Source organism: Carassius auratus, unplaced genomic scaffold (genome assembly GCF_003368295.1).
Source record: "Carassius auratus strain Wakin unplaced genomic scaffold, ASM336829v1 scaf_tig00214259, whole genome shotgun sequence".
NCBI classification, from domain to species: domain Eukaryota; kingdom Metazoa; phylum Chordata; class Actinopteri; order Cypriniformes; family Cyprinidae; genus Carassius; species Carassius auratus.
In genome coordinates, this window is record NW_020527582.1 from 1,402,372 (window position 1) to 1,474,460 (window position 72,089).

The 72,089-nt window shown below is 38.0% G+C and overlaps 1 long non-coding RNA gene across 1 annotated transcript; it reads left to right on the forward strand.

Moving 5' to 3' along the window:
- The first annotated feature begins 32,743 nt into the window (after positions 1 to 32,743).
- Positions 32,744 to 57,468, forward strand: LOC113091661 (uncharacterized). The gene is made up of 3 exons (XR_003287420.1): positions 32,744 to 33,279; positions 57,106 to 57,212; positions 57,408 to 57,468. It is a non-coding gene; the product is annotated as an uncharacterized LOC113091661 (long non-coding RNA).
- Positions 57,469 to 72,089: the final 14,621 nt, after the last annotated feature.

Here is a 72,089-nt window from a genome sequence, read left to right on the forward strand (position 1 = left end):
TAAAAATGAAAATCCTGTCACCCTCATGTACGTCCAAACCTGTTTGACTATGTTCCTTCTGTGGAACACAAAATAAGATATTTTGATAAGTGTCTATGTGTTTTCTCTCTCTCTTTTATGCATGGTTTAATTTGCACTCCACAGAAAAAGAAAAAAAAGTCGCACAGGTTTGGACATCAGAGTGAGGAAAAGATAACTGGTGAACTGTCCTTTTAATAAATAGTATTGCTTTACCTTGACGAAGGTCTTGATAAAAATACAGTAATGCAAAGGTTATAATGAACAATAAACAAAAGACAAAAGCTCTGATTTGATCAGCAGAGGTACATGCTCTCTTTATAAAAAAAAGAAAAAAAATCCTAAATTTAGAAAGCTCTAAGCATGTTTCATGGGCTGTGCATCTGTGTGTGGGATAAAGAGAGTGCATCTGTGGGCTGCCGAGGCCCGGATGTGTAGACAGGGGGAGACCCAGGTGCTGCACTCTTTTTATGGCCTCTGTGGAGAGAAAGGGTGGGGGGAAGAGGGATAGAGGAAAAAAGAAAGAGAGAGAGAGAGAACGAGAGACAGAGAGGAAGGGAGAGCAGGGATAGATGACCCGGGGCCTGGCAATATAGACCTTCACTTCTGCCACTAGGGGACCCAGTATCTACTTATCTCTTCCTCCACTTTCACTGTTCTGCCATCGACAATCCTCTCTCCCCTCTCTTTCTCTCTCCAGCCCCACACCACCACAACACACAATTCAGAAATAATCTCAAATCACAGTTGCAGATGCTGTATACACATAGGAAAGAATGAATAAAAATAGCAAACCTAAAATAGTCTATGGGTAGTTCAAACTGTTTTTAAACTGAACAGGACTTTTCTTAAACTGGACTTTAAATGTCGACCCAAGTAACAAGGAAAGAAAGAATATATAAAGGCTGAAGGCTGAGCTGTTAGCTGTTTTATATATTTATTTTATTTTATTATTGCATTGTTTTATTGTATTTTATTTTGTTGTATTATTGAACTTTTTTTTTTTTTTTTTTGCATGATAAATGGTTTTAGAAATGAATTATATAGTATGAATCAAAAATTGAAATATATGAAATAGATTTAATCATGCACATGCATGAACACATCATGTTCTTAATTTTCGGTTTCTAATTTTTTATTATTATTTTTTTTTTTATGATGTTTTCTCATCAACATATTTATCTTTATACATTCAGCATATTTTCACTAAACACACTGTGGTCAATTGTTTTCTCTTTTCATGAAAGTTAGTGTGTCTGCTTCTTCTCCAAATGATCTAAGTTTAATTGCATTTTATTACTTGCCTTTAGTTTTCTTTTCCCTTCTTTTATCTATGACTACAACAAACCTGTAACTCATTTTGGGGTTATAGCCCACCAGTTGAGACCCCTGCTTTAGTTTATAATCCCAAGTGCACAATGTAGCAATCCATGGAGTCGAGTGTTTTAAAGTGAGTTTCACTCCGAAGCGATTCTCTCCATCCTTCTCTCTCTTCTCTTCAGTAAAAGGAACATTGTTAGATTTATGCTAAATCAGTGTAAGGCAGCGGCTAGGTTTAATCCCCTTCTTACAGTATATGACAGGGCTGCCCTCACCTTGCCAAGCACTTAAAGAGGCAATCTCTCAAAAACTCGCCTTTCAATTAAAGCCCTGCGAGTGTGCGTAGGAGCTGTACAGGAGTTGGGGGTTGTGGCGAAGGGGCAACAAGCCCATTCCTGATGTAAATGAAGAGATGCATATCAGCGTTAATCCATTGCTTTGTAGTCACAGCCATACCTAAAGTCTGTCTAATTTCCCTTGCACTCCCCTTTCCAGCCAGAAGTGTATCGATCGGCTGTAATTGAAGTGTACTTGATAATCCGCAAGGAAACAGGGGAGAGGGAGACCCTCAACTCTAACTCTGATGCACAGAGAATGGAGATGGGTGTGTGTGCGCGTGTGTGTGTGTGCTGGCGCTGTGAGGGCTCTTAGGTATGGGCGGGTTGGGCAACACCCCTTTCACAATTTTTTCTCAGCTGATTAAACTCATTGAGAGGCAGGCAAGTGGAACAAATGGATACAAAGGTCTGCCAGGCAGCCAACAGCAGCACAGATTTCTTCATTGAAACTGCCAGCTCCAAATCTCTAAGGTTGTCTCTACACTATTACCCGGCAGGAGAGCCTTGCCCCGAGCTCCCTTAACTGTATGAATAACCACAGCGAGACCGTTCAGACCCGCAATGTAGATTTGGAATCTGTAAATCCAATTTCGTACAATTTGATAACACAGCCACTGTTAGAATTAAATTATGTTTTATTCATCCCGGTAAAGGGAAACTCAATGTATTCTGTAATGAGTTCAGTGCTGGATAAATACGTCGGCTCACTTCGGTAACTGGGTATGTAATTGAAGGAGCATTGTTAAAATACCACCTTGCAAAAAAAGTCAATTGCATAATACGTGGAATGCAGGAAGAAGTTGTTTCAACAAAGCTTCAACATAGACGTTACATAAATAGAGGATCAAAGCCATTTTTCTTGAGTAGCACGTCATCTGCCCATTGTTTGTTTGTAAGCAGGGAAGTGGTGGTCTGTTTCCTAGCAGACTCTCTGAGAGGTTGCCCAGGATAGCTGTCTGTCTATTTGGTCGGGCTTCAGTTCTGCCATTTTAATGCTATGTATGTTGACCAGGTATCTGTGCTTGTGTAAAAATAGAAAGGGAGGGGACAGAAGATCGGCCGTGATTTGGAATTTAAAAATGTTTGTTTCTTGAATGTTCAAAAGACTTGTATACACATGCTCTCTGTGTGCTGTTCTTTTTGGCATAATGCAAAGTGCAAAATCTTTTAAAATGAAATAAACAAAAATTTTACATTCTGCATTGTGCTTTAAATTCAGATATCGAAATCAATGCATATGCGAGTGTGTATGTGTATATGAATATAGGCCTATACATATATCCTTCTTCTACATTATTAGGATAACAAGTATGTATATGGACCTAAATATAGACCACTGGTCTCGATAATAGACTTCTCCCTGTGAACGTGCGCTAACTAAAGAGAAAGCTGTCCTGTTGCCAACAAAGTGAATTAGACAACCTAAACTGTAGCCTTGCCAGACAGTGTTGTCAGTGTCCTTGATCATCATGCACTGACATTTGGCCATGAGGACAACAGGAAATGGCCAGGCCTGAATGGGAGCCACTGTGCGTCATGAAAGTGATAACACAGGCTTTGTGCAGGAGGGGTTGCTTACACCATATGACTGATTTAAATTAGCAGAATGAGAAGGGTAGAGGTGAAAGAGAAACTTGTTAATATAAAAGAATTCAAGTTCTCTCTCTCTCTCTCTCTCTCTCTCTCTCTCTCTCTCTCTCTCTATATATATATATATATATGTATGTATATATAGAGAAAGAGATTTTAGATTTTAGAGAATTTGTTTAGATTTATAAAATAATAGATGTGTTTTTCAAAAGGTATTTGGAAAATTTGTGGGTTGTCAAATATTAGCAGCTAATGTTATTTTCAGATAATGTAAAGTACACCTGTGGATCTTTCCTTCACCAAAAAATAAATACAATTCTCAAAGTTGGTTAAAATGAATGACAAAGGTGGGTGAGAATGCAGTCAAATGCCGGGACATTCATACATTTCGTAGTGTTGCTTAAAGGGTTAGTTCACCCAATAAACAAAATTATGTAATTAGAGACGCGCACCGTTTCAAACGAATCTGTTCAATTTGGTGAAATGGTTCAAAAAGATCCGGTTAAATAGAATGATTCGTTCGCGAACCGGATATCACAAATTGCTTTGTTTTGAACTCTCTCTCGCAACAGACACGGAAGAGAAGACAATGCTGAATAAAAGTCGTAGATTTTTGCTATTTTTGGATCAAAATGTATTTTCGATGCTTCAAAAAATTCTAACTGACCCTCTGATGTCACATGGACTACTTTGATGATTTTTTTCTTACCTTTCTGGAAATGGACAGTATACCGTACACACAGCTTCAATGGAGGGACTGAGAGCTCTCGGACTTAATCTAAAATATCTTAAACTGTGTTCTGAAGATAAATGGAGGTCTTACATGTTTGGAACGACATGAGGGTGAGTTATTAATGACATCATTTTGATTATTGGTTGAACTAACCCTTCAAGTGTCTTTTATGGTCACTGTGTGTAGGCAATATTTTTGCATGTATATATATATATATATATATATATATATATATATATATATATATATAATGTGTGTGTGTGTGTGTGTGTATTTATTTATGCACATATAAATACATAAATACTAGAAGGATTTACACTTTTAGTATGAACAAATGTATAATAAATAAATAAATAAATAAATGTCTAATTCTCGCTGTTAACAAACCATTATTTATGACTTTTGTCTCAACCAAAAAACAATTTGTTACTTATTAATAGTTAGTAAGATAGATGTTATTGGGTAGGATTGGGGATATAGAATATGTTCATGCAGAATATGACCTTTATAAATACTAATAAACTAAACAAACAGTGAATATGTTTTTTACAAAACCATTTACACTTTTTTATATCCCAAAGAAAAGAAAAGAAAAGAAAAGAAAAGAAGAGAAAATATATAGAGAAATACACATTTGACCATGAATACATTTTGTTCTGTAAACACACTCATAGCGCTCTTCTAGAAGCCTGCGCCCTCCAGGTATCACAGTGCCCTCTCCTTATTAACAACATTACCAGCACCAGAGACCTTAGACTTATGAGGCCTCATGCTTCCTCACAGCATGTTTTTTGTCCACTCATACACACATATACAGCTAAACAGACACGTCCACGCAGAAATGTTCACATAAAAACAAACAGCAGGTATCCAGACGCCCTTGCTCCTTGGGAGGGGCCAAGAAATAACCATAACTCCCTTCTCTCCTCCCTCTGCCCGGCTGACCTCTGTTTTAAGTGGGCAGTAGGTAATTGGTGAGGCGGTTGCCCATCAGCCAGCACCTCTGTGTGTGCCGTCTGTGTCATCTCTATTTATTATATTCTGCACGCACCCTAGGCTCAAGTAATCAATTTCACAAGGATACAGGCCTGATACCCGCCAACGTGCGTATCATGAGGCCAGCCCTCCTCTTATCAAGTGCAGAATTGCTGGCTAGAGGTCAGGAACAGATAAACAGGGGTGTAAAGCCACTCCCCCTCCTTATTCTAACCCTACCTCCTCACAAACAGAAAGGTTGGGGAGGCGATGTTGGCCGCTGCTGCTAGGGTGGGTGGGTGCATCGAGAACAAAACACACAGCTAGCGAGAGGCCATGACCCCTGTAAGGTACCTCTTGTTACGGCCGACCTTCAGAATTTCATCATCAGTGTTCCTGACCGCTTCATAATGTGGAGGTAGCGGCAGACTCATCTTTGCCGAGGAGTTTATATGTGTGTGTTAGCCTACAAACATGCACTAGACCAATAGACCAAGCATGACTCTATTGATCAAAGCTATCTTTCTCGAGCTCCTCTTTTGACCCATGTCCCACATTCCCCAAAACAGTCCAACCATTTATGTTTATTTAAATTCATTATTATGAAATGCATATATTTATTCATTTATTTATTTACTCTACAAGTAATCTACAAGTATAGACGGATGGATGGATGGATGGATGGATGGATGGATGGATGGATAGATAGATAGATATGTTGATTAGGACACTGTTGCCATTGAAATGTACACCATTTCTTGAGTACTTTGCCAATTAATAAAAAAAAGATATAAATAATCAGATAAATAAATAAACAAACAAACACATTTGGGTTGTGGGTTCAAATGAGACTCTTACAATGGAAATGAATGGGGCCACCATTAAACTAACCACTGTTTCAATTGTGTAGCCACTAGACCTAAACAATATGCTTGTTAACATGATGTTAGAGTGTCAAAATCACTTACTAATCTTGTCTGTGTAAAGTTATATCCAATTTTCAACCTCATTGCCATGGCAACATACTGTAACACCTTCAAAAAGTGGCCCCATTTACTTCCATTGTAAGTCTCTCAGTGTAACCTTGAAATAAATGGGGTCAACTTTTTTGAAAGATTTAAAAGCAGAAATCTGAACCTGATCGTTTTATAAAAACATGTACATCGATTCGTCTGTTGCAACTTTGGTATTTTTTTAACCGTTCTCCTCAGTTGTATGGCCTTTTTAGTTTACTTCAACAATGTTGAAAAGTGCATGTAACTACACAGAAAATAATAGTATGTGATTTCGGTCGCACTTTATTTTACAGTCCTGTTCCTCATGTACATACTATGTACTTATTATAGTAATTACAATAACTATGTAATAACTAGGTACTAACCCTGAACCTACCCCTAAACCTAATCTTACCCCTTGTAGTTACAGTACCTTTTATTACCAGAACTTTCTTAGATAAATACACTGTAAGTACACTATAAGTACATGTTAGTACACGTACTGTAAAATAAAGTGCAACCGTGATTTCTTTAACACTAAAATCATATTTACAGTCATTATGTACATTTAAATATGAATATACTATTGAAACAGTGTGTATTCTTAACAGTTAGATGTTGGCCCTGTTCACTTTCATTGGAAGTACCTCACTGCAACCTGTTTGTCCATCAAGCTGTAGATACTTATGGCCAGTCCGCATATTTCACATCAGACACCATTAGCAAGACATTTTTAACAGATCGCTGGGTTCTCAACCGCCCCAACACTGCTAAACTCCGGTTAAACATCACAATGATGCCATGTTTGAGAATTAAATGTTAGTGTAGTGCCATTGTTACTTCATTTGCCGCAACCGTTATTGGTATAATCCCTAATATCCGCATATGATTCCTGTAATCAAATAAAGTTCTTGTAAGATGGAAAGGTCATTGTGCCATAAGTGGTCATTAGCCATAGACATAGCAATGTTTACGGATCAGTGGGTGAGTCCAAATCATGAAAATGTCATGCAGTTTGAATCAGCTTGAGTAAACATTCATTAGGTTGTGAGGCTAGTTGTGTAGACACATCCCAGGATTCCTTGCAAGCAGCTGTGTGTATTTGCAGAGGGAAATGAGGCCTGGACGAATATGTTTTGGAGGCTTTACATCACTATTTGATGCTTTGTTCAAACACTGACCGACCTGCATGAAAATTGTCATGTATTTTCGCGAAATAAAATAAATTGTAATTAAAAATATATGGTAAAGCACTGAATTTCATTTAAATTCTGCACTGTTTTACTGAGCCAAAAACAACTCCTCCATACCAGCATTTCATCCCTTTTTATGCTGACCCCATGATGTCTTTTCAGGTTAAAGAGTTGATGAGAGTTATGCGCTCTCTCTCTCTCTCTCTCTCTCTCTCTCTATATATATATATATATATATATATATCTCATCTATCTCTCTCTGTCCCACAGCATTACCCTCCGCCCACTATCCCTCGTTCTGCCTTGACCATCCTCTCTGTCATTAAGCCGTACATGCACAGGCTTTAAGACACAACCATATGGTGTAGTTTCATTGTGGATAGGAAGGCTCAGGATAACCATGATCTGATAAATCTTTCTTGGAAAAAGAGGTGTTTGCTCGGCTGATAAACCAGGGCAAGCTGTTTGTGCATATGTGTTGTGGTACTGTAAGGTTGAGGAGAGAGATTCACTGATGTGGCACCACCTAGGAGACCTAATAAAACACAAAATGTGTGATTTATTTTTCACTTAGACTTTTACATACTGGTACAAATAAATACTGTATGTACAAATCAATATATAATAGTTTAGTATTCTGTTAAATTTGATTTGCAGATTTTCTCAATTTGGGATTAAAAATCTTGGTGTGACAGTTTGCAGCAAACAAATCAAAGTGATCTGTCTGTTGGTCACTTAGGGCCGTGCAGCTCACAGGTCTCCATAGCGGTAAAGAGCTTAGCCACATGTATGGAGGGAAGGCTGTTTTTTAAGCTGTTAGGTTCCCCCCAGAATCTTGACGAGCGTGTAGAATGGTGGGGCAAACAATGCTGGCCAGCTCTGCTGTTAAGACGTTTGGTCTGTCTGGAGGCATGTTTAGTATTCAGCTAGCAGAGCGTGGAAAGATAAAAGAGGAAATGTCTATCTCTGAGACCAAGGAAGCCCAAAAGAAGCCATCAAGCCCCGAACATACAAGTATGAATAGACTCCTCTGGCAGTGAGGAGATGGTATCGGCATCCACAAGCAAATTCCCCAAACAGATAAGGAAGCACAGGGCAACCAGTGAAGAATTTATACGCCACAGGCACGGTACATGTGATCTTAACACATATAGTCCTCAAGTGTAAGCATGTGCGTTGGCACATGTCCATGTGTACTTTTTGTGCATCTGTGTGTGTGTTTGTGTGTGTGTTTTGAGCATGATTTTTTACAAACATAAAATTGTATAGGATGTTTTTTTTTTTTTTGTATTCTGTCTGTGATATATTTTTTAATTGTTGGTTTAATGCATATGTTAATATACTGACTCTTTTGTCTCTGCGTCGTTTTATCTCATCTTGCGTTTTTTTTAAGCACCTTGCGCTATGAGTGCTGCATTTTTGAAACACAAAAAATCAGAAAGTTTATATTGTGTATTTATTTAACAAAGACATACTTATTTTAATTAATCTGACACCCTTAATAAGAAAATCCACATCGTTACAATTTTTCTAAATTGAAGTTTTGTCAAGTAACAATAGTTTAATTTGAAACATTTTCTTTTGAAAGTTTCCATTGTGTTGCTACCACAGAAGAATGCCTAATTGCACATTCTTTGTATCAATTTATTTTAAGAAATGTATATTTGCTACAAAATTATTTATTATTTTTATATTATTTGTGCAAAAATGTATTCATTTGTGTGTGTGTGTGTGTGTGTGTGTAGTATAGTATATAATGTATATATGTATGCATGCATGACTGACTGAATGAATGAATGATGAATCTATGCTCCAAAAGGATAAACATCAGTATGACCACAGACTTTTATTGTCAGGGTCAGAGAAGAGACACTGTGGTTAGTGACAGTTACAATGTCTACATTTCTGTTCAGCCTGACACAGAGCAGAAAAAAAAGGCTTGAAGTGGTTGAATTTGACACAAGTCCTTTCTGATAATACATTGCTCTCACAGAATATTTCATTTGATTTGACTAGTCCTTTTTTCTGAATATTAATCTATTTGAAGTGACCTAGTGACCTATAAAACAGCAAAGCCAACTCATTTACCATAAGCTCATTTACTGTTGAGAGATATGAAAAACCAGATTAGTCCTGTAATTACATTTAATGGGCAAAAAAAAAAAAAAATAAAAAAAAAAAAAAAAAAAAAAAAAAGATCAAATGTTCAAATAGATGTAAATATGAAATATTAATTAATTTTCTGCTGGATTTTTTTTTCTGTCTCTGCACTGATAATATGTGTGTGTTTTTTTGTGAGGGTGACAGAAGGATCCACAGTTTTGGATCAAACATTTGTTGGCACACTTTTCTCTTTAATGGGCCTCACTGAGCTAACATGTAATCACTATAAATGCCAACTTTATGTACTGATCATATTATCGCCACAGGCAGCTAAAGCCTAATCAGATGAGTGCTGTAGATCACACAAGCCTTGTGCTTTCACTCATCTGAACACGAAAAACATTTAACACCTCTTTCTATATAGACAAAAATCAAGGAATAAACATCTCTTAATAATTAAGACAACAAATGTCAGTACATTTATATTAAAAAAAAAAGAGAGAAAAGAAAGAAAGAAAATAATCTCCTTTCAGATGTTGAGATTAAGCATTCTCTTTCTCCTGGTTCACTGAAGCAATCCAAACTCCCACCCACTCGTCCACACCTCCAGCTATTACACTTTCATATGTTTTAATAGGCCTCCAGGCCTCTTGACTTCTTCTCTTCGCTCTTTTGTGTGTGCAAGCGCTTCATAAGGAGAGCTATTTAGCCCAACTGAACTATTACAGATGGGAATTATTAATTTGTATCTGCTTAGCTTCATTGGGACTACTTAGCGAATGACTAGGGAGGAAGGGAGAGAGAGAGAGAGAGAGAGAGAGAGAAAGAAAATCATTCTTTTCACTTGACTGTGGGGCTTGAAGTCCCCGGGCTTTGGACAGATCCTAGTCGAGGGTCCTGAGTGTTAAATGTCAAGCCTTGTAGTGAGCTGTCAAAGAACAGAATAGGCCCGGAATGATTGATGACTGGAGGGCCCAAAACCCAAACCCCCGATTGCAAATGCTACCTTGCGTCAGCCTTCCAACACAACCCCTTCCCCCACTACGATAGATTCTTGCCTATTCAAGGTCAGCTTGCATACCCTGACACCCCAGCATTCTGGCATCGCTTTAGGCCTCTTGACGGAGAGAGCCGGCCTCTATTTACACATGGAATTGCAGGGCTCTCTTGCCAGATCTTGCACCACCATTTAATCCCAATAAGAGGCGAAAAAAATAACATGGAGAGCAGGCCCTCTGTTTTTCCAACCCGGCTGCTTTTTTCCTCATTTCAGGCAGTTGTGCTCTATACTGTGGCCTCTTGCAGAAAACCTCAGCTTTCTGACCCTGACAAATACGGTGCGGCTGATATCGGTCAGATGTGTGTGTGTGTGTTTTGGGGAAGAGGGAGGGGAAAGCTAAAAGCCCTCCAATCAGATGACAAGATTATTAATGGGGCAGGCTGCATCGTATCTCCCTGCATGCATATTCATAAAGAAGCTGTACAGATGGCACAGTGCTGGCCGATATGGAGTTAAAGCCTTTCCAGAACAATCACATACACATTGAAGTAATAGGTGTGCATAATTTAACTATAGTCTGTGGGGTCTGACTGTATGTTCTTATTCCCAGAATCCTGCACTGCAGGCTACTATGATGCAATGCATGATACTTTCATGGCATCTTCATTACCTGGATGCATGTATTAATATTTACACTGTACATGACACAAGCAGATGAAGTGTGTTAGTTCTGTTGCAAGTTGACCCATTATCTGTATACATCTGTGATCCTATTTTGAGCACATTACCAATTTAAAGTAGACTTTTTTTTTCTCCTGTCTACTTCTAGAGAGATCAGTCACATGACATTTGTGGCTCATGTGATTGGCTTAAACAACGGTTTAAAGATGGCAACATCCAGGTCAAGAATGTACCAAATGAGCAACTGGCATTGAGATCAATAATAACGCTAACAAGATAATTACAAAGAGTTACTTTTTCCATATTTAACAATTCACAATAATGGTTTAGAATAATATGCCTAATAGAAAAAAAAAGAAACATTTCACATGTATACATTTTATTGCAATAAAAAAATTAAAATAAATCTGTCTTCTGTAATGAAAATGGGTGATTCGTTAAACTTGGTAAATCTTTGAGGGAAAAATTTTACTTGGTCATTTTGGCCAAAAATACTTATGTGAACTTACTATCAGTCAGGTTCATTTTAGTACAAGAAGTTTAGCAACAGGATAACCTAAATCCATAACAAATTACCCGTTAAAGGTTTAACATGCCTTAAGTTACCATTCTTGTTGATAATGGCCTGTGTGTTTGTCATTCTGTTGTGTATCTTATCTGATATGATCCTTTAACATATTAGTTAATAAGCATTGGTTCTCAAAGTGCGTATAAAAATCTACAAAAGAACAGATGTACCTAGGAGATCTAACTTCTCATTCCTTTTGTAGATAATCTTAATGACCACTAGAAATACATACAACTGAAAAACGTCATTATCCGTGAGGCTTTCCACTAACAATGGCAACATTTGTCTGCACATACTTGTCTGCAGGTTAACCACATGGCTTGAGTGTCACTCAGGGCAGATCCTTGTGAGGTATGAAGAGGCTTCAAAAGGAGAGTCTGCTCACATTACTTTATCTGTCCTTCACTCCAAGCTCACTGATACTATCAGGGCCTTGAAAGCCATGCTCTGTGTTACAGATCAAAGACCCTCTTTTCAAAACCCACCATGCTGATTACTGTTAATTTGCTGCAATAAATGGTATTTAGACTTCATTATCTTCACCCAAAGAAAAACTTGTGTACAAAATTAGGCATTGGGAGAAAGTAAGGCTGCAAGAATGCGAAACACACAAGCTTTTTCTTAAGAATATCAGCATCCATAGTGTGTTTCTCTCTATGGATTTTGAAGCGGACAGGGCATTGAAAACCGAAATTTGAGACTGTGCTGCACCTGCCTATCTGACCTGCTGCAGCAAGTCAAGAACTCTTCACTGCCATTAATATTAACACAGATAAACATAAAACTAAATACCAGGCCATGCTCTGTTAACTTTATGTGATTAAGAATGATTGGGTTCTTGCTTCACCACACAGCAAGGATCAAAGAGCATGAAAAGCCTATGAGAGCGCCAGTCTCCCAGTGGAACCCCTTTTCTATTTCCCTCTACATTTAATCCATGTATCTAATGCATGTAAGCATCAGCGTTTACTCCCTGGGCTATCAGAGAATATGGAGCGCTGTTACATAGAATGCATGTGCTTGCAAGACGTGTATTTAAACATAGGCTGCAGTTTATAGCTCTGGATGAATGGGCCTGCACAGGAAACTTGTAAAATTGCTTTCTGCACCTGAAAGGTGAAGAGTTTGACCTTATAAATAGGATGAAAACATCTGATCTGTGATGTGCATGTGTATGTGCATGTGGTGTAGCGCTAAAAAATAATGAAGGAACATCCATTTTATGTTAAGACTGACTTGTGAGTCCTTGTCAGATTTTGTAATGTTATTTATTTGCATTTATATTTTGCAGATCTATATTCTGTCAAAGACCATACACAGACTTTTATTTTCTGTCTATTAATATTACCGTAAGTGCTTGGTCGTGTTTTCCTTTCTAGATATTTATAATTTCCTCTTATTGGTGTGTATCTTTTATTATTATTCATATTGTTTTGATGGTATTCCATGCAAAAAGTTCCTGCACTGTATTACTAATCATTATACTGATAATCTTGTCAATATCTTTAGTAAATATTGGTTTTAGTTGGTTGGCACTACCATTCAGTTTTTGTTTTGTTTGTTTTGTTGTTTTTTTGGATGGATATACTTTTATTCAGTAAGGATAGTCTAAAATTACCAAAATTGATAGTTATAAACATTATAAACATAAATATTTCTATTTTAAATAATGCATCTAATAATCAAAGAAAAATTGCATCATAGTTTCCACAAAAATATTAAGCAGCACAACTGTTTTCAACATTGGTATTAATAAGAAGGAGTGCTTGGTCAGCGTATCAGCATATTAGAATGATTTCTGAAGGATCGTGTGACACTGAAGACTAGATTAATGGCTGCTAAAAATTCAGCTTTGTCATCACTAAAATAAATTACATTGTAAAATATATTACAATTAACTGTATATCACATTACTTTTTGATTAAGTAAATGCAGTCTTGGTGAGCATACGAAACCTTAAAAATAAGCACAATTATAAACAAATAACTACAAATATTACCAAACCCTATTTGGGGATAGTAGTTTATAGTGCATGAGTCATATGGTATGGTTCTTTTACCTCATTTTTACAGCTTGATAGTGTCAGTCACCATTCTATGGTGCAAGAAAACAGAATTGTGAGGTATAAACTCTGAGAAGAAAAGTCAGAAGAAAAAGTTGTAATTTAGTATTTTTTTTTTCACAATTCTGAAATATCAGAATTAATTTAATAATAATTTAATGCATTTCTTTTTTTTTTTTTTTTTTTTTTTGAAAAAGTGCATTTGACAGTCACTAAAGAAGACAGGAAAGGTCCATTAACACGGCAATGGTATAAAGAGAATCGGCTATAGATCTTGCTGGAACCAGGTCCAGCTGGCTAGAACACTGGCCAAAGAGTTGTCAATGGTACTTTAACCTGCATGTGTGCCCGGTGAAGAAAACATGACCCTGAGAATGGAGGCAGTGCTGTAGAGGCCACTTTTGACAAACGCTGGGCTATTCCTTCAAATATGACCTTAACATCTTCTAACTCGAAATGCTAAGGCCTGCTTTACACTGAAAGCAAAACATATATCTATTTATTGCAATATATTGTAGGCTTTTATAAAGCAACATGTGGAGTACTCTACTGAGTCTGACTATATAAAAAAAGGTGCAAATTCCCCATGCAGTGACAGGTACACAAATAACACTTTATATTCAGTAAACCTGACAGGTGATTGAAGTGGTGTATATCTGCACTTTCAAGTGTGGATTCCTGCAAGTTAACTGATATGTGTTATAATGTATAGCCGTTATTAATGGAAATACTCAAAGTGCCAATCGAGAAACCACTACATTTTCTATATAGACCTGACAGTTTGATAGCACAAAGCGAACCTGACATCAGTTTTGATGTTACACTGCTTATAGTGTGAAATAGGCCTAATAATGGTTCTTGAGATGGTGAAAGATGACTTCTTTAGCAGAATTTCACCATGGATTTTGCATAATCTTTGATTCCTTGGAAAAAAAAAATATATATCATCCTTCTTGTATGTAAAGATGAAATATACGAATGCACATAATAAAAGCATAATGAAGAAATAAGTTTATGTAATTGGAAACGATCACCTTTTGCTATTTATCAACTTCTCGTTTATTGAAAAAGTCAAGTAAATGCAAATGCTGTGTGAAGGTTGTAGCAAGAACAGTTTCAAAAGATTCATTTGATCTAAAGAGACAAATCCAAAGTATTTAACTGCTGATCTGCTTCATTCATTATTAAATAACTAACAGAATAAATTAATGTTTGTGCAATTAAACTCACTTTTCTGTCCACATACCATGTACCATGTTGATTTAATGTCAGATTATATTGATAACCAACAATGTCAACACAGACTAAACCAGTCTTTGTGCCTGAAGGCTGATTACTCATGGATTTTTGATGAAGTCCATCAGGCAGGCTGATGTATTGCTCCTCCTTCCCTGACTACCTGCTCCAGTCTCAACATGTTGCAATCTGACAGTAGTTGGTTTCGAGACTCTTGGCTCATCTCCACAGGGCTATCAGATGAGAAACAAATGAACTGAGCCAAGACACAGGAGACAACACCAGAGTCTTGGACTCCGATACACTTCCTCCTCATGTTAACCAGCCAGCAACAGTATCCTTTCCACATTCAGTGAGTGTAATTGTGTGGTTTACGTCTGTGCTTTTGAGAAGAAGGGACAAAGAACACAGAGGAAAGCTTGAAAGGGTTTATTTTTAATTTTTAATTTCATTTGCAGTGTATAACTTGGTGAGTCCCCCTACACAAACCAGGCTTTAATTGCAAACCATCATAGCGGTTATAGTTCCATGTGTAGAGGATGGGAAACCAAATCAGACACCATTAATAATGATGGCCAACTTAGCATCAAATCGTCAGAGGTTAGTGGTCAAATAGTTAACAGTTCATTGCTGACCTGGAATGTAAGTGTTTCAGACAGCTTGGAGGACATTCTACTTATTCCAGTCGAGTGAGCTTTAGCTTTGTTGAGGTGATTGAGGCTGTACTCTTTGGTTGTTTCTTCCACTACTCTTCCCAAAACACACACACACACACACACACATAAATAGCAGAACACGGAAAGTGAGGAAAGTAATTGTCTATAATCACATAAGCCACCTGCTAAGAGCAACAATTGTTGTTTGTTTGTTTGTCTTTGGTTGCTGTAAGTACTCTGGTTTGAATCTAAGTAAATCAAGTTACCAGCACTAAAGTTTGGTAGCAGATTACCTCAAATTGCTCACGCAGAGCAGAAATGACCTCTGCTACTAGGATTGTTCTATCACTTTTAAATCCATGATAAACTGCACAAATGCTCAGCCCAACTTAACATACACGATCTCCATGCAAAGCCTTTTGTTGTAATGAAATTGGACATTTCTATTATTGCCCGCTCGGATGCAGAGAACAAAATTGGGCTCCATTCTTGTTTCAGATTATACAATTTATATACAGAAATAATAATAAAAATATTATTATTTTATTTATTTATTTGATTAAATACAGTAAAATTGTCTAATATCATTGCAATAAAATGCAATTTATTCCTGTATTGGCAAACAACATTTATTAAATCTTTTCTGTATCAATACATTTTTTAATGTAAATATTGATTAATTAAATGCATCCTTTTATTAAATAAAAAAGTGTTTTAAATGTTATTTAAAATACTTATTTAGCATGCATTTACATATCATGAATTTTATTTTTATTTTTTTAGCTGCTTACATTTTCAAAATTTTGCTTCTTTAAAAAAAAAAAAAAAACTTAACACAAATCCAAGAATTGCACACACAAAATGCAAAATGCCTCACATCTCTTGCAAAATGAAGCACTGAATTCAAAATATCGCAAACACATCCCAAAAAACAAACTTTTGCAAACAACTTTACCTAATATTAATTCCTGTTAGATTTTTCTGTGTTACATAGAGAATTGTGTGTTGTGTTTTATGAAATTGAAAAATATTCAAAGGCTGAGAATAAGCGTATGGTTTTGCAGATTTGGTGTGTGGTTCTGGTGTTTGAATGTCAGGTTTCAGAAACTGGGTGAAAAGTAGGGATTTTGTGTGTAAGCAGTTGAAAAAAAAAATGTATGGAGTTGTTTTCTTAAATTTTATGCAAAAATGCTATTTATATATCATAGCGTGACCATATAACAGTCAGTTGTTGAAATTCAGAAGTTCCTTGCATTGGTACGTCCCCATTTTGCTTTAATCCCAGCATGTACATATATTTGAAGTCATCCTGACATGTCTCCAACTGAGCTCATGTAGCTGAGGTCCTGAATCAATCAGAGTCAGACGCTGAAGCGCTGGCCTGCAAGTTGTAATCGCGCCACCTCTAAACCAGCCCCCTTAGTACGAGCACGATCTGGCCCTTAGCCTGCTCTTGGTTATAATTTTTTTCCCTTTCTCTTCTCTTGCCCCCTGGAGCCATTACTGTATTTAAATTTAGACCAAAGGGCACATGTGAACCAGCTGACTGGGGTGCTAATCTCTGGACCTTGAAGTGCTTCTTTTTACTTTATACTTTGTGTGAACATACAGTATATACGAGAGATCGATTACACATGGCTGAGTGGTTGTCTGACAAAAGCCCTGCGGTGAACTTCACCTATGGATCGACAGGGCAGCTGCAAAGTTATGGTGACTGAGCTGTATTGCGCTGCCTTATGGCTAAGATTTGAATCAATCTGGCCTCAAAGGGAGGGTCATCTTATCTGCAACGGGGTCCTGTGACATGGGCGACAGGTGGAGAATTGTGCTGGGGGGTGGAAAAGAGACAGAAGAAAGTCTTAATTTCCAAATCTAACAGGTGGTCTAAGTTTTATTTGAAGAAGGAGAGTGATGGAAGTTCAGCGGCTATTATTTTTCAGTTTATTTTACTTTGACAACGGGATCTCTTCCTGATGACAGACTCTGGCCTTCGTTCTTGTCCGAACCTGTCCAAGTACTCCCTAGCTCGACTTTGTCCAGAGGTTAGTGATGTGAAGCAGCTGTTTCCCTCCTCTCAAAGGTTGGACTGCAGGGCTTTTCCGAATGTCATATTTGACCCAATATCGCAAGAATGGAGAACAACAGAGATGTGTTTTGACAAAACATGTTTCAAAACACTAAAAAAAACATACATAACTGTTATCGTTGAAGGACAACCTTTCATTGATTGATGTAGCTTATGAAACTTTTTGTTTTGTGAGGAATATTAGGGGTTCAATACAAGTTAGGACCAATAAACAGCAATTGTGGAATAAGGTTGATTACATAAGTAAATAATTCAGACTCTTCTCTCTCTGAAGAAAAATGTTATAGTGCAGTATTTGGAATGAGGCCTATTTTTGTGGGATTTAAAAATAGAAAAGTAAAAATTCTAATTTTAAAGGGATCATTTACCCAAAAATGGAAAATGTGTTTTTTTTTTTTTTTTTTTTTTTTTTTTGAGAATGTTTGTAACTAAGCAGTTGACGGTAGCCATTAACTTCCATTGTTCTTTTTTTTATGGCTATCAGAAACTATTTGGTTACCAACATTTCTCAACAGGGAAAAAAACAACAATGTGAGTAACTGAAGTGAACTATACCTTTAATAAAAGTGTCTAATGTTAATGTTTCTACAATATTTTACACCTTCTTTGCCAAAATCATATTAATGTGAGTATTTTTGCATTTACAGTTTGGCCTCACTGTACCCAAATTTCCATTTTTTTAATTTTTTTTTTAATCATCATTATGCCACTGTTGATTGAAAGTTGTATTGAACCTGGGATATTTAATTTAGACATTAAATTTCATTATCTCTATCACTCCCATGAGAATGTATTGTCTAATTGAAGTCATCCCTTTCTGCTTAAAAGATAAATAGTTTAGCAGTGGACGGGACCCTTCCACTGACACAGAAATCCCAGAATAAACGTGTACAATATTACTCCATCCATCAGCAGTCCCTGTCTGTGAAGCGCTTTGGCACTCAGAGTTTAATCCATTAAAGTGCACCCTTTCTCTCACCGGCCTGACATTGAGAGGCTGAATCCAACTTTGTGCTGACATCTCACACAGAGATCACCCTTTTATTCAACCGGTGCTGCCATCTCTGCCTCTTTCAATAATATCCTGACTCTCGGGTCACAGAATCAGGGCTTCTAGCCCCATTGCAGAGATTTGCTTGGTGAAAAGAGACGATGAGGGCAGCTCTACCTGTTGACAGGAGAGCGGAGAGCTGTCTAAACAACCATTCCAGGTAATGACAGTTAATGAAGGACCTCCCGTGACTGCACAGGTTAAAGCAGGAGTGGTATTCATAACAAACATGTCGACAGGAGTTCAGTGGGCAGGTGACGGTTTCTGAGCAGTTTGATTTGGATGCTAGCTTGCTTGAGGCTGTAATAGGAAATTGTTGGGTGTGCTGACATTAAGAATGTGCTGAAGAAGAATTAAGCGTAACGTATGCACATACGTACATTTGGCCACATTTCAGCAGTGTTGTCTCCAAATCTCTGTCCGTCTGTCTATCCATCCATTCAACCATCTATCTTTACACCATTCTTGACATTGTCCTCCTTAAAGTTATTTGATTCTATCTCATGATGTAAAAATAACTTTGACATATGTTCTGTCTTCCATCAGAAAGATGGGAAAGTTAATGGCGGGGGGGGGGGGGGGTGCTGGGGGCTGGAGAGGTGGAACGGGGAACATTATGGAGATGGAAAATGGTCAGCGTAACTTGCGTCTCTAATGGACTAAACCCTATGAGGAAATGTTATCTTAGGAATTGAGAAAAACAGAATCCAAGAGGGTATTCTTGTTGACATTATTTAACATATAACCCTTTGTCTTAATGTCCTCTAAGAAGAAAAAAGAAGAAGAAGAAAAACAACAACTACGACTTTGTGATTGGAGCAGCAGAAACACTGCACTGGAGAGAGAAAGGAAAGGGGCAGTAGCTGGTGCTTTAAAGTGTCAAAGCCTTTGTAGCTGTGACTAGTTTATGATGCTGATGTCAAGCATCCCACTCAATGAGGTCTTTGTCCCGCACTGAGACCAGGGCAGTGGGAAAACTGCCCACATTTAGTCGGCAGGCCCATCTATCTTTCTGCTAGGCCTTGCTGTCCCCTTTGTACCAAAACTCCTGTGTATTAAAGATCTCCCGGGTTAATGTGCTGGAAAATTGGCTTGCATTTTTATAGGAGGAGGCCAGCTAAATGAAAGAAAAACAACTTAGGGAGGGCAGAAAAGGACGAGAAAAAATATCTGAAGGAGTGATCTGAGAGGGCAGGCCCTCAAGACTTGTATCCTGTGACCTCGATAAAAGAGAAGCCTCTATGTCACACTGGAGACAGTCCCGTAGTCTGCCAGAGTGTGTTTCCATCCATTCATCATCAGAGTCATAAGCAGAGGTTGTTACTGTAGATGTGTTGACCCGGTCACAATGCACATAGAGATACATTGCACATAAATCTAAAGGGAACACCAACGAAGGTTGAAAAAAAGCAGGAGGGGGAAAAAAATAGAAGTAGTATTATGTTATACAGTCAGCTAGAAAGGAGAAACAATCATCACCGCAGATACTTCATTCACCAGGTCACTTCATCTTTGTCCAACTCATTTTGGCTGAAGCTTCCCACAGACATCGGAGCCAGAGAGAGCCTGTCACCTGCTCGCAGTGAAGTTGCACATACACAATTGGACCCATCAGTTCAATCAATAAGCTCTGGGTGTCCAGCTCATTGGACCCGTTTATGGGTGTGGGAGGCTAATTAGGAGAGTCTTCCCAGGCTTAGACAGAAGAGCTCACTCAACAGCTGGTCAATACTGGACTCCTGTCCTTAGGTCAATTTTTTAGTAACCCCAGAGAACCACCGGGACAGATACAGGTCCACAGAGGCCAATTGGGTTAATAGTTGGCCTGAAGTCCTGAGATTTCCAAGAATGTCTCGGCTTGAGGCTCTGAAATTTCCCATGATAGCAAGATACATACTTGTGAAAATAACAATGCTAAAATTAGTAATAATAATAATAAAATGAATACTTAATTGAATAATAACAGTTGTAAAATGAATATAAAAAAATATAAAAATAAATAATAATATTAATAGCAATCATTTTATTTAATTATTTTTTATTTTTGTTATTATATTAATTATATTCATACTACTACTACTACTACTAATGCTGAAAAAATTACAACAATAATAATAATAGATGCATTATTCATGCTAATACTGTAAATAGTTTATAATCGTGTTGGATAAGAATAATAATAATAACAATAATAATAATTATTTTTATTTATATTAAAAAAATATTATTATTATTATTATTATCATCCAGAAGACATGTACATTCCACGAACATTATTTACTAAATGTGGTGTTTGTATCTTCGTTTAGCTTTTTTTCTTTACTGTGAGAGATTGCTGTCGTATTTTTCCCCTCCTCTGTTTTTGTTGTCAGTGGGTGCGCTTTAACATCAAGAGGGATCAGGATCTAAATATCTTTTTTTTGTAAGTAAGGGGACAAGCTCAAAGTACACAGCCCTCGAGGACTACATGTCAAACATTGGCCATTGACATCCAACAATCTAACCACTTGCTTTTTCCCATTCTGTGACCCAGAGGGGTCAAAAAGTTTTGGTCCCAGAAGTCTCTTAACACGCAGATGTTACAGTAACATTGCCAGGAAATAAGGCCCAAACAGCACCTCTGACCCGTCTGTCAGCTGATCCAGCATGGCCTCTTTTGAAATGGACTCCCCACTTCTATAAATTACCACATTTTCCCACCGTCTTTCCTCCATTCATCGTCCTCATCTGCAGTCATTCGTTTGCAAGAGCCCTGCGGTCAACGAATAGTGATGGCCCAGTGGCTTGTGAATCTGACCTCTTGGCTCCAGAGAGGTCAAAGGGCTCACACCAGGGTCAGGGCCTTTCTTTATGTCTCCTCTCACCAAAGGCTCTGTAATGAATGGGAAGCCTGGGGGAAACAAAAGCTTTCAGGAGAAACAAGCGACAGTGATCAGCGCCTCTGCTCACAGTGACGTTCCCCTTACCAACTGAAGCGACAGAAACAAACAAACAAAACCCAAAAAAGGTAGGAACTAGGAACTGGAGGGAAAATTAGATCTGTAAAAAAAAAGTTCCATAGAAATCAGTGGAAAATGGAAGACAGCATGTAGAAACTATCTAATGACGTAACAGTAGTGTTGTTTTTGGCAGCCTGTCTTCATTTTAGTTTTAGTCTAGTCTTTGTGTGAAGCTGTCACTTTAGTTTTTATTAGTTTTAGTCACGTTCATACTCTTTTTAGTCTAGTCAAGTTTCAGTCAACCAAAATCTGATCATTTTAGTCTTATTTCAGTCAGAATTATCCATGACTATTTTTGTCTGGTTTTAGTCTGGTTCGACATTTAGTCTAGTTTTAGTCAATGAAAATGGTATTTTAGTCTCTTTTTAGTAATGCAATTCTATTTAACCCAGTCAATATAGTATACTGTAAGTACCAAGTAGTATAGACAAAACCAAAATATTCTTTTAGCCAATACAATTTCAAGCAAGGTTATCTTATTATTTTATTGTTACCTTATAAGACTCAAGAATATACCCATTCCAGACACGGACGACGCTCTGATTTGAATTTACAGCATTTATTTTGCCAACCAAAAATGTTAGAAGTACACACATCAGTCCCTTTCTCTGTGTTAGACTTAACATTGTTTGTTGTCGTCTTCTAAATAGTGCTGCGTGTGGGGCTTGAGGAAGTGACATCGTCTGCGTATGCGCAGTGCGACCTGATGAAGCCCCTGAAGTGAGTCACAGGAAACAGAAATACTGCAAAATAATAATAATAACATGACCAAACAAGACAAAATAATGTTATAACATTTCATTTCATCTAATTTTGGTCATCGAAAATGAAGAGAAATTTTAGCATTGTTTTTATTTTGTAATCCACATATAGTCTCATTTTTATTCGCCAACAATACTGCAATACTATAATATTTATTTATAGTTATCATCACATGACCAGCATTTACTTTGCATCTCGTCTCGTTTTCTTCATGTGATAAAGGTTAATTTATGGCGATATTTAGTTAGAATTTTTGTTGACGAAACCAACACTTCGTAACAGGCTGCCTGATCATACTCATCATTGGATTCATCTTACAGGACACATAGTAAACATGGCATGACATTCCTGCTCTTTAGTGTGACTGATCAGCCTGCATAGAGAAACCATTTTTACGATGGATTGTTGTATCTACAAAATGTGTTTTGTACCTGAAGGAAATTCAGTGGTGTTGAGGACTTCTCCAAATAAGGTCTATACACTATAAAAGAAAATAAAGAAAGAAAGAAATTGCTTAAATTTCACCAATATTTACAAATAATCTGTAACACACTGAATTAAACATGATGCAGTATATTGAAATTGAATTGAAATTTAAATAATTACTCACTGAAGGTCCTATATGATGACAAAATGATTTGTTCTCGAGCACTGAATCACTGAATCTTTACACACATTTCCATTGGCTGTAACTGTTTATTTCAGTCACTATTGTTATTTTTAACTAAATCTAAAACTATTACAAAGAATTTATTTTGGCTTTATTTGCTATAAAAATATAAATAAATATAACTATTAGATAAAAAAAACCTAACATTTAAAATGTTTTATATTTTATATATATATATATATATATATATATATATATATATATATATATATATATATATATATATATATATATATATATATTATTATTATTATTATTATTATTATTATTATTATTATCATTATTATTTTCAGCTAAAATCTAACCAGTATGATATTGTATAAAGTCAGAAAAATAGACAATGCAAATGGACAACTGATAATGCAATAATAGCTTGGTTTTGTCCAGCATGTTCATATGCGAATAGGCTTCAGAATTTGCTAATTATTCTGTAGTCATATCCCTACAACAAAGAAAAAAAACTGGCAATTCTAAAATAAGAAAACATATTTATCACATAATCAAACATCCGGAAGAGTTTCTTAACGCAGTCTGTTTCCCCCCCACCACAACCTGTTTTCTCAGCCATTGCATTTGACCCCAGTAAAACTATATCAGCAAACTAATAACCGGGCAAACCACCAATCTGCTGTGTCCTTATCCTTGGTCTTTGCTGTAATATGTTGCAGATTCCAGAGGTCATTGGCGGCAGAGTAGTTTTTAAGCAAATGGCATGTGGTGAGAGCTCAGAGTCAGGGGGCCCAGTGGGTGAAAGGTTGAATAACTCGAAGGAAAGTTGTAACTGTTTGAGAGGGGAGATGTTTAACAGGTTAAGACTTTTACAGCTATTATTGTTTTTTTTCTTCCAAAGGAAGAAAAAAAAAGGGCCTCCCATCCTCTTTCTAGAATTATTCAGGACTTTTGCATATAAATTTTAATTATATTAATGTTATAAAAAAATATTATTATTATTATTATTATTATTATTATTATTATTATTATTTGCTCTCTTTTCTATAGTTGCCTTTTAAAGCAATAGTTTTTATATTATCGATTCGCATGGCACATAGACAAATCCTATAATATATAATGTCTAATTAATTTATATATATATACACACACACACACACACACACACAGATTTTTGCACACATAATTGTGGAAATACATGCATAATTGCGTATATAATTATCTAATAATTTAGATAATCTCAAAAGATTGCAGTGATCCTGCAGTCATTAGAAGACATTATTGCATGCATTATATAGTGGGTTTAAATCTTCTTTAAAAAAAGAAAAGAACAGACGTCTGATTGCAGACAAGAACAGATCACGGTTTCTGTAGAGTTCAAAATGCAGGTGTTTAGAACAGAACATATACTTTTCCTCTAAATTAGGCGTTGAGGGCTGAGAGAGGGGTTGGGAAAATTTGTGGAATTACTGCTTGATTTTAACCAGATGATTGCTGGAGTTGGACACCAGAGAGTTTTGATTAGGGGCCCTAATTTACAGGCCAACCTCTGCATTCCAGCAGATGGTCAAACTCCCCCAGGTCTTAAAGTTCACCCCGAGCACACACGTCTGTGACCGAAGGACTGTAACTTTTGAGAGAAAGGAGACGGGGAGGGAAATCACAGACGCAGCAATAAAACACAAGACACAAACAAATAAAAGATTTGTTTGTGCACCAGAAACCAGAAAGTGCTCTAAACTGTATTATTATGGCTCATTAAAAACTGGAACACTGGCCAATATGATTATATCTAAATAATGATAGCATAAATATAGAAATACCTGCTGTTTGTGCTCGAAGATTGATTTATCTAATTTATAATAGTAATAAAATACTGTTATATATACTGTAACAAAGACATTTGTATTGTTTTCTTCTTCAGACTTAAGTGCTTTACACTGTAGTTCTTGACTTCACTTATTTATCAGGATGTAGAGAATACAAGCAAATGAATGAATCAAAAGGAAGATTAAATATGTATAAGCATAGCAAAAGACAGCAAAGCACAACCATGTTCCTCGCAGAAGGTGCACTCAAGTTAAAAGGCCAGAACTGATTTTGTGACAAGGTGTGCATGGCATATTTTGGATTGTTGCAAGATTATGAAAGGCATCTCATAAATGATCTGAAGAATTGCTGTGTGAAATGTTTGATGCATTTATATAAAATATAAATGAAGGATTGGGAGGGGGGAGGGGGTCCAGTCTAGTCCAGTCCATCAATTAATGTCTTGTAAATTGAAAAGCTGTTTGAAAGAAACAAATATATTGTATTATTAAGACATTTTAACTTCAAACTGTTGTTTCCGGTTATAATATATGTCCATGATCCAAACACTGTTGTCCTCTCACATCAAAGTCCATGTTTGTTTAGGACTGTTGTTTGGAAATGGTGCCTGGTTTCCCTAGTTGAAAAAAAACCCCGTATATATTAAAACATATTTACAATACATTTATTTTGTGCTAAGTATACTACAAAAACATTCACATATGTATGTGCTTAATACAAATACCCTGCATATGTGCTTTATACTTGAAGTCTGCTAAATTAATACAACAAATTTTATCCACTTACACTGTGTGGAAGTACAGTGAAGTCCACCTAAAGATATACTGAAGTATATTTGATTGCACTAAAGTATATCTCACATTTAAAAAAAAAAAACTATATTATACAGAGATCATACAATCCTTATTAATAGTGATATTAAAACACATTTTAGACATAATATTAAATTAAATGTGCATTATGCAATAAATTCTAAAGTGATGTCAATAAAAATATGGTGAGCCAGTGATATAATGCTATATTTCTCAAAATCTGTGAAAAAAAACAACCTCACTTCCTGAGGGTGAGTAAATGTTTTGCAAATTTAATATTTTTGGGTGCACTATTCCTTTAAGTATGTCATATGAGTAATTCGGTAAATAAAGAAAGAAAGAAACGCATCCATACTACCCAAATTCAGTAGAACATGAACACTAGCAACTATTTGTGTCAACACAGGCTGTCATCCTGTCTTCACATGTGATATCTGATCAAATGCACTGCAAATGCACGGGATTCCCTATAATAATATCACGTTATTTTCTGGCAGTAGAGTGCTGCCTCTTACAGACTGCGTGTAACACGTATGCATAGCTCTGAAGGGTCAGGTAACGACCTCCCCTTGGTGATGTTTTTGCAAACAATACAAAACCCAGGTGCAGTCATTTTCATAATTATTTTCCTGTGCTGTCACTAAGACCACAATATCTAATAAAATAATACCAGTGCTTAAGGTATATTGAGTGAAGCTGGCTTTAAAAGATTCGTTTATACACGTTTGAGGAAGAACTCGCAGTGCACGCAGATTTACTTCTGCACACACACACAAAACAGATCGCAGGTTCTGTGACATCCATTAGTCTTCCTCTTTAGCCTCTGTGTCAGATCAAGAGACTCATTGGTCAAAATTGCAACCAGCAGTCCAAACAAGAGTCTGCTTCAAGACAGTTCAGAGTCTGGTAAACTTTGAAATCCCCCCCATTACTTTTCCAGCACAATAAATCAAATCTCAGGCAGTGTTGTCTTGTCAGTGACCTTTGATCTCGCACAAAAAAAGGTCAACACGGCCGACGTGAATTGTAAAAAAACGGGCTGCTATGTAAACACCATTAATTTCTCCACTGTAAGGGTTAGGGAGCTGTATGTTGAATAAAAGAATGCCTCAGATGTCTGGAAATCTGAAGTTCTAATGGTATTTCATTCATCAAATTGTCTAGCTCGGCTAATAGCTGCTGGCATTTAAGTTTTAACTCCAAACGACTAGTTGATGACATGCTTCCCCCACACATGTGTTCTGATAATGCCGGATGAAAAATGATGTGGTGTTCGATGTCTCAGCTTCCTACTCTCCTGTGTTTGCTGAGGGAAATGTCTTATTTATTTATTTTTTGCATTTAGAAATTTGAGCATTACAATTTAATTAAAAGTCACAAATCTTTTAAGTCACACTTATCATGTTGTCCCCGACCACCCTAATAACTACACACACACACACACACAAACAAACAAGAAATGAGATTCCTCCTTCAGCTACAACTATACAAACCCAATTTAATGACACCAATAACTAGCAGGGGGGTATTACATCTAAATGAGCTTGTTATTGTTTCCAGCCCATTACTTGCTAATGCTAGGGTAAACAAATCTGCAGGTTGCAAATAAGTTCACCTATCAAGTACTTGTGAATGTGTGTGTAAACAGCAGAGAGGGAGTGGGCCGGACAGAGGGTAAGTATGGGGAGGAGCGGGCTGTGATACAGCCCTGTCTAAATATAGTCTCATGCTGCTAAACAGACGTCTTGCCACCTTCTCATGTGTAATTAAGAGTCACTCTCACCTGGAGATCTACTAGACCACTTTTGCCCAGTGCAGGTTGTGCTCATTCACATCCCATGTCGCTGCTTGGTGATTTGTGGAGATTTATTATTTTTATTACATTTTTTAGTTTATACCCAAGTGTGTCTAAATTTAACTGTGATGCAAATGTTTAATTTAATTTAATTTAATTTAATTTAATTTAATTTAATTTAATTTAATTTAATTTAATTAACTGCTTTGTAACTTAATGTAAAATATTGCTTTTAAAAATAATTCATAAAGTTTATATGCTACTCAGAATTTTAGTGTCTTTAAAAAATAACTATTATTATTATTATTATTATTATTATTATTATTATTATTATTATTATTATTATTATTATTATTATGTACCTTATATACCTTAAACTGATGAAACATGACAGGCTGATATTATAGTTCTTACTGTATTTCTTATCATTTTAATGCAGCCTTATAGTGAGCATAAGAGACATTCAAAAACATTATGGTTGTGTACATTTGGTCATTTTGAAATTTGATTTCATCTCACTATTGCATTGTCATTTTCAGTAATAAGTTGCTTTATCCTTGAGCGCTTTGGATAGTCGCGCTAACAAATATTTGTTATCCATAGACCTTTTCATCCACTGTAGTGGTTGCAATGAGTTGCAATGCCCATTTCCCAAAGGATGAAACTGAAAAGGTAACTGTAACACTCACCTAATTGTCTGAAATACCATGTCAGCCCCAGCAATCTGTGCTACTAACCATTTATTCATATATATATATATATATATATATATATAGTGCTTTTTTCTCCACTGAGAATACAAGTCCAAATAATTTTGTTTCTACTTCAAAAGAAAATCCCTCTGACAAAACCAAAACAAACGAGAAACTAAGTAGTGAGTCTCTCGTACTGTAAACCAATTGGGAAGCATTTAAAGCTCTATCCATTAGGTTTCAAATGAACATCCAGAGAGTCAGTCTATCCGTGCTCTTATTGACTGAAGATAATAAATAGTCTTTAAATTGTCCCTGAAATTGTGTCCAACGGTGATTACAACCGGAGCCATGCTGTGCCTGTGTACAATAAAGAGAGAGAGAGAGTGAGAGAGAGAGAGGGAAGGAGTAAGAGATGTGGAGTAAGGAGGGATAAAAGTGAAAGGATACAGAGAGAGGAAGAAGGAGGAGGTAGAGGGATGTGTGTGTGTGTGTGTGTGTGTGCCTTTCCTTTAATCATTGGGCTGCATGTTAAGAGCGGGCTGTGGGGGGGTGACTGTGTATCTCAGTGTCTGTGGAAGCCCATGCGTATGGAGTGGTCTTTCACACATCTCAGTCAGGATTTCACGAGCTGTCACTCCTCTTTTGAAATCCAGTGGGGTCTCTCCCTTTGACTCCTCTCTGTCCAATAGAGCTGGAGACAAGCCTCCTTTCACAATGTCTCTATTTTGTTCTTGCGGGATTCTTCACAGAAATATTTTGCAAGGTACAAGGAAAGCGGTCTATAACTGATGATTTCAATGAGTGGTTATCACTCAATTAAAGTACATATTTGGGAGATTGTTTGAAGCTGAATTAAAATCCTATACTATAGTATAGTATAATGTATAAAATATATTATATAATGAAGTATTTGCGTTTTCAATAGATTTTCAATAAATTTCACACGTTTGCTCTCTAGAGTACAAATATCCCACAAATAAAGGGATATCAATGAGAAAGTCCCAGCAAACTCGAGTGGGTAGGCAAGGCACATGCTGTTTTAGTAAGAGAAACTGCAAAGGGCCTCTATGGGGGTGAGACTTGGCTCCTCACTATAAGAGCTTTCTATGCATTGTTAATCTTTGTGTAATGAGGAATTTAAGAGCAGGAGTGCAAACACACGTAGCATCCAGGCAGTGGCGTGTTAGCTGGGGAATAAAGCCGAGGGTAAGCCAAGGTGAAACCAAAACTACATTGCAGTATTATTCTATGTGGCTTGGTAAGGGTTTTACAAGTAAGAGTGGTGACATCCGGACTAATTCAAGTAAAGACCCATCCGTCAATGAATGGCAGTTTGCTTTGTTGCGAAAGAAACACTACTGAACCTAAATAATACCATAATTGTGGCTCACTCTCTGAAGTTTTAACATAGCCTATATTAATGGATTTCTTGCAGGCATTCTTTTTTTTTTTTTTTTTGAGAAGCCTCTAGTTGCAGGCCTGACTTGCTTAGTGCCAAATGAGTTTTTGTTGTAAATAAAGCAAGTAGATTGTAACTGATTTTATTAGAATTTTTTTTTTTCTCGATTTAGTCTCCAATTTAATATTTAATGTCTCACAAAGTGCCATTTCTGCACAAGTTAAAATAATTTTTGACTTTGTTGTTTTAAGTTGTTGTTGTTGATTATGATGATAATGTTAAAAAGAACATTTACAATTATTATTTTAATTATAATTATTATTTATATTAAAATATTCACTGTTTATAATAATGTATTATTATCAGTATTATTATTTTTATTTATTTATTTTTAAGGATATTTTATTATTATTATTATTATTATTATTATTATTATTATTATTATTATTATTATTATTATTGTTTATTGTTTTTTTAGGATATTTATTATTATTATTATTATTATTATTATTATTATTATTATTATTATTATTATTATTATTATGTATTATCATTCTTTGATTGGGATCATTTATTATCATTATTATTTATCCTAAACAATTAAAAATTGAATAATTTAGAATATATGCTATAATTAAAAATTATTGTTTAATCATTTAGATAATTTATTTCTACTTATAATATTTTTTTTAAATCTCTAATTTAACAGTTTAGCTCATAAAGAGCTTTTTTATTTTTATTAATCAATTATTATTATTATTATTATTATTATTATTATTATTATTATTATTATTATTATTTGCTTTCAAATTAATATATATGTATGTAAATATAAAAGTTGCAGTGAGAATAAGGTCATGATCCAGTTCAGGCCTTAACCTGTGAGCCAGCAGCTCTTGTATTTATCCTGAGCATGTGTACAGTTCACTGCAATTGTATATATTTTTTTTTACAGTATTATTATACAAGTCAGAATATATATATATATATATATATATATATATATATATATATATATATATATATATATATATATATATATATATATATATATATTAATGTTGTCATCATCTCAGTTCAAAAATAAATAGCATAGTTAATGCAGTTAATTAAAAGGCTACATGATGCCACTTGTAATAATACAAGATGGATATCCCAAAAATCTGGAGTGAGTTTAACAAAAGTGGCATTCTCCTGAGCTCAGTGTGGGCAGTCTTATTGTGTCTGGGTGTGAAGCTCTACTTTCATCTTTGTACTCACCCTCTTGGCCCGCGTTGCTTTTGGCAGTGCCAAAGAGGATACCCATCCACTTCTGCACTCACTCTGCAGAGCTGAAAAGGCAGCTGATATTGACAGTCTTCTCGGACTGGGATAGGCTGTGCTAGAGAGAGAAAAACAGAGGGAGAGGGAGTCGGGCCAGGACAGCGCCTTGAGTCTCACCAGCTGCACCCTGTCTTTAAGGAGGGGATGGAGAGGCAGCTCATTGAGGCCCTGGCAAACGCTAGATCGTAAACTTTCCCCTGCCTCTCCCTTTGATTGTCCTTGGACATCTGCCTGGCCCTCCCATCAGGAATGTGTGGCAGCTGTTTGCTGCAAGTGCCTTCACCGTGTGAACTCGGGCCTGTGCACGGGCCCTGGCTTAATGAATTGAGCCAACTCTAACCAGGTCGCCTGGGACACCCGTCTGCAGTGCATAACTCTGCTGTGGGGATGACAGGCAAGTGCAGGGGGCTGGAGGCTGGGAAATGTATATTATGGAGGTTAACCATTTGCCCCTGCACTGTAATTGGCTTAAATTGTCTCGGAACTGGATTTACTTGGGTGTGTGTTTGTGTGCACAGAGGTGTGTGTATTTATGTTGGAGGAGGGGCTTTCCAGACTCTGAAGAGCAGTGCAAAAGTTCAGTCATGGATAAGAACGTGTGTGTGTGCGCTCACATTTGGACGGCCCTCCTTAAAGGAAAATTCCGGGTTCAATACAAGTTAGGCTCTTTTGACAGCATTTGTACAAAAGAGTGGATTCCCACAAAAATAACTTCTACTTGTCCCTCTTTTTTTTTTCGTAAAAAGTGGACAAATATTTGAAGGATTTAAAAGCAGAAATGTGGAGATCATTATTCTGTTCAAACTAATTTAATTAGTTTCATATTATTATTAATTATGTTATTGTTAATTGCACTGTTTGTAAAAGTTTTATAAAATCTTGCAGTAATTAATTATTATTATGATGATTCTTATAAAAATAATATCAATAATAATAACAATTATCGTTATTATTGTTGTTTTGTTTGGTCTGTAAAGCTGTTTGTTAAAATTATAATTCAATAAGTTTGTGCAGTAATTCTTCTGTTCAAACTATTTATTGTAATAATTAATACCATTTTCATATTATTATTAGTTATTTAGCATTTATTTTATACAAATTGTCGTTTGATCTGTAACACTGTGAGAAGTTAATAAAATGTTGCACAGAATTTCATGTTGAAATAAATTATTTGTAATAATAATAACAACAACAACAACAACAACAATAATAATAATAATAATAATAATAAAGTAAAAAAGCTGTAAATCAGTTTGTTAAATTAAAATTCAATAAAAGCTTGTGCATTAATCCTTCTATTCAAACTAATTGTTTAAATAATTAATAATATTGTAATAATAATACATAATGTTATTTTATTATAATTATTGCCATTATATGAGCTGTACATCTGTTAAATCATGATGTAAGATGTTTTAGGGTTTATGCAATATGCATAACTTCATTCAGAATTTGTATTTTTTTTTAATACTTAAACTCATGTTAACATGCATATTGTTTATGTATTGTGTCTACATTATTGAAGCAATGAGTATTTGAACGTTTATAGACTGGCCCCATTGACTTTGATTGTAAATGCCCAGATTTATTTGTTTATTTGTTTACTTTAAAGAAAAGTAGGAAATATATATTTTTGATGATCATCATTATGCCACAAATGACATTGACTGAGTTCAACTTTTATCGAACCCAGAATATATAACACATGTAGTATTTAAGTGATCTTACCAGCTCTCGCTTACATATTAGCATTAAGTCTAATGCGTCAGTCTAAGAGTAAAGCAGTTAGAGAGGATGAGAGCAAGACTCTGGAAAAGCGCCAGACTAAGTAACGGCGCTCCGGTCTCTTCCAGAGCAGGCGGGGATTCTGTTAACTCACCACACCTTATCTGCTCTCACTAAGACAAGCAAGCGAGCACTGAAGAGGCAGCAGGGATACAAAGATTAATCATGGAGCAGGCAGACACTGCAACTAATGCTTCACTGCAGGAGAGGAGCAGCTTCTGGTCGGCACAGCGTACTGTATCAAGAATGGATTAATCCACATCACAATGCATTTACAAGCGCAGACAGCTTTTTGCTTAATTGTATGGCAGGTGCTCCAATCAAAATAAAGTGCACCTGTGAACAGAAAATCAAGGATTAGTTTATGAATCTATTTGTTTGATATCAGAATAGTCATTAGATCAGCTTTTCTGAATTATTATGAAGTATTTGTGAATTTATCTGATTGCATGACTACACAGCTGTTGTTTTTGTTTTTTAAGGTTGCACACACCCGCCATGCAAGAAAATACTTCTTGGCGGGCCGGCATATGTTTACAGCAACACGTCTCGGGATAAAATTACAAAGGTGTGGATGCTGAGAGGATGGGAAATCCCTGATGCAATGTGGAATGCTTTGATAACTCTCTGTCTTCTACTTGAAAGCACGGGAAAGGTTAAGATCGCAGTCTCAATTCATCTAAGTGTTAGTCTTAAGCAGACTTAGGGATTACAGATAACGTGGGGAGTCCTGCTTCCAAACACGCAGACCAACAAGTCAAAGGTGCTGACAGGAGGAGAGGAATCTGGCTGTTTGTTTGAGAAAGCAGGATTAAATGAATGGTGCTATTTTCAGAGCCGTGTCTTAGCATGTTCTGATATGTTGCGACATGTCGCTCATGTGGTTGATGTAGGTTTGAGTCAGGCTTGCATCATTTCTCAGTCTTGTTCCCCCATTCTTCATTTCCTTGAATATATGATTAAATAAAGGTGCTATTTTCAGTGCTGTGTTTCCATTGTTCTTTATGTACTATTTTGGCACACATGTTCTGGCATGTTAAGCCATGGTGATTATGTGTAGAGCGCAGGTTTGAATCCGACTTGCATCGTTTTTATCCTTCTCGCTGATATTTTGATTATAAAAGGTGCTGTTTTCAAGGTTACGTTTTGATATGTTGAGCCATGGTGCTAATGTGGACAATGATGGTTCGATTCTAGTTCATGTCTTAATTTCCTCTCATTCTCCCTGTCATTTTCTTTTCTTTTCTTTTTTCTATGTTCCTCATCTTACACCATGTCTACACAGGACGCGAGTAGCACAACATAATACTATAGAACACATAATAATCAGTGATGCTGTCTACACTGGATGCGGCACGATGCGTTATGACAAATCCCAGACAAAAACCGCTGCTGTGTTCTATGATGCACTGACACAAATTTCAAATGATTTTTAACGATCACATTGTTGTGTCCAGTGTAGACAGACTTTAGCTGTTGCGGTGTTGCGACATGGCAACTGTCGTGTATGGTATAGACACGGTGTTAGTTCACCGTTTCTAATATGTTTGAGCCATGGTTATCATGTGGACAGTGCTACTTTGAGTCCAACTGGTGTCATTGTTCAATCTCATTTCCCCATTCTTTCTTTCATTCCCAGTCCTCTGTAGGATTAAATAAAAGGTACCATTTTCATGGCCATGATTTAACATTTAGCACACTTGTTCTGACATGCTGAGCCATGGTGCTCATGTGGACAATGCAGGATTGAGTCCAGCTCATGTTATTTCATGGCTCACATAATTTCTCGATATTGTTTCCCCCTTTCTCCATGCCATTTCATTTACTCTTTATTCTCAACATATTATGACATGTTGAGCCATTGCACTCATGGCATGGAGTCTTGCTCCTCCCCTTCTCCCTGTCATTTCCTCTCCTCCATGATAAAATAAAGCATGTTTATTTATTTATTTTATGTTTTTTTTAAAGCAGTGACCTTGTGCTTAAAAATTTGTATTTTACATAGTACAATTATACGTTTAGCCATATCATTGTATATTATATTTTTCTCAATCTCCTTTCTATTTCCTCTCCATTATGTAATATAATTTTTAACAGCAAGAGACAAAAAAGCTATTCTCAGGAGTGCCAAATATCTTGACCTCTGCAAACTGACCCATGTGAATGGGTGCAGATGATGGCAGCTATGAATTTTATGGTCGGCATTTTTGTTTTTATATGACTCGTTTAGTAGCAGCTATGCAGATTAAAGCTTGCAGCTACAGTACTTTCCAACTTATTATAGACTTGCAAACAGAGTTTTAACAGATCGCTATTGGCTTGTTTGTAAGTTGTAGCTGTTTTCTTTTATTTGAGTTCTCTGCTTCGGTCTCCGATGAGGCAATACGGCACTCTCCTTACAGCATGATGTGTTGTTTAAAACCTAATCAGAGACTAACTAGTCCCCAGTTATTTGTTTCGGGGCCCTGACGCTTGAGAGTTCCCAGATGTTGTGGAAGGTAGGGAGTCGATTGTTTATACAGCAGTGAATCTTTTCCAAACACACACGTTCTATCAGCCTGCACGGCTATCTATCAGGGGAGGCAGAAGTTACAGTTTTTCTGAAGTCAGGCAGACACAAAAGCCCTTCGGCAGCAAATTACTACTCCCACCCCACCTGCTGAAGCCAGCGTGCTGGCGGCGCAGCGCTCAGACGTGAAACCTGCCTCCGATCGATCGGTTGTTGTTGCAGCTGGGCTCCGCTTGATGGTTTATTTAAGCGGCTCCACATGCTTGTGGAGGGGGGAAAAGCAGCTGAATACATAAAACAGGCTCTCAGAACCACTTTGTGGTCCGGGGGAAGAGTAAATGGAATAATAAAATCCAAATGGTTTCATCCTATTTTCTGGGCTCGTAAATCCGGGGAGTCACCATTTACCTTTATGATCCAACGCATGCGGAGAGAATATGGTGTGAGCGTGAGAGAGTCAGTGTGCATGTTTTGGGTGTTTTAGTAGAGGGATTCACCGAAAGACTGAGGAGCACATATGCTTACAGGATGGGATTTTAGGTGAACGATTTCATATTCGATTATTTATGTTTTAGTTTTCCTGACTGGGAATGCCAGTTTTAGCTTATGTTTGCTTTTCACCTTGCATCAGGCAGAAAATGTTTGATTTGAGTGCCATTCATTTTAAGAGGCCTCTAAATACTTTCACAGAAATTGTACAATGCAATGTGCAATATGAAAATAAACTTGGTGTAAAGAAAACTGACCAGCACATAACTAATGAATTGAGGTATAACCAAAGTTGCATGACTGAGAGCGCATGCCATCCAGTTCACTGGCTACTGTAATGACGCTTTTGCCAGTGAAAAGGCATTCTGTCTTTTGAGAGGCACTCTTGCATGGCTCTACAGAAAAAGAGAATGCTTTTAAGCAACCGGAGTGAAGAGAAGTGTGTTTAAGAAATGTCAAATATTTGCAAAGTTTCACCTGTGTGTACGACTGTGATGAGTCGCAGAGGTCAAGTCTAAATGTCTCGCACACAGACATTAATGTTCGTATCGTATTCTTGAAAGTGGATTTTTAGGTAGTTGTTTTGAATTCTGTTCCCCAAAGGTACATTTTAATATCTTTTTGAAATCCATGTTTTGTATTTGTAATTTTAAGGTTTGTACTATTAAAGAAATGTATGTATACCCCGAGAAAGAAAAAAAGTCTTCCCTGTATGTTTAAAATATGATTTTTGTTTGTCTTTCCATTTACTTAGTGATGTAGTCGTATGATTTACCAAAAACATATCCAAAACGTTTCTGCTTTGTTGCCAAAATTATGCAAAACCTGCAAAGCTACCTGAAAAACTATGCGCAAGTGCACCTATAGGTGGAAGGCTGCTTTAAACGCAAAGGATGGTCACACCAAATAATTTAGTTTTTTTTTTTTTTTTTTTTTGACAGCTTTGCAGGTAGATTTCTTGAATCTTGGAGGTTCTTCTGGATTTCTTCTGTCTCAGTTTGTTCTGTTTCTTCATGTCATTATAGACTGACTGATGAAGATGAGATCTCTGTGTGGAGCACTGGCTGCTGTCAGACTCCTTGTGCAAACAAAAACCTCATTGTATCATTACAATTAATGGCAAAAAATAATGTTTGTAAATGTAAACGTTTCTGTTACGTATGGTAACCCTCGTTCCCTGAAGGAGGGAACGGAGACACCACAAAGGTGACTGACGCAAAATGGGATATCGCTTCGATAGACCAATCTACTTTGAGTGTAAACTAAACAAGCCAATGCACATTGGCATGCAATTATTGCATCCAGCTGCCACTGATCACTAGGGTTGGGAATCGTTAGAAATTTTCCGGTTCCGATTCCGGTTCCGGTTCCACCTAACGGTTCCGGTTCTTATTTCGGTTCCATTAAAATCATTAAACAATTATTAAGAAATAGTCAGGGCCGTTTGAAGGAATTTGGGGGCCCCAAGCAAAATGGACATAGAGGCCCCCCGACCCCCGCACGCACGCAAAGCCTACAGGAACCACAGCATAGCCATACAGTTTAAGTTTACCCACACTTTATATAAATAAAAAAGGTTTACAGTGCAAATACTGCTTGAAAAAATAGTTTGGTGAGAATTCAATAGTGACTTGCCCTGTTTTTTTTTATAATATGACAGCACACACTTATCGGTTTAAACTATGGGCTGTGCAGAATATCAGCTATAATTATAGAGCTTGTGGTACCTTGTGCTATATAGAGGAAACATCAGCACTGAGAAGTGATGTATCTGTTGATGTTGTGGATGAAGTTGATGGTGTAGCTGGGAAAATAATTGAAAAAAAAAATCAGAAATTACCTGTGAAGTACGTTTTACCATTTCACTGTTAGCATATTGAAAGAGGTCACTATTAACACCTAAGGGGTGCGTTTCCCAAAACCATAGTTGCTAACTAAGTTAGATGATAGACACTTTGTAATAACAATCATTAAAAGATGGTAAATTGATAGTTAATTAATCTTTAGTTAATTGTCATTTAACTGTTAGCAAACAGTATTTTTACTTATTATAAAGTTTACCGAAAAAGTAAAGATATGTTAGCATTTCCATATTTTGATATTAGAAAGGAAGGGATGCAGGCAGCTGCTTTCACTACCAATGCTTAAAAACATCCCAAGCTAATGTTTGAATGTTACACGGAATTTATTGTGTGGTTTTCATAACCCCCATTTGGTAAATAGATTATCACGGTGGAATAGTATAGCATGCTATTTGCTATGCCACTTTCATCTAGGGCTGTAGCTATCGAATATTTTAGTAATCGCGTATTCTACCAAAAATTCCATCGATTAATCGAGTAATCGGATAAATGTGTTTTTGCTTATTAATATTAATTATGCAAGAGGAAATAAGACTCCTGGGTCTCTTAAAATGAACAACTAAGTTTCCTTTTTTAGAAAAAAAATATATATATTTTTTTTTAAATGCATAGAATGCATCAAAAATAAACATTTAATTATTATCCATTGTTTCTCTGTTTGTACTTGTACTGTGAAAAATGAAAATAAAGTTGACAGATTAATTAAGTGCATTTAAGTGCCATTCAGTTGGGGTTTTAAATAAAGCATTTTCTGAGATGCACATTAAACACAAAACATTAATTTAATTGATATTTGGATTATTGAAAATTAAGCACACTTAACTTTTTGGTAAACAAAGGGGATTTACTATTAAAAATAAAACATGGAAGAAATTGTGTGTTTAAACCTTAAATAAAAAAAAAAAAAACTACTACTACTTTTTTTAGTAGTAGGCTATGTACATTATGCTGAACAATTGTAATACATCTCTGGCAAATACTTGTCTAAAACAGGACTTTTATTTTGACGGGTTGATGTACCTTTACAGTTCTGTGTATGTGATGTGACCATAGAGGCTAGTTTGCCCGCGCCCTCAAATCAAAACACTGCTGACTCCTTGCAGTATGCGATTTCTGTTCTGTGTCTTCCTTATCCCGTTAAAAAACGTTACAGTAACCATATTCCTTCCGTTCGAAAAAAAAAAAAGTTGCACTAACTGTTTGTTACAAGCAGCATTTGCCATCAGGCAGGTAGCTAACATAAACATATTTTTGCTAGCCTACCTGCTGCAAAATTACACCAATTGTACAAGACTGACAAGTAAAGCTATTTTATCCAGTGCAATTTATCACTTACCATTATCTTGTTTTTTTCTTATCCTCCTCTTCCTTTCTCTTCTGGCTTCCTGAAGCATAATTCCGCTTCATGACTGCCGAGGAGGTTTTGTATTTTGCCGGTAGCAGAGATCACGTGGTTGGCTGGCTGCTTTCAGCGACTACTGAGAGGGGCCCCCTTGAGGGGGATCCCGATAGCAGTGTCATTACACGTTACTGCATTGACGATCAAAGGGGCGCTCACACAGTGTCGTTGCATTTTATTCTTAACCAGTCGTTGTCTTGGGGCCCCAAGCCAGCTCGGGGCCCCAAGCAATTGCTTGGTTTGCCTGCCTTGTCGCGACGAGCCTGGAAATAGTGGTAAGGAAAAATGCACAATACTCAACTACTCAATGCTCAATACTGTTTATTACTTACTGTCAACTTAAATTAAAAGTTGGTAATGTCAAAATGCAACATATATTACAGTGTAAAGATCTTCATAAGTAGGGTGGGATATTTTTTTGACATTTTCTGGTTCGGCTTCTGGTTTCATTTAAATGAACTATGTTTTTTACTATTTTACCTTCACTGAATGTAGCATTGCTGGAAGGTAGTAGGTAATGTTTAGTAATGCTAGTCCATCAATCAGCATGTGTTTCAAAGTTGTTGTTTTTTACAATATCAATAACGTTTTGCTTTTCAAGCAGGAATAAGCTCCTAAATAGTCCCTTGAGGGCTATTGTGTTTCTGCTGCGTGGCGCCTGCTTCGCGTTTTCTGTGTCTTTACACACCAGAATCGTGCCTGGCGCGCTGCTGCTACTGTGGGTGACATAGAGGGAGACCGCCGACATACCAGGCTCTTGTCTTCATGACAAAAATATAAATATATATACGCGTTTTCCGCGCGGCTCGAGCATGGCTGAGACTCGCGTCGCACGCAGGCAGTCTGCAAGCTCTAACCTGTTAACATGGGAGCCGAATTCAAAACGGACACGCCACGCAGCTGAGACGCTTGCGCCACGCATCCAGTGTATCACCGGCCTCAGACAAAACGATGTGCAGTTATCAAAGGCGCGAGTGCACATACAGTCGTGGGAAATAATGTGTTCGGCAATTAAAGACGCGACAGCGCAACGAGTCTGTGGAATGTGCGTTATTGGAATCAATGTGCTCAGTAATTAAAGAGGCAGAGAGGTGTGTCTGTCATTCAGTTCGTGACATCCTTTACGGGAAATGCCGAATATTCAGAACAGCGGCGCAAGGCTGCTCACAGCGCTTGGTCACGTGTTGCACAAGAACCGTTTTTAGAACCGAAACTTAGAAAATGCTCACGGTTCCGGTTCTTTTCAAAGAACAAAACCGGTTCCGAATAAGAACCGGTTTTCGGTTCCCATCCCTACTGATCACAGCGTGAGTATAAGAAGGCAGCAGGTGCAATGCATACCAGGTTTTCGCTGAGGAGCCAAGCCAGAGACCTGGCAGCTCAGCGGCGGTACAGCAACCATGGCGATGGGACGTGGCGTCTCCGTTCCCTCCTTCGGAGAACGAGGGTTACCATACGGTGACCGACGCAAAATGGGATCTACCAAAGCGCCATGGGTGCTGCCCCTTCCAGTGACCTGTGCGAGTCGCCTGCTCTCCTATTAGGTGTAGGCCGGGGCTTGGAACAAGTAGTTCCAATCACCATTGTCAAAGTACTACCTCACTGGGTAAGACTGGATAACACTGGGAAAACGTACCCGTTCCGTTTGGGACAGGGACGCTGCGGAATCCCCATCCTTACCGAAGGAGGTCTTGGGAGCAAATACACATATAGCATCTGTTTAGGTGTATATGGAGAAATTTGAGGTGATTAAAACCCTCTTGGGAAGGCAGAAGTCTGGCGGGAAAACACAGGCTCTAAAGCTATACCATGGACTATAAACATACAAGTACCACTTAGATCTCAGTACGGAACCCAGCCTTCCATGGTTCTCACGGATTCATCATGAAGGCCTGGCGCCGGACGTTCTGCTGCATCCAGCTTCCTAGGGTCTACAGTACGGACACTCTGGAGCAGTTATAGCAAGCCGACACTAACCGGGGCCTCTCAGTGCCACTACCCATTTGAGGTGAGAACACAGGAGGATACCGGCTCTACACAAAGGCTATAGAACCTAGCGAATGTGTTAGGGGTCGCCCAGCCCACAGCTTTACAGATATCTGTCAGCAAGGCGCCATGAGCCAGCGCCCAGGAGGATGCAACACTTCTAGTTGAGTGAGCTCGTAACCTGAACAGGCAGGGCACACCCTGAGCCTGAAAAGCCAGGACTATGGCATCCAAAATCCAGTGGGCCTTCGTCTGCTTAGAGAAGGCACTCCCCTTATGCCAGCCTCCGTAACAGACAAAGAGCTGGTCTGAGGTCCTGAAGCTTTGTGTCCGGTCTACATAGCATCTTAATGCTCGGACGGGACAGAGCAAAGCCAGGGCTGGGTCTGCCTCCTCCAGGGGCAGTGTTTACAGGTTCAACACTTGGTCTTTGAAGGGTGTATTGGGAACCTTGGGCACGTATCCAGGCCGGGGCCTCAGGATTACCTGGGAGTTGAGCCGCCCCAAACTCTAGGAATCGTTGACCGAAAATGCATGCAGATCCCCTACCCTCTTGATGGAGGCCAGTGCAAGCAGGAGGAGAGTTTTCAATGAAAGAAACTTTAGCTCAAGTGAATGCAAAGGCTCGAATGGGCCCTGCTGTAGTGATTTAAGCACTAGAGTCAGGTCGCAAGAGGGTATAGAGGGGGGCCGGGAAGGATTTAACCTCCTAGCCCCTCTAAGAAACTTGACGAGGAGGTCATGCTTACCCAAAGATTTCCTATTCACGGGGTCGTGGTACTCAGCAATAGCGGCAACCTGGACTTTGGAGGGAGACAGCCTTCACTCCAGCCCTTGCTGAAAAAAAGGAAAGCACGACCGCAATCGGGCACCTTCGGGGGTCTTCTCTGCGAGAAGAACACCACTCGACGAACAGGTTCCACTTCAAGGCGTAAGTGTGTCTCATAGATGGTGCTCTTGCCCAAGTGATGGTGTTCAATACCTCTTGGGGTAGGTCACCTAGAACCTCCACGTCCCATCCAGGGACCAGACATGGAGTTTCCAAAAGTCTGGACGCAGGTGCCAAATAGTGCCCCATCTCTGAGTCAGTAGATCCTTCCTCAGAGGAATCGGCCAAGAAGGGGCTGTCGAGAGGAGCACTAGTTCGGGGAACCAGGTCTGAGTTGGCCAATACGGCGCCACTAGCAAGACTTGCTCCTCGTCCTCCCGGACTTTGCACAGTGTCTGTGCGAGAAGGCTCACTGGGAGAAACGCATACTTGCGTAGGCCCTGCGGCAAGCTGTGTGCCAGTGCATCCTTGCAGAGCATTCCTTCAGTCAAGGAGTAGAACAACTGTCAGTGAGAGGTCTCTGGAGAAGCAAACAGGTCTACCTGAGTGGCTCCGCATCGTCTCCAAGTCAGCTGGACTGTCAGGGGATGGAGTCACCATTCTCCTGGGAGCATTGCTCAAGACAGCTCATCGGCTGTACGGTTGAGCCGGCCCGGAATGTGAACAGCATGAAGTGACCTCAGAACCTTCTGACTCCAAAGGAGGAGGTGGCGGGTGAGTTGTCGTGAGGGTGGAGGAGCCCACTGGCCGGTTTCTGGCAGTAAAAGGTGAGATCCACGACTTGGTGAGCTCATCATGCACCTTCCGGAAGAAAGGCACTGGGGTGGGGCGCTGAGAACCAGCACGCACCACCCCGAGAAACCAATCATCCAGCCGCGAGGACTCGGGACTCGGTGGAGGATTCCACTTGAGCCCTACCCTCTCGGCAGCCTGGGAAAGCATAGCCGCCCTGCTGCCATCAGGGCAGCAGCACAGCTGAGTCTTCATCCGACAGCTCTCCCTCCGATGCTGAGATCGACATCCGGTCGGGGGGAAGCCCACTGGATACCGCTGGTACACTCCTTGAAGAGGGCCCAGCATGTTTCGTGGGTTGCTCCACTGGATCGGAGGTACAAGAGGAGTGGTGGTCCCCAGAGGGTTGGTTCCCTGCGAGGTTTGCCACCACTGTGACCCTCAAACCACCCGCGCTACGGCCGGAAGTGGTACTCGTCTGTCGGCTGTCAGAACAAGCCCTAGATCGCGGCAGCGGCAACGGGACTCCGCCCCCCTGAAGGTAGCGGAGCCTGGTTTCGCAGCTCCGAGATGGTCATGTTCCCGCAGTGAGAACATGACGCATCCACGAAAGCCAACTCAGCGTGCTTAACGCCCAGACACGTGAGGCAACGATCGTGACCATCACCCTGTGCCAGGTAACGACCGCATCCAGAAACGCATCCGTGGCGCTCTTTTAGAGGAAATTCGCTCTTAGGAAACACTCACTCGACACTGGAACGGCCGCCGCTGAAACACCGTCTCGCCAACACAGGAAGCTTCCCATGTGCTGAACTCGCAGTTCACCATAGACACAGTTGAGGTAAGCAGAACGATACTGTCGCTCGGCTTTGAAGCAAAAGCTGGTATGCATTGCACCTGCTGCCTTTTTATACTCACACTGTGATCAGCGGCAGCTGGATGCAATAATTGCATGCAAATGTGCATTGGCTCATTTAGTTTACACTCAAAGTAGATTGGTCTATCGAAATGATAGCCCATTTTGCATCGGTCACCGACGTGGCGTCGAGAGTGACCGACTGAAAGGGAACTGATATTTCCTACTGACACACTACAGCAAAAGATAGAAATAACTGACTTAAAACCACCAAAATACCAGTCTTCTAATCATTTTGGCCACCGCTGGATATACAGTATAAATCAAAATAATGGATAGGTAAATCCTAACGTTTTATGAAGAGGTAAAAGTTTATGCTCTCAAAAAGAACATTTCCTCTGTTTGGAAGAATCTCTGGGCTCCATGTGTTGGATAATCTGATAGAGACACATGCTTACAGAGGCACTTTATTTGTGTTTGGAAGTGTCTGTGTACAGTCATCCTGCCTGTGATGACTGCTCTTGAGCTGTGGAGGCCCAGAGCTGTCAGCGGAGCGTCAAGGTCGAGTCATGACTTTCCTTATAGAGGGGTCACAAACAACACAGAGCTCTGCCCATTTCCTTCCCATGGGGCCAAGGCAAGGATGTGTCCCGAACTTCCTACTGCCACAGAAACTGAGAGAGATCCACTCAAAGGAAACATGGTATACTTACAAAAAATAGAAATGACATCTTCCTTGCATGCATATTTGTTTATACATTTGTTTGTTTGATTGCTTGGTTGTTTATTTGGCCACATTTTTATTTTGATAACTTGTAAAACATTTTTAAATAATTTATTATTTTATTTTATTTTATTCAATGAAATGCAACATTAACAACCATTACTTTCTTTTTACCAAATTAAAATGCCAAAGCATTTATACATGGAGATATTTGAAAAATGATCAAATTGAAAGCGACATCGGGAATTAATGAACACATTTAAATATTTGTATATTCAGAGTGAATTCTTTCAAAGATATCTTTTGGATGCTTTAGAGCATTTGTTTGATCACTCTCACCTTGGAAAGCTTATTTACTGTCTCTTAAAAATGTCTAGAAGCACACAGCACATATTTTACTTGTCATAACAAGGTTAAACGTCATAAATTGGCCACATTTCAGGATAAGCAAAAGCCAATGCACATAAAAATAATTTTTATAGTGGAAAATATAGCTTGGTCAAATGGAGTTTTATTTCTTTTTCTTATTATTACAAATGAATGTAGACTTTTTTTTTCAAGAATGTAATGGTACTGTTTTTTATATCATGGCCATACAGCACAGCAGACTCTAATTTAAGTTTACAGTCCAGTTAAAAAGAACACTGCACAGCTTTGTCAAATAACTAGATGTTAAATATTACTTTCATTTCAAATAAAACAATCATGGACATAAACTATAACCATTTCTAAAAGTGCAAGCTTCTTGGATTGTATTCCACCTTGCTATCAGTTGTCAAACAGTTTCGGTTGACTTTTTGAAACACTTTGAACCAGCAAAGGTAAGTCTTGCAAAAGAGTCAGATGCTCTGATATTTGGGATATTTCTGTAAAATCCCCAGAGATGAAGCCTGCCCCAGAAAACGCTAAGGGCTGAAAAATATTATGAGAGAACCACTGTTTAAGCAGACCTCAGGTTCATGGCAAAGAAACAGAAAATAGCAAATCCCCGTAAGAGCTAAACCTTCACCTATTTACAGAAATACTAGGCAGCAAGATGAAAATATGAAAATCAATGGAAAATATTTAATGTTCTTCCAGTCTAACGGGGGTTATATTGCATCTCTTTGTCCTGCATTTAGACAAAGTCTTCCATTCATTAGTAGCTATGCTACTTCAGTTCTTTCTTTCTTTCTTTCTTTCTTTCTTTCTTTCTTTCTTTCTTTCTAGGATGAAATGATGATTACACACAGGAAATTACATTAATATTCTGAAATCGTTATCAATCTCTCTGTGTCTCTCTTCTAATCATTCAAACATGTTTGTTTAATGATCCTGCAATTTCTTTTGAAAATAGCATAAATGACTGGCAACAGGTTGTCCCATTTCTTGAGTAGCGTGTCATTAGAGAAACAAAAGGTAGTTTAGGGGCCATGAATCCAAAGCTGCCCAATATAAAAAAATACTCATAACCCTGAGTTATAAGGTTATGCACTTTAATGTCACATATGGGATACAGCTCACAATAAAAGTACAAGTTATTTCACCTTTCAAATAACTAAAGATAAAATAGTCTTTCTTTCTTTCTTTTGGCAAACTTTCTTTTGGCAAAGAAATGCATATCTAACTTTGCAATTTTGGCAAAGTTAGATATGCATTTCAGATTGCTTGCTGTTTAAAATCTGTGTAAAAATCTGGTTAACACTTTAGTATAGGGTCCAATTCTCACTAATAACTAGTTGCTTATTAGCATGCCTATTATTAACATAATTAACTTCATGTATTATTGTAGTAATCTACAACAGACCATTTTACAGTATTCGGTATAAAAGGATAACACTGTAGATTAAGGGATATTCACTATTAACTAAAATTCTAAAACTACTAACTTGCTGCTTATTAATAGTAAGGTAGCTGTTACGTTTAGGTATGGGGTAGGATTAAGGGTTTTAAAATGTAGTCATGCAGAATAAGACATCAATATGTACTTTATAAGTACTAATAAACAGCCAATATGCTAGCAATATGCATGCTTATAAGCAACTGGTTAATACCTCACTATTATTTCACTGCTTATAGCATGCAGATTACTAGCATAATAGGTCCTTAAAATGAAGTGTTATCACATGTAAAAACTGTGTAAGTATTGTACAACTTCTGACCTTGATGGACTGAACAAAGAACCGAACCTCAAAAGATTTCTACGTCAAAGAAGGCATAGCTAAATTTTCCAGAAAGTTCGCCTTGGCAAGCTATTTCAAAAGAACTCAATATGAACTTCGTTTTGGCTTGACTCTGTTCGAAATGACATCACACATTCTTAGATTTTGCCTTAAGTACATCTTGGTCTTTAGAAGTCAGGACAGCAGGAATAAATGCTGTTTCATTGGTCATGGAAAACTAAATTATGACTGTTTATGACAACATCTAAAAGTGAATTTGATTTAGAAACAAATATATATTATTATTAATGAAATGTGTGATGTGAACCCTTTAAGTAATCAAGAAAAGTCTATAAAAATGCAAGTGCTCACACATGCCAGCAGTTGTCAACAGTCCTGTAATACATCCAGAAGACTGGCCCCATAAACGTTTATTGTGTGTCATCACTTTTGGTACCTGTTACCTTTTTCCTCTCTTATACCACCAAGAACATCAAACCTTCCTGGATTTGTGACAGGCTCTCTAATTACCTCTGCTATTTACGGTGCTCGGCCCGTCTGTTACTGATTTCTCCATTATCTTGACAGTCAACAAACTGGTCCCATTAGAACGGCCGTGCACGAGGCTCGCCTGGGGCAGGCCTGGGCTTTGGTGACCACAAATCGCTTCTGTATTAAAAGTCACCATGTAATAACTGCCTTCAGCTTTATCGCTGAAGTGCCTGTTTTTGAGTGAAGGGCTGGAAAAAGCAGGGTTATTTCTTTGTACAAGCTTTATTGACTGACCCGTACGTTCTGTGTGAGAACCTTTGAAGGTTCTGGAAGATGACTTAAACCTTTTAACCAAACCTCTGATCTCATTCTGGTCACTCTACAGCCATTACCTTATGTAAATGAAGATAAATGGCTTTTAGACTTAAAAATAAGAAGCTGTCTTCCATTATTCCGATTTCAGACGTTCATACATTAGTGCTGTTCTCTTGTATAGCAATTAGGCACCGCCAAAGAGTGCTATGCTTACTGAGCAAGTCAAGAGGAAATAGCCACACACTGACCTGGAAGAAATGTGTCTTTCCAGGTCATGTCTGGGCTGCACAGAGGTCCAACCCCATTTGAGAGAGTCCTATACATGTGGATGTTTAGAGTAAAGGCTGCGTCATCAAACATGACATCATCACAGGAATATTTACTTAGCTCTATGTGGTATAACGATGTGTTATCCTGTGTGCTTGAAGCAAAACTTTGATGACTAAGAGGCAATAAAAATATTTACTTACAGGTTTTGTTTTGCATACTTTTGTTTTGTTTTGTTTTGCATACTTTTGTTTTATTTAGTTAGTTTGTTTGTTTGGTTATTACTTGTTTTGTTTAGCTTTGTGTTTAGTTTTGTTTTGAGAAACAAATTCAGAATGTGTCCCTAGTTATAAACAAGCTAAAAGCCAATACATTCAGTCGTTTTAGTAATGCTGTTAACTTTCAAAACGTTTGGCCTTAAAATGAAACATCAAATGAAGAAAATTTAAATAAACTCCTCTCTTTCTATAAACACGTCTCCATGAAAATGGACAGCTTCTTGACAGTTTGACATTGTTGATGAGATGTGACTTTAGAGTAAAGGTCATTACTCCTCCTCCATGATGCCTTTACATGTCACTCAGTAGAATGGTGTGATGACCAATCAGGGCCTGGCATGCCTAAAGCTCTAGGGGTGGTCAGAAGTCGTCAGGATTGGCCGGCTGTGTGAAGGGGAGGCTAGGTCAAACCTTTGACATTTGCTGTGACACTAGCCCTCTATTTTTATGTTGGAGCCTTCTCGTGCCAATTACTTTTTTTTGCCCTGTATAGGGGTATCAAGTTGCAAATGTCACCAATAGAATGGACTTTGTTATTAGAAACTTTGTGTGTTTTTGTGGGCTTGCATGCGCACATACACCACTATTCCCTTTGTTGACCTCTGCTGGCAATTTAGCTTTAATTGTTAATCAGTTAACCAACTTTATAGTATTTAATGAAATATACAGCAAAAAATAAAAAATAAATTTGACAGAAAACCATTGATGACATTGCTGAGCTTGGCTGCAGATGCCTGGAGATATCAGTCTGACACTACAGTGGACAAAATTCTGACTAGATTCTTGTATATAGTAATGAGCCAAACAAGGTCGACCAGTCAGTAAACTTTGGCTCAGATTTCACTGTTTAATAAGCTCGTGCTATGAATGTCATACAGGAATTTGATATGAGCATGCTCATTCTCTGAACTTACTTGTCAGCCATTTTGCTGTATATTTCTTAAGCTTTATATCAGTTCTATACATTTATTTACATGCATATATAGTAAATAGTTAAAAGGGAGTCATAATGTGTGTGTGTGTGTGTGTGTGTGTGTGTGTGTGTACAACACACACACACACACACACACACAGTGACTTTGTGTGAAACTCTTTGTCCTCAGTCTGAAGGTTTCATTCTTTTGGTTCTACATTTTTTTTTTTTTTATGGGATGTACCACAGTCAAGCCAATAAAGGCAGATCCTCCAGTTAAAAAAATAAAACCTAGCATGATAGGTAAAACAGTGGTATTGGATCGTTCTATTGAATGACTTTGAGATTTTATGTAGCCCTCTGGGTAGATGAAGTGTTACGGACTATACGGCCATTGTGTTTAACAGAGCAGGCATAAAAACAAAATTGCTAAAAGGTGCGGTGGAGAACACATCATTCGAAGTTACCGTGCAGAACACAAGCATCCACAATCAGTTTTTTTTGCAAATTTCAGCTGAACTGATCGACCATACATTTTGTTAATAGGTCATGTAGTCGAGTAACAGAAGTGCACACACATTATAGCACATAAAAGCTGCCCAGAGGGAGAGAAGCTTAAAACCTCAAAGTTGAACAGTATCTTAAGTATTACAGAGGGAACCTGGGGGGGAAAGGCCAAAGGGTCATGTGTTCTGTGTCACTTTTAAAACTCAATAACTTAATGGTGGCTGTGTTTCTTCTTCAAAGTATCAGCTTGTTTTATCTTTCCTGAAAGACCTTTTTGTTGTTTTTAAGGCAAGAAATTCCTAAGACGAACAGTTTCAGATGTTAACATAATTCACCTGTCCCTTAGGGAAAGGACTGCGTTTTAGTGACGGGTTGATTGTGTCAATATTCAGCTGGTTTTGAATGACTCCCTATGGCACTGATGCCTGAAAATATGGATTTTTCATCATCACTACTGCATTGACTCACCAAGGCGCTGGAAACAGTCACTGATCCCTGAGAGATATGTAACAGATTTGTTTTAATTAAGTGTGCAAACAAAAGAGAAATTGGATCGTTGGCTGAAACACTGGAACTGGAACAATAAAGCCACTAATTGCTGTTACTTTTTTTTTTTCTCCCAACCTGAATCGATAGCCATTGCTCAGCTGTACACAGCTCAGGCAGCACAGTAAATAGACTGAAAAGCGGAATTAGTCAGAAGTGAACTTACACTATTTGACTGTGATGTGCACTGAAGCATTCCAATTGAAGCAAATTTAGAGACAAATAAATAGTTATTTATTTATTCATTCATTTATTAATATTATCCATTTATATAATTAATAATTGTGGAACATAATTGATTTTTCCACCCGAAATAAGCTGTTTAAACTGTCATTTTTGTACTATAATGTGCTGTGTAGCCACACTATGCGGACATCCTGAACAAGGTGCCGCCAAACTCCCCTCTCAGGCTAACGTTGCTAAACTACAAAACCCAGCAAAATAAAACACTCAAAGGAATGGAACAATTTAGAAAGCACACCCCCATCTTTTCAAATGTGCTTTCTTTTGCGCCGTGGCTATTTCTCCGCACCCAGCATGGGCTCCGCTTTGTGGCTTTTAATAACTTGCCTTTCTTAGCCACTACCCCCTGAGACTTTTTTCAGCATTTCTATCTCTCCCCCTCACTTTATTTGTGCCGCCCTGTTTCTACCTACTAGCAGCTGCAAGGAGGAGCGAGGCCTATGCAGCGGAGGCGGCAGCAGCAAATTTCTTCCAGTTGCTCGACGCGCTAATCCTCCCCTTTTCTTCGCAGCTCAACCATTATATTGCAGTTTCATTGACTGGGAGGTGTTGTGTTGCAGTGGAATCAATAGCTGAGGGGATCCCAGCCCAACGATTAGCTTGTCAGTCAGGCCTGTGCAGTGGGAAGGGAGGGGAGGTAGCGTAAATCCTGGAATACCAGGGGCCACCAGCATAGAGAGGCAGGAATGCTGAGAGCCGTTGAGTGCTCTGCACCACCTGTTGTGGAAGGCAACATGTGCTGTATGTTTTAACCTTTTTGCTACTGTGGTTTAACCACTGGCCGCTACAAGGCCACCACCCCCAACCTGGGGTGAAACATGTCGCACACATGTACACGTTTTCACACTCACACAGTCATAACATCTCACCAGGACATCTTGTTCTGCATGTTTTGGAGATAAAGAAATGCACACTCATATTTTATGCATGTTAGCATTTTTGCACCAACTGTACTTTTTTGTGCCTAGATAGCTGTTATTTTATTATCACACTTTTTACTTCACTTTTTACTGAGTTAAAAAAAAAAAAAAAAAAAAAAAAAGCCATGGAAACCATCCCTCATTTAATTTTCATGTTGTTGGACTTTATTCAAAAGTAAGTTCTGCTCATTAAGCCTGACTGGTTTAGCAGTATTTCTAGAGTGCTGCTATAAAAATCTAACACCACAGCGACTATGGAAAATTGCAGGAACAAAGAGTAGATTATTTTTCTCAATTTATTTATTATTTATTTATTTTACATTCTGAGGATTATTTCTTCAGTAATTATTATTTTTATTTTTTATTTTTACAAAAGCCACAGAGCATGACATCAATGCAAATTTAATAACTGAGGATTCACTGAGTCATTGAATTATTCACCCAACCAATTTATTCCAAAATGCTGATTCAGTTGTTGAGGAACCAAAAGAAATGAGTCTTTGAATAATTAACTCAACCAATTCATTCCAAATCACTGTCTCTTTAAAGACACTTTTATTGAATCATTTATTAAATCAATTTGTTGAATCTTTTAGGAAAGACATCTGCTGTGTGTTGCAGTAGATTTGATGCAGCTCTGTTCGGGACTGTTTTTATTGGTGAAGCAAAACCAGACAATAACTCGCAATGTTGTTTCTAAAATATAAGATACTCAATATTAACTTCTTTATTATCTACCTGTTTTATAAAACCAGTGCTATACGATCACACTGGCTCTCAGAAACAACTCAAACCTTCAGTGCTAATTAATGTGGCATTTTTAAATTAGTAACAGATGACTGAACACATCTAGCAGCGGCAGATCCCAAAATTTGTGGAGTAACAAAGTAGTTCCACATAGTCTTTGGAATACTCATTTTCATACTGTTCACTGAACTGTTTTATGAAATCTTGAATATCCTTTGTAGTCCTTGTGCGATTTTGCATTGATATGGGGTGACTGCCTTTTAAAGGTCTAACTTTTGACTCAAACCATATGGAGATAAAGAGCCATTGAGACTACTAATACAAGTCTTCATGAAATATTGTTTTACTACTGTAATTGTTTATTTATTTACTTACAGTATCTTCCATTGTGTAGACATGCTAAAAACTGTCAATACAGTATGTTTTAAAGGAAGGCAGAAAAAAGACCCACTTAGCATTGCTCTGGTCTTGCTGTCATATTAGTTTTGGAGCATTTAATCAATTCTTCTGGATCTATCCCATGAGACAGCAGGCTTAGTGTTATTTTAATGTGGAGCAAAAAAATAAAAATAAAAATAACACACACTACACTATTAGAGTCAACATTACAGTGAATTTAGTAAGAACAAATCAGTGTGCCTTTAAAATGTTTGGCTGCTATTTCAAAGTGGACAGTTCGTCAACACAATGTCATGATGTTTAAAGGATTGGTGCAGACAAAGACAACATTATGTCTCCTTTTTATTGGTTAACTTTATATATGAACTAAAAGATCAGTTTTTTTTTTCATAACTATTATTATTTTATTCTTTGTGTTGTTGTTGCCCATTATCATTATCATATGGTTATGGACATCTTTTGCTGAGTCAGACCCATACAGACATCCCAGTCTTTGTGCTTAATGATCCTCTGAGCTTACAAATCGGGGTGGACAGGAGCGTGGCTTCAGCCTCCACATGAGATCAGTGTCACTGACAGTGTGAGTGAATGCATATGTGAGGCACTTACGTACGTGCTTTTCTGCCTGGCAGCCTGTGTGCTACTTTCTTAACATGATACCCCGGGCTACTGAAAGTTGACCTCACCTTAAAAAAGCACACTCTGACCCAAATCACTTTGTTTTTCTTTAGATCTATGACTTATTCATCATTTGACCCTTTGAATAAATGATGGCAGGTTTTAAATACACACTGTCCATATGCTCTACCCTTTCAGGAAGGTCAAAGATTTCAATAAGGTGATACAGTCAGTAGATATATTTAACGCACAATTGTTTAAATTATTATAAATAATACAATTTAATATGTGGTCTACTTGTAATACATAGGAACAACAACAATAAAAAAAAGTGATAAGTATATATCACTTTTTTTTTTGTGACCCTGGGCCACAAAACCAGTCATGGGCATATTTGTAGCAATAACCAACAATACATTGTATAGGTCAAAATTATTGATTTTTCTTTGCCAAAAATCATTAGGATATTAAAGGGTTAGTTCACCGAAACATTATGTCATTAATAACTCACCCTCATGTCGTTCTAAACCCGTAAGACCTCCGTTCATCTTCGGGACACAGTTTAAGATATTTAAGATTTAGTCCACAACTCTCAGTTGTAACGGTGGTTGATTTGTCCCCCACAATATAACCATAAAATAAAATAAACAAAAAAAAAATATGTTTAGTGGGAACCGAACTCAGATCCCCCAGGTGGCGACGCAATGTCGTAACCGCTAGGCCACACATAACCTGTAACATCAGCAGCACTCACATTAACCTGTTTCTCAGGCCGAAAGCCTCGAATGAAAAAAAAACAAAAAAAAAACAATCAGTTATTGTTCGGGCGCCAGACAGGTATATACTATATGCCTGTCACACTTTAATTTAGTTCATTCCGGATAGCACACCAGACTGACAAAACCATCCGTGTACAAAAGAAAGATAACAGAAATTCTAGGCAATTTAGATTTACTTTAATTTGATGACATCATTAATATGGACACTTTTCAAATAATTAAACAACACAATTTTCCATAACCAATAGAAACTAAATCGAACAAACAAGAAAAGAAATAAAAAAAAAAACACTTTTTAAAGATTTGAAAATGAAATAGGTGCGTGTATGTGTGTGTGTGTGTGTGGGGGGTTCTGTGGTTAGTGAGAGCAACTGACCAAATAAACAGCACGAGGGTGAGTGACCTCGGGACCTCGGCGGCGGCAGCCCATTTTAGCTCCTTCTCCACTCCAGCTCCAAATCAAAGATTTCGGGAGGTGCAAAATTTCAGATTGTTTTTAAAACTGTGAGAATTCGCCAGCCATGCGAATTGCCTGTTAGCAACAGACCCACCCGGTAGCGTAGCACCAACCCCTCTTCGCGAGCTTCCGGAAACACCCTCCGAGATCCAGCATTCACCCGTCAAAGACTGCCTCCACGGAGCAATTGGTCAGTAAGAAAACTCCCCCTTCTTAGTCTTTGAACGTGCCCCCTATATACACACTCCTCGTAATTAGTACTGTCCTCCAATCCTAAGATGTTTTAGTTGGAAGGAGGAGTCAAATAAACAAATGGGCAGTACAAAGATGTGTAACGCCACACAGTCCCTCCATTGAAACTATGTGTACGGTATACTATCCATGTCCAGAAAGGTAAGAAAAACATCTTCAAAGAAGTCCATGTGACATCAGAGGGTCAGCTAGAATTTTTAGAAGCATCAAAAATTCATTTTGGTCCAAAAATAGCAAAAACTACGACTTTATTCAGCATTGTCTTCTCTTCCGTGTCTGTTGTGAGAGAGTTCAAAACACAACAGTGTAGTGATATCCGGTTCGCGAACGAATCATTCGATGTAACCGGATCTTCTTGAACCAGTTCACCAAATCCAACTGAATCGTTTGAAACGGAATCGTTTGAACTAACCCTAACTAACTTTTTTTTTTAAATCTATATATATCTATATATATATATATATTAGTTAAGTAGTAGTAGAATTAATTGTAACGAATAAAGTTGGAAGTCCACAATTATTATTTTTTTTTTTTTTTTACTGGGACTGGAAGACTTTTTTTTTTTTTTTTGCTAGACTTTTTTAGGATGTCATTAAGCTTGTCTCTGCTGCCATGTGTGTCCTTAAAATTGGCTTATTTCAGAGTCCCATCTGAGAGGACGAGCATCCATCTGACAGCTGGAATTAATGAGTGGGGACCTGCAGTGGGTTGGCAGGTAGCAGGGGCACATGGAACAATGAGGCCTGTTGCTTGTAATCACTTGAAGCTGCTGTCATTAGTGTAGGCCTGATGCAGGACCAGCGTGGGCTCAGCGCAGAGAGGGCCAAGCAAGAAGTGTTGGCCAGCTGCTGCCAAGCTGTCATCAGGAGGGCAGACTGCTGAGGTGGGGTTGGGCGTGGTGGGGGGGCTGAGGGCGCCATTGCAGGAGCCGCTGGAGTCAAGGGCAGAACACAGTGTCCTGATGATTAGTGTCTGTTGTGAGAGAGTGTGTATATATCTGTATGTTTTGATGGTGTGATTTCATTGTGGCACTAGGCCACATTTTATGTGTGTGAGGTCGCTGATCAACACTTCTTTTGGCAACATTGCAGAGACTAAACGGACCACCTCCTGTTGGGACACAACCTTTTTAGGTTCTGGCGAAATGTTTGTGGTACATGACCTCTGTGTTTTTTTTATTCATAAGCGATTATTTATCAAGATGATACTCGTAGACTGCTCCATGATAATTTTCCAAATGTCATGATCTTTCCATGACTGACATCCAAAGTGTGAAGTATGTATACATAACAGAGATCCTGTGAGCGAAAGACACAAACTTATTTGTGTGTCAGCAACCTTCCACTCACCCATGTCTATAAGAAAGACCAAAAAAGGATGAAAAACATTTTCCAGTGTCCTCCCTAGTACTGGCTTAGCTATGGTGTTGATGTAAAATGATCAAATATGATAATAATACTAAAACTAAAATTAAATTAAATTAAATTAAATTACATGTAAGAATAAATACAATATATATATATATATATATATATATATATATATATATATATATATTGTATTTATTCTTACATGTAATTTAATTATATATATATATATATATATATATATATATATATATATATATATATATATATATATATATATATATATATATATATATATTATTATTATTATTATTTTATTTTTATTTTTTAGAACATTTTTGAATGTCCTCACCAGTCTTTTTGGTCCTCATGAGGAAACAAGCTTTTTTGAAAATCTAAAAGTGCAGACAGTTTTCTGTGAGGGTTTGATTTAAAGGTAGGGTTAGGGTATGTTGATAGAAAATACAGTTTGTACAGTAAAAAAAAAAAAAAAAAGACGTCTATTGAATGTCCTCATAAAGCATGTAAACCCATCCTAAACAGCACACTATACCATGGAAATCTGTGTGTGTCCTATATGTCCTCTTAATATATTGGGACAGGGCTAAGCTGGTCTCTTAAGAGTCCTTATGGAAAGGTCTGGGAGAATGTTGGAGGTTCTAAGGAGAAAACCTCCTCAAGAGGAAAAACATAGCAGCGTGTTAAGTTATTAAGCCCCACTTTGGGCAGTGTGTGTGAAACAAGCTCCCACAAGGGTGGGTGAGAATCCCTTAACTCACATTACCCCTCCCCTTAGCTTTGTCTCTTTTTCAGGACTAGGTTAGAAGGGTCACCCTCTTCATGTGGATAGGTCCTTTGGCCCAATTACGCTGCTACAGTGCTCAATTAGCCACAATCCCTTCTTTTCAAGGTGATGTTTGAAAGGGCTTTACATTTTTTAAGGTCTAAAGAAAGTGCGGGGACCCCCAAAGTGAGATAAAATTAGGGACATAAACGGAGGCTCAACCTAAATCATTGTCTGTGAAGTGCTTGCTGTCCTCAAATATTCATACACTTCTCTCGCTCTTTATCTCTTTGTCTGCCTCACTTTAAAGATCGAAGATGGCCTGGATTTTCATATTTCAAAAACATTGTTAAAAAGAAATATTTGTTCTGTATTTTATTTTTCACAAGTTACTATTATATTTTCTGTCCTGTGCCAGCAGCATTCGCCAGTATAAAATCGATACATGGGATATGACGAGGGTTTTCTGGGTCTAGACCAACCCTGGTGTCTGGTTAAAGAGGGTAGTTCAGGTACCCAAGCAAGAACACTAGGCTCAATTAGTTGTGGAATTAACCTGGTTTATATGATATAATAACAATATGGAGCGAGGCAGAAAATGTTTTGTTAAACAGCAGGTGGTCTCCACTCATTGGCAGAACGCCCGCTGAAGGCCTGAGCTGGGGTTGGCATCGCAGGGTTACATGGTCAGGCTCTTTACCGCATACCTTCCTAAAAAAAAAAACGATATTTGGAAACAACTTGATGGAAACTCTTCTGGCTGTATGGAATTAGATTCATAGCGATGAACCAAGCTCACTCTACACACACACACACACAAACACATTCAGGCCCCGAGCAAGGTCCAAAAACCTCTGTGTCTGCCCATCCATCTCTCTGTGTTGGCTGCAGCGTTCAATGACTCACCTGCCAAACTTTTTGTCCTCTTGTGCTGTAAAACCCCACGCCAGATGTAACAGAAACCCGCTATTCATGTGTCAGATGTTACTAAACTGCATTGTGAAAATGACATCTTGTTATCTTGCAGAAGAATTATAATGACTGCAACGACTCCTGTTTTCTATCCGCAGAAGAACAGACCATGAGAAATGGTCAGCTTGGGATAGAATCGGGTGATGTTTCAAAGTCGAAAAGAAGAAAAAAGTTGGATGCCTGTCAGACTTGATCTCCAGATCAGGTATAGTGTGATTTAAAATAATATTGGGGGATTTATGACATCCTTTTAATATTTTACTGATATTTTCCCACCATCTATATGTATTGAAAATATAAGGCTTTCAAAGAATCCGTATATGGCACTTTTGACGTGGTTAACCTTTTATTGCTCTCATGTGTGTTGATCTGTGCAGCTTATACTTCTTGCTTTTTACAGGCTGACTCATCTGTCCCATCAGAAGCAACACATGTGAACAGACGGCTTGCAGCATGGCTCAGAAAGGAAAGAAACATCTTACATGCTTAACACTTAACTTACATTCTGTTGTGTCTGTGCCCTGGTGGGAAATTATCTGTCTATGACAATAGTCAATATATCATTCCTGCTCTAAAAGCTGCTGATATTAGAGCTTTGTTGTCTACTTGTAATTTCACAAAAAAAAAAAAAAAAAAAAAAAAAAAAAACACAACATGCTGTTTTTCAAATAGAATGATCTCTAGTTACATATTGCAGTCATTCTATGAAACATGCTTTTTAATGTTTGGATGATTTTAAAGTAAATTTCAGTAAGATCTGTGTAAGATTATAGAAGGCAAAAGCAGTAGCAATTAGTAAAATCGGGCAACAGGGTGAACATGCCACGTTTAATGAGATTGATTAAGCATGCAAAACTATTATTAAGGAACTTTTGGATTTGTCTTCTGCAAAGAGTCACATCCTGTTCGCTATGCAATTAGAATAACAGTTTACCAACTTGAGGCAAACGAGTAGACTTCGAAACAAGCTCATGAACACGAATAAATTAAAAGGTAACACTTTATAATAAGTTTCCATTATTGTTTGCATGAACTAACAGTGAAAAACACTAAATCACAAAATCATTTATTAATCTTAGTTCATTTAAACCTTTATACATTATTATACATATATCATTAAAGTCTAAAGTTGTAATGGTATTGAGTTAACATGAACTATCAATTAATAGTTATATTTTATGGCATAATGTTAACAAATAGTAATTAATAATGCAACAAATGTATTGCTCATTATTAGTTAATGTTAATTAATACATTATGTAATGTTAAATAATAGGACATTATTGTAAAGTGTTATACAAGTATACAAATTTAATTGATAAATGTGAATCTAGTGTGACTGACAAAAACAGTACACACTGTAGCATAACAAAAATGTGGTATTATGGATTTTTTAAATAAAAAATAAAAAATGTTTTCTATGTTGGGCTATATGGGCATATAAAAATGCATATATTCTAAAATAAATAAAATAGACCAGATAGCTGTATTGATATATGATAAGTATCACCTTTATCGTTTTAATATTTTTGTAGAATAACTCTATGATTTTATCATTTATAATTTTTCAAAGTAACCAGCCACAAATGCAGTGGGTTTTAATCTCTAAAACTCTCGATTTTCAAAGCACACCAGGAACAGACAGCAGAAATGACTCACATAATGTGTTTTTATCACGTCCATTATATCAATAAACACCTCATCTTCACACCTCAACTTTATACTATTAATATCCTAATTTCATAAGTAGATACTCATACTTGGTATTTTAGTAGATGTCTGAAGGTTTAACAGTGATGTATAGCATTTATGCATCTGTGGGTGGTTGCTGGATAAGATCCCCGTGTGCTTTGTAATCCTGGAAGCATATGTGATCTGGTTACATTCTATTACAGGTGTCTAACTACCTCCATATTACAACTGTCACTGTTATTCTTATAGGAGTGGCATGCAGTTAACCCAAAATCAAAGCCTGTAATTTGTGGCTGATGGTGCACTTTGAGATCAGGCCAATCTCACTGCTCCAGGCGTCTATGAGCGAGACTTGATTAGGCCAAATTACATATGGGAGCTAGTGCTGTAACCACAGCTCTGTTCAGAGTGAAAGTAAGTGAGTATGTGGGCTATGGGTGTGGTGTGTGTGCGCTGCCTTGTGATTTATGCACATTAATATGTAAAGCAAAAGCCCAGTATGCTATTTAGTTACTTGTTTAGATTGTTGACTTGCAATGTTCTATCAATTTGTTACATTTACTTCTTTGATAAATTGCCATGTTTGCCATATGTGCACCCCCCTGAAATCACTGCGGTGAGAGGAACAACTGTTTTGAATCTCGAGTCAACCCTGGCTCCCAGTTTTATCTGCGTAACAAGTGCCGTCAAAAGCCTAGGGGTAAACGCAGCAGATTGTATCAGAGCTCTGGTGCAGATGAGAGGGTGGAAGCAGGTGGGGGGAATGGACAGAATCTGGGCCTGGACTTCGGCCATGTGGCTTTCCCAACTCTACCACACAACATGCACACTACAAACTTGGTCAGACATAAATTAGATGCGTTGCTGCAGTGGTAAAGTTTGTGATATCATGTCACTATCGCTTCAAAGCAGCGTAGCAAAATCTTTACATGTAGAAATATGCACAACTACTTAAACTAGTAAACTCTGCTCTGTATCTTCATATGTATGAATAATAATGGCATAGCCATAGCCTTGTGGGAAGTGTGCCAACATATAGCCCAGCTGAAGCTTAGGCTACCCAAGTTCACATGATGAATCAGAGTCCATAAACTATGGCTAATACTCATATTTGGAGGATCCACATATATAGTCATATACACAAAACATAATTCGGAAAAACACACATGGCACTAAAATAAACTGAATGTAAATTACTGATAATAATGTAGGGGGAAAAAAACTGTTTCAATAAAATATAAGCATATGTTATGCATCATGTGGGGACTTCTAGGAATATTCTTTTACTGTTTGTAATTTTAATAAAATAAAATAAATAAGCAAATGTGTTTTATTAAGCATTAATGTTTTTAAATGTGCTAATTCATTTCTTTTCAGAAAGCCCTCCATACAGCCCCTGGAGCTCAGTTTCCGTTCCCAGACAAGGGGGCCTTCAATTCGCTTCACCCCAGCCACGACGAGGGTACGTGGGCTAGGCGGCCCTCTATGCAGCCCCTGGACCTCAGTTTCCGTTCCCAGACAAGGGGGCCTTCGACTTGCCTCACCCCAGCCACAGTGAGGGTATATGGGCTAGGCCCTCTGTACAGCCCCTTCTCCCAAATTATGGAAAATTCCAAGAAAAACGCAATCGTATGAATCGCAACGGCATGTTTTGGAAGGTTTGACCCGATCCCTCGTTTCTGACTTAGTCATTTTTTCAACCCAGGGTCTCCGCCCTGCCGAGCTAGGCCAAAGAGGGTTTAGATCTAGTAACATTTTAAAGAAAAATTATATATATATATATATATATATATATATATATATATTTGCATCATGTGTTATATGGTAACCTATAGTTAACCAGTTAAAGGATATTTTACTGTAAAAATCACAATCTTTTGTAATTCCAAAAAAAATATATATATATATCATATTGACATTTTTCATTATTTTACTTTTAATGTGTTTTCACAAAGTAATTTGCACTATGCTCTTTGTCACTTAATACTTTATTTTGGTGTGTCAGTCAGTTAAATTACTTGTAGTATATGAAACTTAGTATATGGAAATAATTATTTTGCATTTTATTTTACATTAATCTCCAGCAGGGTACAACAGCCGTTTCGGCTCAAGGCCTTCTTTAGTGCGTTGTGTTGAGTTTTAGTGTATGTAACATTTTACAGCTTTTGTTTCTGTTTTTGTTTTTGTTTTTCATATAAAAAATAATATATAAAACGATTTTTAATTTTTCTTTGAAGTTTTAGTGTTTATACTTCATTTCTTGTGCTTTATATTTTAAAAGGGTATTGACTCGTTTGTAATTGAAGTCAGCTGTGAAGGTAAGAATGATATAAACTTCTCTTGGGATTATGTTTTAGATGAGGATATGATTTCCCAAAAGATTAATTATATTCCAAATAGTCTGTACTTTTAAACTATATTATTTTCCACTTTATTGATAAGTGCTAAAGCTCAGGGGGATAAGCAGAGCTGCTAAGGAAGCCCCCTCTTGACACACACATACACACACACACACACACACCTTTCACAACCCATCTCTTCTTGAGGAATTAGAGAAGAGACAAAAGGCTGAACATTCTTTAAGTCCCGTTGGGCGGTGAATAGGAACGTTTCACGTGTCAGAGGAGTGGTGTTTCCTATAGATTCATTAGCCTCTTCACCCCCCACCCCCCTCCCGCTTCTCCCTTCTTCCTTGCCTGGGCCCCTTTCACTTTCTGTCACTTTTCTCTCTCACCCTCTCGCTCCCCCAGCTTTTTCTTTTTGTTTGCTGTCTACAAGAGGGTTTTTAGCACAAGCAGTGTTTGTAATTAGCTCCTAGTGCTGTGCTGGAGCATGTTGAGGTGGCTGTTTATACGATGAGCAGGTCCTCTTTCTCACAGTTGCTGTGAAGCTAAAACAAAGGTCTGCCTTTTTTTCCTTAGACAGGGTGAAGTAAAAAAAAAAAAATAGGGCTACAATATGTTCAGAAGGGCCCCTGGAAAATATTACCAAGCGGTGAGCGTAGTTAAAATTATTGTGACCTTTCAGAATGTTTCTTAGGCATTGCAGTAACTATTTAGCTTGTTTTGATTTTTCATTTATTGTATCATATGTAATTATAGGAATAGTTCATCCAAAAAAGAAAATACTCACACTCTTATTGTTCAAAACTGACCTCCTTTCTTTGGAACAACTTTTTCTTTTTTTTCTTTTTTATCATACTAATGGCAGCCATATATTGTCTTCCAGTGAAAAACAATTTGGACCCCGTTTATGTGCTTCTATTGTATGCACTATCCTAAATATACTTTCAAGTACATTGACATTTGAAACTCCTAAATGAGGATAATATGTAGCTATTATTCAGATGATATTTCCCACTCATTAATACCCTATACAATGCTTCACTTCCTGAAAGTATATTGTCTGTTTTTTATGTTGTTGTTTTTTGCGGACACTTTCAGCAAATTTCCATCGTCCCTCTCTGGGTCAGAGTTCAATCTCTCTGGGAAAGCTGTGGGCGTTATTCTCAAAGCCTTTTTTAAAATCCATCCACTGTTTTTTCTTCCTCCTTTTTTGTCTTCTTCCTTTTTCACAAGAATTGCATTTACTACAGCACTGCCGGAGCAATCCATTATCGTGTCATGGTTCTTGGTCCATTGCGGCCCAGCAGCATGGCACTACAGCTTGTTTTAATTTTAGCTGGGGAAAGCCAGGACCACCGCTCCAGTCCCCCGCTTCTCCAGATGTGCCTTGATCAGGGGAAGTTGACTAAGCGCTTTGTGTCCTTTAAGACACTAATGTGATTATGTCACATATTTTCAGCTGATTCCCATCGCTATTGGTCTTTGTGTGGGGTCCCCTACTCAATGGTCTCTATCAGGCCTGCGAGCCGGGAAATTTTTCTCTTTGCAAAGTCTGGTTCCTAGCCAACCTGTGTAAATTGACTGTGCGAGTGTGTGTGGGAATATGTGTGTTAATGTGAATTTGGCTGAACTGGCATGCAAGGGAGTAACACTGTTGGTTGACTGCCTATTTTGTATTTGTATATCACATGTTAATATTTAAATCAGTAACAAGAAGTCACATGTTACTGGCCAAAATGATTCTCATCGTCACATATATTAATAATAAATATTTCATTTGTATTCAGTACTTATGTTGGGGTCATGTCGTAGGCTATTGTCAAGCTAAATCGAACTAATTATCAGCTGTGTGTGCAGTCATGTTTATTTACATTGCAATGCAGCGTGGGTGTCAAGTATCTGCTAGAACAAAGATGTTTATCAAAAACAAGAGCCTACACTAGATGCTCCGGAAGGTCTGAAAAACCCTCATTGGGGAGCTGAGAGTGTAATTTGAGTAGCAAACCTTGTTACTTCAAAATCTATGTTTGAGATTACAAAAATTATTATTGATTACTTTTGAAAAGCGATTATAGTGGTCACTATTGATATGATGTGATCTTTGACTATGCCACAGGGATACATTTATTTCTTTGCTTCTTTCGGTAACACTTTAGTATAGGGTCCAATGCACACTAATAACTACTTGCTTATTAGCATGTCTATTAACATATTGGCTGTTTATTAGTTCATATAAAGTACATATAATGCATGACATCCATAATCCTACCCAATACCCTAAACTTAACAACTACCTTATAAACTATTAATAAACAGCAAATAAGGGGTTAATTGAGGCAAAAGTCATAGTTAATGGTTAGTTAATAGTGAGAATTGGACCCTAAAATAAAGTGTGACCCTTCTTTCTTTATCACTTAAACTTTATAAACAACATTCAGTGAATTTGGAAATGAATATGGTCACAGCATTCACAATCTGAATGACACAAACGTTGGATCTGACCAGTGCCCAAAGAGTGAATAGAATCTGGAGTGACTCAGACATCATAAAGTGGTTACTGTATAATGCAGATAACAAAGAAAAAGATGGGGCCACCAACAAAGGTAGCTATTACTGGTTTACCAGGAGACTTACAGTACGGCTTTCTCTGTCTATATAATTATTTACTATTTGGGAATTCTGCTTTCACAAAGGAACGAAAAATTTAGTGGATCACTAAATAAATGGCTTTGATGGGATAAAGCTGGATTTGTGATTTAAAAACTTGACACTGGTGCTCGTTGAGAGAGAGAGAGAGAGAGAGCGAGAGAGAGAGAGAGAGAGAGAGAGAGAGAGAGAGTTGTGGTGAATTTAAAGAATTGAATGAATAGAATCTGGACCCTTCAGGGCTTTCAAGGTTTCGAGGTGTCGGGTCACCATTCTTGAAATGATGGGACAGCTGATGTGGGTTATTTATTTATTTTATTTTAAATGTGAGACGCAGTTGGAGTGCAGCTCACTCCATTTCTATGAAAAGATGAGACGTGCTCTGAAAACACTGGGCCCCCACAGCCTTTAAAAAACAACCTTGCTGTTTGAAGGCCTTTCTCTCCTCAAATGAATGCTATTGAACAGACCCTGAACCCCCCATTTTGCCCATCCATTTGGTTGGATGGCGGGGACCGCTCTCATAATTAATTGCATTTCTTAGTCGATGAATGTAATATTGGTTCATAACACATTCAGCAAAGAAGGAAAGAGATTCGAGTTGCTGGATTATGTGTCCGTTTGCAATGGGATACCTCACATTGACGAATACCTCATTGTTTGGAATAAGTGGCTGCCTCTCAAGGTTGGTTTTTGTACAACTTGAAGAGCGGGCTTGTTCTTTAAATGTCTCGTAAATAAGCACAGCATATATCTACTCTGCCTGTCCAGGGCTTCATTTCCCCAAAGCATTGTAAGGATAAGTGCATCATAGAAACCATTGGTGTCTAGGTTTACGATGCTTTTGGGAACCGCGGCCAGGTCATTTATTCATTTGCTGAATGAAAATAAATTTTTTGAGTGTCTTCAAACTGTGCTGAATGTTGTAGGCCAGAGGTTAATTTATCTCTGTCTTATCTAACACCGGTTTCTTTCCGGAAATTAACATCGCAAACAAGTCATTCTCCTGTGACCTTTGTCTTATCATATTTCCAGGCATCTCTGCACAGTCATCACAGGCTAAGGTTCATGCCACATTGCTCTGTCAATAGTGGCACTGACCTGTGTCTTTGTAAACAAGAGAGTAACAGTACTTTAATTATAATAGTATTTATAAACCACATATAAATGCCTTTTTCTGCATGACATCTTAGATCCCTTACGCCATACCTAAACTTAATAACTACCTTACTAACTATTAATAAGCAGCAAATTAGGAGATCATTGAGGGAAAACTCTTACTTGTGAATATGTGCTGCCTATTCTTTTTTCCTCTTCTCTTAAACCAAAAGTAAACTTCTTCATAAAATGAAATGGTTTTATTTAAGCATTTATTCATGGTTTGAGTACTGGTTTGATCAATTAAAAATAGACATAAAATATCTGGTTACTCCTTTGAAGTTTACTTTTATTTAAAACATTTTATAATTGTAAAAAGTAACTTATGGAAATTTTTTAATTGTACTCTGCAATGGGTACATTTTGTGTTACTTTTTCACTCCATTAGTCATCATTCACTCACCCTCGCATCATTCTAAACCTCTATGACTTCTTTTGTATTCCACAATGATATGTTGTAATGACATGTGGGTAAAATTTGCTGAACACCTGATCTATAAATGTTATTGGTACCACATTATATTAGGTGGCCTTAACTACTATGTACTTACACCAAAATAAGTACAATGTTCTTACTGTGTACCGATTTTATTAACTAGTCTAAGTTGAAGGAAAAACATAGTGGAATATGGAAAAATTGTGGTGTTTTCCTTTAATTACAGAAGTAATTTTTTTATTATTTAAATACAATGTAAAAACATGTACACATTGTTTGCATTGTACCAAAAGATTAATTAAAATGTAAGTACATAGTAGGCCACCTAATATGAAGTGGGACCAAATTACATACTCTTGAACTACAGTACCCATCATGCTTCACACATATTGCAACACCCCCTACATGCCCACTTTAAATGCACCACCTTTTCTCCCAGCATGAAGAAGGGAGGAGTATCTGTCAGTAAATAAATAAAATAATAATGTTGCCTATTAGAAAAATACAAGTAAATTCACAAGTAACGCATGACTTGTAACTTAAATCATATTTTGATTATGTAATGCTCTCCAGCCCCAACACTTTGGATTTTTTTTTTTTTTTTTTTTTTTACAAATAGTGTTTTAGATATTGGTCAGCCAGTGTTAAGCCAGGTCAGTAGGGATTTGTGCCATGCGTGGCGGAAGCGTGCTAGCTCTGTCTCTCTGCCATTAGAACAGAGGGATAAAGTGATCAGTGCCTGTGTCACAGAGAGGGGGAGGAATGAGCATGGATGAATGGATAAACACAATTCTTTGGGCCAAGCTTGCGCTTATTGAGTGCAAGGCCTCAGCACGTGTGTCATCGAGACACTGGGATTACAGCTGCTGTGTTCTGAACTTTGCATTGCTGCAAACTGGATAATCCATCCGTGGACAGTTTGTTAACCGCAAGAGCCACTTTCTGGGTTCATCAGTGTTGGGAACAGATTAGCACTGGGTAGTGGATCTCATATGCCCTGGTCAGAGGCCATCCCTGAAGGGCTTAAGGGATTACGGGCGCAATGAATTTTCTCTCACACACTCATTCCAAACCCGGCTGATATTTAGTCAAACTAAGTCTTCACTGGATGAAATATTGGAACCCCCCCCACAAAGCATTATTTTGCAATTAAGTTAGCATTACATGTCTTTTTGGCTGTAAAGATTGTTGTTGAGGCACACTTCCGCAAATACGACAGCCTAGATCTCACTCTATCAATGACAGGCTTGAAGTTATTAAGGATTTTCAGGCGTAGTGTGTGGACACAGTCTTAGATATCTCCTTCCAGCCTGATCTCCAGTCAGTGCAGTTGTCCAGTTGTACTCGGCCCTCTTTGATTACCTCCAGTAGCTTCCTCACCGCAATCGTATAAGGTTGGGGGGGTTTGAGGTCGGAGGCTAAATCCCTGTTTAAAGACACCACAAGCCTGCTGCATCAACAGACAGGCCATTTGAGCGCAGGGCCTAGGATGAGATGTAATTTCCCATCTGCTTTATGGGCAGTTCTGATCCCTGGGCTCTTGTCAGCGAAGCCCTCAGTAAAGATATCATCAGTAATATAAGGAGGACTCTGGCAATACTCAGGGCCTTAAAAGGCACTTTGCTTTTGCTGGCTGTCTTGAATGGCTTAAGGAAAGGGAGAGCACAGGTCACGAGTAAACGGTTTGCAAACACTATATCGGATTGCACACATTAAGTGTCTTAAAAGAGAGCTCAAACATTCAATTACAAATATGTGACTTCCGAGTGAAATGCTTGAAATATGCAACCGCCCTAAATTACTATCCTGAAATGCAGAGAATTGGTAACTGACATGCGCATGACCATAAAACTCATCTGTTAGACAGATGAACCACTTTAGTGTTCATCACCTTTTCAAACACGTCGAAAGGAGTCTGTTCTGAACATTCAAAACAAGGATCTCTGTATTCACTATAAACGTACGTTAAGAATATATAGCAATTCTTTGACTCAAATCCATAAAAAAAAACATCCAATCAAGTCTTAAGGCAGTAGTTGATGAAAATCCCTGGATTTGTAAATCCCATGCACCCTCTAATACTTTCTGAAATGTTTATGAGTTGGAATATTTGGAAGGAGCTCCTGCGATTGTCGTCTGTATGCATAGCATGCTTATGCGCAGGTTTTTTTTTTTTTTTTTTTTTTTTCGCTCATTATGGCCCAGCTGAACTTTGGCGTGCATAATGACTTATGAGCACCCTGTTAAGTGAAGTATGCACTAAACAGCATGGGTTCTGGCCTGGTGAGTAGTTGCGGGAGCGCTAATATGAAACATTAACTTGGCTCAACCGCAGCATCACAACACATGTTATTATTTGTTGCCAAACTGCTCTTTAATTGAGAACAACAGTAAATCTGAGGTAGAGTAATTGGCAGACTAGTTGGGAACACGTGTTCACATCCCATGTTGAAGTTTGCATGGGTTGGTTTTGTTATTGCTGCTTGTCCTGTTTGCGGTCGGCATATATCAATTCTTTTGACAACTGCTGGAAGAAAAAGTCTCGATTCATTATTCCAAAGGAACGTTTTGAATGAGTCTATAGCCGTAAATTATTTTTGTGTTTTTCGGTTGCTCATAGTTCATTTGTTCATTGCTAATTGGGGTAGCGGTTGCTGCGCAACTTACATTCGGTGAGCCAAGCGCACACAATCGTTTTGCTTTAGCACTTGTGTTTGTTTTTCTGGATCCAGGCCTCTTCCTGAGAGCCCTGACCAAGACAGATAAAACGGGGAACTGTCATAAGATTATTCCACAATGAGTAAATATGAGTTGTATTTGCACAGGTGACTTCATTTTCTGGCTTTCAGACGTCTTCCTGGAATTTGCCTCCATCCCGTTTCAGTTCAACTCATCTCACAAATCAGAGCCATGCATCCCTTTTCCTGCCTTGCTCGCATTACATTTCCGCTGATTTTGGCCACTATCTCTTTCTCGCTTGTTTTCCTTAACCGCCGTCGACACTCCCCCTCCTTTCTCACTATTGCGATGTTTCATTATTAGTTCTTCATAATCTCTTCTCTTTGGCCCTGATCTCGATCTTGTCCTCCTTGTTTTCCCTCTTTTTTTTAACTCACTTGTTTCATGGCTTTCTTCCCAGCAACTTCTTTTGGAGTTTATATTCCTCCTCCATATTCTCCATAGAAAGCCGTCCCTCTCTCCCTTCAGCCTTGCCAGCCATTCTGCTTAGGAAACCCAGCTGTTTCCCTCTGTCCTCTGTCTCTCTTTCGCTCCCTCTCGAATATCTGGCTGGGTTTCAAATGGGAGGATTGCACTTAGAGCAATAAAAAAAGTATTTTGAGCTGGATGACTCTTTGTGTGAGTTGCATACCCAGATGTGTCTCCTCAGCCTTGATACATTTCTTGTGTAAAACATTCTCATTAGTTACTCAACACTCCTCATTCCGGGCCGACAAGGGTTTCTTGCTGACAATTCCCCACCCGTCCACCCTCCAGCGAACCTCCTACCATGAGTTCTTGATTTGAGTTCTTGATTTCTCCTCTCGTACTCTCTCTCTCTCTCTGACTTTCTGTCCTCTGTACCCCTCTGTGCCCCAACCATTGCACCCATCAACCAACAAAAAATGAAGTTTGCTTTAGTCCACCATATGCACTCAGCCAAGTCAATTTAGTTGGGAGCCTTAATGATAGAATTAGACTGTAATCCCCTTTAAGCTTCACTATGCTCTTGACATCATGGAAAGAGGTCTGCAAAGCCAATGTCATCATTTGATGTTGGTTAACTGTTTCACTGACACTTTGGACATCAACAGAGTAGAAGCGGTCCGAGCCTTTACTTTTCCATGTGCCATGAAAGGAAGAAAGGGCTCCAGCATCTAAATAGCTGAATACTACCCAATACGTATTTAGTATGCATTTAGCTAAATATGATTATTTAAAATGCTGAACTAATGAGAATACATTTTGTAACTTGTTTTCCAGTTAAAATATCAAAAAAATTACCTACAAAAAAAATAAAATAAAAATAGTAATGCATAATGCATAAGAAATTAAGACTTGTTTTCAGAGACTGTGTATTTTGTGTTACTATGCAGATTTACCCCACTTGATTATAACTCCGAACCAAGTGAAAAAATATGCTAGTGCATTAGGAGAAAAACAATGTTCAAAAAAATATATAGATCTCATATCAAAGACTGAAAAAAATTGTATTAGTATCTTCAAGTGCTGCAGTAAAAATGTATTATATATATATATAATGTTAAACTGCATGTAATATGTATCCCAAATGCATCATGATCTTGCTTGTCTCTCAATAAATATTGCATATATTTTTATAATAAATGTTTTTGTATTACATTTTGGGGTATTGCAATAAAACAGGGTTGTGCACAGTTTGTCCTACTGTGCACAAAAAATGCTCCATATTTTTAATGCTTCTATCAATAGATAGACTTTGACTCAGACTGTTAAATCTTGTTTGTTTCTTAGTTTCCCAGTTCTTCTCCTTCTTCATGAAGTCAAAGCATCAACCTGATGAGACCACTCATATCCCAAAAGGGTGTCCTGTCCTTCCATATGACATTGGATAAGTCCAGGACACAGGTACGATACATCACAGACAGCCTGCCAACTATAAACTATAATCACATGACCCAATCCACCCCTACCTCCAATATTGTGTGTGTCCTCTGAACTTTGACAATCGGTTTAAAGTGTGTGCTGTTTTTGAAAGTGCAAGATAAATCTAGTAAATTTCATCCTTTTTGCTACCATTGTAATACCCTGAAAAGCTCTGGAAAATGTGGCCCATTTCTGTGCAACAAATCATTTTTGTGCTCCATCAGATGTATTATTTATTAAATTACTTTATTTAGGAACTCCTTTAACATTTTAAAGCACCCTTTTCAGTGTAATTCAGGGCACATCTTACATAATGAACAACTGACCTAACTCCTCTGCAGCTGCGTGTAAATCCTATCCACATCTGATGTTGCACTGGACTCTACGCATGCAGAGGTCTCCGTACCCCAACCGCCGGTGCAAGCTTCATTTCAGGAATGCAAATGCCTCGAGCCCTGACAGCCTGTGATTTATCTCCTCATCTATCCTTGCACACATCTGCCTTTGCCCTTGTGTCTGCCTGTTGCTTATTCCACCCTCCCTCCCTCCCTCTCCCAGGAGGCCAGGGACTCCCTTGCCTGCCCTTAGAGTTGGCCCAGGGCAGCGTTACAGCCGTCTCTGACCCAGCCACCCACCACTCCTCACCCGCCGTCCTGCCAGGGTCAGATGGTGCAGTGGCGGGATAAGAGGTCTCTTCTCCCGGAGGAGAGTGGCTCTGAACTGCCACAGCGCCGGTGTGAGTCTGTGAGCCGCTGCCACTGCAGCCTGCTAAGTGCTTTACAGTACAGCATGAAAACACAAGTGACCTAATAACCACACTCGCTCTCTGTCAACAAGGATTACGCTCTGCCTGGAGTAAGAGGAGGCTGCTGGCAGGAAGGCAGCACTGTGTGTGCGTACATGTGCGTGTGTGGACAAACAGAGACGCAGGTTAGTTCTCCTCCTGACAGAGCTGCAGGAGAGCATCACACGAGCTGCAGCAGGGCCGTCGAGCCTCCCAACGGAACGCTCCCAAAACCCCCTGTCTAAAAGCTTTAAACAACTGCTTACAATTCCACAGCGTCTACACCGCTCCTCTCTCAACAGGCAGTGCGAGCAAGGACGTCTGCGGGCTCTCCACTGTTTGTCTCATCTTCGTGGCCTCTGGCCCCACACACACACACACACACATCTCGAAAAAACGAGCCCCCTACACCTCGCGCCACCCCACCCTGTTTTCTCATTTACTAGTCCACACTTGTGCGCAAGCTGCTGAGAAATGGACGCCTGGTGTGAGGTCAGGTGTGATTCATCACACTGCGTCTGGGCGAAGAGTTGACATTCGTAAAGGCACTCGCTCTGCTGCCATTGTAATTGAGTCTCCTTGTCTTTTCTAGGACACCAGCAAATATAACTATGTCAGGACACCTCACAGCTATATATTACCCAGCTCACTGAGAGAGACAAAGGGCGAGTTATCATTTGGGCAGCAGCTAAAGAGAGGGAGGGAGACACATCTGGACATCTGTAAGGTGGGGTTTTGAAGGCTGGGGTGCTGCTTTTACAAGAGGGGTCGGTTCAATAAATGAAACTCAAATTTTACATTGAGAACATTTTCTGAAGAATGCATTTATATATATATAATGTTTTTATATTTTTAATAGCCCTGGCATTTTTGGTCAGTAAGTTGTTTTTAGATGTTTTTTTTAATGTTTTTTAATTATTCTTGTACTTTTTATTTTTTTATTTTTAATATAAATATTAAATTAAAAAGGGGATTTAAAACATAAACATATATATTTTTTAATGTATTCATGTGTTTCCGACTTCTTGATACAATATAAGATAATTGAAAATATAAATCATAGTTATACTAAATTTCTAAAGTTCGGGCTCAGTGTTTATATGAAATGAATAAATACTTCTTTCAACATGGATTCACTGAAGTGGTGTAAAGTGATATCCTTTTACTTTTTTTTTTTTTTACATTGAGTCATGTACTTAATATAAATTTGTTGCAAATACTTGTTTTTTAGAATGAAATGTTTTATGTATAATATTGAGTAATCTTTACGAGGCTTTTTAGATATGTGCCTTGTTCATAAGTAGTCCAGCAGTTGGGTTAGCCTTGAAGCTAAAATTGGCTAATGATTTCGTGCCATTTTTTTTTTTTTTTTTTCGTTTTCTTTCTCAACACTTAAAG